Source organism: Zingiber officinale, chromosome 7B (genome assembly GCF_018446385.1).
Source record: "Zingiber officinale cultivar Zhangliang chromosome 7B, Zo_v1.1, whole genome shotgun sequence".
Classification (NCBI taxonomy): Eukaryota; Viridiplantae; Streptophyta; class Magnoliopsida; order Zingiberales; family Zingiberaceae; genus Zingiber; species Zingiber officinale.
The window spans coordinates 109516766-109588854 of record NC_055999.1 but is presented as its reverse complement, the minus strand read 5'-3'; the positions used below and the strand labels follow the sequence as shown (position 1 = coordinate 109588854).

The 72089-nt window shown below is 37.2% G+C and overlaps 3 protein-coding genes and 1 pseudogene across 4 annotated transcripts; 1 reads left to right on the top strand and 3 right to left on the bottom strand.

The window, feature by feature from the left end:
* Positions 1 to 22454: 22454 nt before the first annotated feature.
* Positions 22455 to 24937, bottom strand: LOC122006855 (carbonic anhydrase 2-like). The gene is made up of 8 exons (XM_042562514.1): positions 24698 to 24937; positions 24310 to 24371; positions 24181 to 24229; positions 23958 to 24074; positions 23797 to 23850; positions 23030 to 23115; positions 22843 to 22948; positions 22455 to 22762 (listed from the first exon to the last, which is right to left on the bottom strand). Exons 1-8 carry the CDS (start codon positions 24911 to 24913, stop codon positions 22628 to 22630), a joined length of 825 nt encoding a protein of 274 aa, XP_042418448.1. The 5' UTR covers positions 24914 to 24937; the 3' UTR covers positions 22455 to 22627.
* A 1102-nt stretch (positions 24938 to 26039) lies between these two features.
* On the bottom strand, positions 26040 to 35402 carry LOC122006854 (phosphoglucan phosphatase LSF1, chloroplastic-like). 2 transcript variants are annotated; one of them, XM_042562513.1, is made up of 10 exons: positions 35016 to 35402; positions 34632 to 34738; positions 32769 to 33225; positions 31674 to 31742; positions 28533 to 28654; positions 28006 to 28221; positions 27706 to 27817; positions 27468 to 27580; positions 26720 to 26867; positions 26040 to 26606 (listed from the first exon to the last, which is right to left on the bottom strand). In XM_042562513.1, the coding sequence occupies exons 1-10, from the start codon at positions 35313 to 35315 to the stop codon at positions 26580 to 26582; spliced, it is 1671 nt and encodes a 556-aa protein (XP_042418447.1). In that variant the 5' UTR covers positions 35316 to 35402; the 3' UTR covers positions 26040 to 26579. The 2 variants fall into 2 exon arrangements, with proteins under 2 accessions (XP_042418447.1, XP_042418446.1); XM_042562512.1 differs by having other exon boundaries at positions 26040 to 26478; positions 35016 to 35400.
* A 1403-nt stretch (positions 35403 to 36805) lies between these two features.
* On the bottom strand, positions 36806 to 39033 carry LOC122006853. Its single transcript, XM_042562511.1, has 3 exons — positions 37806 to 39033; positions 37662 to 37719; positions 36806 to 37561 (listed from the first exon to the last, which is right to left on the bottom strand). Exons 1-3 carry the CDS (start codon positions 38932 to 38934, stop codon positions 36991 to 36993), a joined length of 1758 nt encoding a protein of 585 aa, XP_042418445.1. The 5' UTR covers positions 38935 to 39033; the 3' UTR covers positions 36806 to 36990.
* Positions 38965 to 42361, top strand: LOC122004667 (annotated as a pseudogene).
* Positions 42362 to 72089: the final 29728 nt, after the last annotated feature.

Sequence of the window (72089 nt, the reverse complement as noted above, 5' to 3'; positions counted from 1 at the left end):
TAAATGACAATTTAAATACCTACCGCACCATAGGAATTTTTTTTTTATGGCGACTAGACACTTAAAAGCACCTTCAGTAGTTAATTTTCTCTACTGACACGAGTTTTCAATTGCTTATATTTCTCCCTTGGCTCCCATGCAAATAACCTTACTCTCACTCTTCTATTTCGAGTCAAAGGTCAAACCCAAACCTTTATATGGTAAAACACAAAAACATAGGACGGAAAAAATTCCGTTCACCCTTAGTTAACTTGACTGTTAACTATAAATTAATCCTATAATTTAACTCTTTTGATATATAATATAGGAACGGATTATAAAAGATATCTGAGGTAAGTAAAAACATAGAAAGAAATCGCCAATGTAACCAAGTTGGTATGGTAGAATTGTAACACAAAAATATAAGAAGAAGAAAAAAATAATAATAACAATCAAATCTTATCTAGCTAAGTGAGATCGATTAAAAGACTTTTAACCGGTCTAGTGCACGAATTTCTTATCAATACAAGATTTCTTCGAAGGATCTATTATACTCATTTTTATACTACTTTGTAAAATGTTATTTTCATGACTTTGAATTTATAATCTTCATATCGCACAATAATAATTTTGAGTTGCACCTAGCCTCTCCTTCATCTACAAGGAAAAAAAAAACATAAAGAGAAAATATTTGCTCAGTTGATTTATTTTTTATCTAATAATTATATTTATAAAATTTATCTAAATGATATATAAAAATAATATGACAAATATAGTAATAAAAAATATGATATGTAATTTTAATAATTATAAAAATCATAATAATTATGATTGTAGCTTCCAAGTTGAACATGATAAGTTTTTAATTTGCTAATTGAAATCAATTTATGATCATCATATTGAATTATTATTTTTATCATCATTATCCCTGCAAACTCAAAGAGATCGATAAAATATTGGGTTTATCAATGATGGATCCAGATAAAAATTTAATGGGGTGCTCAAAGAGGAGATTAAAAAAATATTTCTTATTATCAAATAAGTATATTAAAAGATAAAAATACTGAATTATAAGACAAATATAAAATATGTGCATACCAATAAAATAATTATTTCTTGATACTTGAACTATCAGTACTAGGTCTAGCCGTACAAACAAGAGGAGACAACTGTATCCTATGAGTATTCATCTGTTGAAAATGTTATAAAATTTGTTCATTTTCAATTGTAGCAAAAGTATCATTCTCGATGTATACTATCAAACTGTCATTCATTTACTCATCCTCCATCCTATTACACAAATTAGTCTTGATAATTTTCAGAAAAAACCCTTCCAACAGAAACAGTTGCAACTACTAAAACCAATGCTAACTCAATCAAACAATATACCAATGAAAAAAAACTATATTCTTGCCGGTTTCAACCATCTTTTTAGCAATACTTCTCAAATTTTCAATCATAGAAAGTTCACCTCGTACATTTTGAATGTAAGTCTCAAGTTGGTGCTCAAGTATTACACGATCAATTAATGAAAAATCCTCTGGATAAAGTTCAGCAAGACAGAGTAGCTTACTGATGTCAAATTGAGAAAAAGAGTCCTTTGGATCTAAGCAAACAATGTAAGTACTAGCTACACCATCAACATGGGTATTAAATACTTCTATTGCTTTTCTCCAATTATTCATCATTGAATTAATAAATGCCTCATCTCTAACTCGACATCCTCTATGATAATTTTTAAAGAGATAACACCAAAAACAACAAGCTACATCTTTTGATATGTTATACTCTAACCATGATTTTTTAAAAAAACCAAGTAACTTGAAAACTTCTATGCTCTTTACCAAATTGTCTTTAGGGATAACTATGATCAAATGGTTGACAAGGTCATCTAATCTGAACTCTAATAGAAACATCAAATTTATTAATTAGTTTGTGTAGCCTTGGGTCACTAACAACATCATCCGGATTGAATTCAATTCGAGAATATTTTTTCTTACTATTTTCTTCCTTTGAACTTTTAGAAGGCTTAACACTTCATTTTAAAAATTTCTCCATAACCTATGTCAATTCATTAAAATTGAATTATTAAATAAGAATAATATGTAAAATAAATAAACATAATATGTATTATGTGTAAAATAAAATTAGTGGCAAATCAATACCTTCCAAGGGCTAAGGGTGTAACGACCACCCTCCTTACTACTACTCTGAGAGCGACCGTTACTTAACTAACTACTAACTCTACTTAAGTAATAATGCTTATGCTAATAACAGCAATGCTTAAGATTTTCGGAAAAGGAATCTGAACTAAAACATTTCTACTGAACATGCAGGAATAAAATTTTCTACCTAACAGAAATTCCAGCAATGCTATATACGTTTCTTACCGTATATAAGAAAAGGTTGTTTGCGAGCATATCTGACTGCAATCTATTAGCTACTGAAACAATTTAAGCTACAAATAGCATGCCATTTACAGCAACTACAACATTTTAGAATTGGGACTAAAATGAGCATGCAATTTATCTCTAAGCAAGCAACAAAAGAAACATCTGCATTTGCATGCTTATAAACTCCACCACAGCACTCAAATAATCTATTCCCAGCAGCCCAGAAAATAAATTCCAGTCGAACTTCAAATTTCCAGCAACCCAGAAAGCTTTCCAGCAAAACAAAAATGCAAGATTGAATTCATTTCCAGTAATACCGAAAACCAATTCCAGCAATGCAAATAGCTCAAATCCAGTCAAAACAAAAAAAACAATTCTAGCAACTTTCAAAGCTTTTCAGCAACATTAAAAACAGCAACTCAATCATCTACTATATCCTAGTCACAAGAATTTGCATGCACACTTCTTTATTTCTCTAGCAAATTAAAGGAATGAATCTAATTAAGTAAATTCTTAGCAAGTCCCAAGTCTTCCATAGTTCAGTCATTACACATCGTCAAGCATCTCCTTGTCGCCTTCCTTTATATCACTTTCTCTCACTTTCAACTGATGGTACCCAGAGCGCAGATCTATCTTGGAGAACACTATTGCCCCTTTCAATTGATCAAATAAGTCGTCGATTCTGGGCAATGGGTACTTGTTCTTGGTTGTCACTTGATTCAGAGCCCTATAATCTATGCACATCCACATAGATCCATCCTTCTTCTTGACAAACAACACAGGAGCTCCCCATGGTGAATGACTAGGGCGGATGAAGACTTTGTCAAGCATCTCCTGAAGTTGTTTTTGTAACTCTTTCAGCTCTGCTGGAGACATGCGGTATGGAGCTTTTGAAATTGGAGCGGTACCAGGAACCAATTCAATTTCAAACTCCACTTCTCTATTGGGAGGTAGTCCAGGTAGCTCTTTTGGAAATACCTCTGGATACTCGCAGACTATCCGAATTTCCTCCTGCTTGGGTCTTTCTTGTTCTTCTGTACTCACAATGAATGCAAGAAAACCAGCACACCCTTTAGCTAACATCTGGTGAGCTGTTAGAGAAGAGAGAAACTTCTGGGTCCTCCTCCTTGGCACTCCTATGAATTCAAAGGTGGGTTCACCCTCTGGATTAAAGATTACTTTCCTTCTGCGGCAGTCCACTGAAGCACTGTACTTGCTGAGAAAATCCATATCCAAAATGATATCGAAATCCTGCATGGCGAGGACTACCATATTAACATATGTAATTCTGACTGGTACAGACCGAAGCCACTGGTTGGATTCCATGACTTCCCCAGAAGGTAGGGTTGTCAGGAACTTGGAGTTCATGCTTTCTGTAGGTACATGTAATTCTTTGGCAAAGGGTACTGATACAAAAAAATGGGTCGCCCCAGTATCAAATAGTGCAGTAGCTAAATGCTGAAAAATAACTACTTGATCTATTACGACCGTGGAGGCACTAGCAGCTTCTTCTTTAGTGAGGGAAAATACTCTGACACTGTCTTGAACTGGCGAGGCTTCCAACCTTCCTTGACTGTGTTGGACCCCGTGGTAGTTTTGATGTGATCAACCAAGTTGGTTAGGTCCTGCTGTGTTTGATCCCTGTGTCTGAGTGTGCAGGAGCTTAGGAACACAGGAAGTCGAGCGGAAGACTCAGCTAGCGAGAAGGACGGCACGGAAAGGGAGCCGACGGGCTCGGTGCGTCCGAAGGACGAGAGAGCTGCGGAAGAGTACTCCGGTGGGCGTGAAGAGCGTACGCGGCGTTCGAGGGACGTTAAGCCGGGACGGAAGGCTGCTCGAGGAGAAGGCCGGGAATTGGGTTCGGGTGAGCCCTATTCCAGTTGACCGCAATCACCCAAAGAACGGAGCATCGGAAGCTGAAGAAACCAAGCTGAAAAATGGAGCTGCCAGCTTGGAGGCGCCTCCAGCAGGCTTGGAGGCGCCTCCATCATGAAGGCGCCTCCAGCAGGCTTGGAGGCGCCTCCATCATGAAGGCGCCTTCAACCCTGTTGAAGGCGCCTTCAACAGGTCTGTTTTGACCGTTTGCGCTGAGGATAAAGTTTTATCCGCTGACCGAGCTGGAGGCGCCTTGGACCCTCGGGATAGAATTTCCAGGAGCTATAAAAAGGCCCCTGGAGCTAGGAATTCAACAACAACTCAAGCAATCAATCTGTAAGCAATTCCTAGCAGTAGTTCGGAGCAATTAGAGTGTAAAAGGCTTCTCCGCCTTCAGAGAAGGAGAATTTTATTAGTGCGCTTTTCACTACCCTGGATTAACAACCTCCTTGGTTGTAACCAGGTTAAATTCCTGTTTCTACTTTTAGTTTCTGTCTTTATTATTTTACTACTGCGTTTATTCTGAGTTGAAATCCGAGGAGGGTATTTTTGTTTTTGTTTTCAGCAATTCACCCCCCTCTTGCCGGTCTACGCTGCACCAACAAGTGGTATCAGAGCCTGATCGCCTCAGAAGGACTAACCGCCAACTGAAGCACTACGATCAAGACGATGGCCGGAGCGAACATCCATCCCTCGAAGTTTGACGGAGACTTCGCCACTTGAAAGCGCAAAATGGAGGTATTTTTTAAAACGGATTTTGATATTCTTATTATAATGAAATATGGTTTTGCAGCATCGAAAGACAAAGAAGAAAACACATGGAGCAAGAAGGAGCAAGCCGATTTCGTCGCCAACGGAAAGGCAGAGTTCCACCTGCTCAGTGTGCTGCCGCCGCAGGAGGTAAATCGGATCGGAAGCTACGACTCAGCGAAAGATCTCTGGGAGAAATTCCTGGAGCTTCACGAAGGTACTTCCGAAGCGAAGCGCGACATCCTCCGGAACCAGTTAACGAACCTCCGGATGAACCAAGGCGAGAAGGTAGCGCAACTCCAGGTGAGAATCAAGGAGCTGATAACGCAACTAACGAACCTTGGAGAAGAGGTAACCAACCGGGATTCTATCCGATACGCGCTCAATGCCTTCCCGAGAACTCCAGAGTGAGCCTCCTTAGTAGATGCGTACTACATCTCTAAGGACCTCGAGGTAAGTACGTTAGAACAATTATTTTCAACTTTTGAATTTCATGAATCTCGAGTTTCAGAACCCAACGGAGCAGAGAAGACAAGTCAGAACATTGCCTTAAAGGCAAAGATGAACAGTTCTGACTTCGAAGCCTCAGTCGACGAATCCGAAGCGGCACTACTGGTAAGACGTTTCAATAAGTTTTTTAGTACTAATAAATTTAAATCGCAGAGGCATCATCGAAAGAAGAGGACGGTTCGTTGCTACAACTGCAACGAAAAGGGACACATCAAAGATGACTGCCCAAAGCTAAAGAGAAAGGAGAAAGAAAGGGCAAAGCCAAAATACAAGAAACCAGAACCCTCCAAGCACAAGAATCTAAAGGCTACTTGGTCAGATTCGTCAACCTCTGAGTCAGACATCGAAGAATTCTCAGGGTTAGCGCTATTGGCGAACCATCAATCGGAAAAAGACTCATGCTCAGAGATGAGCATCGATGAAGGGGGAGGACATTAGAAGAAGAAAGCAGCAGTGAAGGGGGAGCGTCACCAGACCAGGTAAGTAAGGTACGCAATCTAACCCCAACTCAATCTTTTAAATTTATCAAGTCTCTTTCTAAAGAGTTGGATGAATTAGAAAAAGAGAATGCTGAACTAAAGTTGAACCTAGCAAGAGCATGTCCGTTAGAAATGTATGATCATCTAAAATCAGAAAATGAAAATTTGAAATTAGAAATTGAAAAATTGAAATCTGATGCATGCTTAAATCAATTTCCAAATTCAAAATTAAGAATTTATGATAAATTAAATTGGTATATAAGGAAGCATCAAGGTCAACTTAGAAAAATACCAAGAAACTATGTACCCCCTAGATTTTTGAATAATCCTGTAGGAAGGAACCTCTATTGGGTTCCAAAATCTGTGCTTAATTAATTTTTCAAAAATTAAAAGCTTACAGTAAGAAAATTAAACATTGAAATTCTTTATGGAAGCTTTGTCTAAGGAAGTGGTTGTTGCTCCAATAACCAAGAAGGCCTAGTGTCTGGCCACGACCTGGAAGCTAAAATATTGAAAGAAAATGTTTAATTAACTTTCTGAAAAAGCATTATACAAGTATTAAATAATGCTTTGAAAGTTTATCAAATATTTGTTAAAATAAACAAAAATTCCTAAGAAAATTTTTTCTAACTTAATTTTTTTGGGTTAGAATTTTTTTTTTTTGGAGAATTCTAAAAGTTCATTTCACTTGACTTAGAAATTTTTTTTGGGAACCCTTAAACATTTACTTAAGATTTTTTTTTCTTCAAAAATTCATTTTTAACTTGGAAATTTTTCAAAAAACTTCAATCTTACTTGAAAATTCTTAAGACCCCATTTTTGCTGTGATCAAAGGGGGAGAGAAAAATATAAGTTTAGGGGGAGTTAGAAAAATTTAAAATTTTCTGTTATTATTTTTATAAAAAGTGTTGCAATTTTACTAATTGCAAAAATTATTCTTAATCTGTTAGTTTAGTAATTTTTTCTCTAAAATTACTGTTTATGTCTATTTTTAACCCTAACTTGAACTTGGGTTGATGCACATCAAAAAGGGGGAGATGGTTGGACCCCGTGGTAGTTTTGATGTGATCAATCAAGTTGGTTAGGTCCTGCTGTGTTTGATCCCTGTGTCTGAGTGTGCAGGAGCTTAGGAACACAGGAAGTCGAGCGGAAGACGTAGCTAGCGAGAAGGACGGCACAGAAAGGGAGCCGACAGGCTCGGTGCGTCCGAAGGACGAGAGAGCTGCGAAAGAGTACTCCGGTGGGTGTGAAGAGCGTACGCGGCGTTCGAGGGACGTTAAGCCGGGACGGAAGGCTGCTCGAGGAGAAGGCCGGGAATTGGGTTCGGGTGAGCCCTATTCCAGTTGATCGCAATCGCCCAAAAGAACAGAGCATCGGAAGCTGAAGAAACCAAGCTGAAAAATGGAGCTGCCAGCTTGGAGGCACCTCCATCATGAAGGCGCCTTCAACAGGTCTGTTTTGACCGTTTGCGCTGCGGATAAAGTTTTATCCGCTGACCGAGCTGGAGGCGCCTTAAACCTTGTTGGGATAGAATTTCCAGGAGCTATAAAAAGGCCCCTGGAGCTAGGAATTCAACAACAACTCAAGCAATCAATCTGTAAGCAATTCCTAGCAGTAGTTCGGAGCAATTAGAGTGTAAAAGGCTTCTCCGCCTTCAGAGAAGGAGAATTTTATTAGTGCGCTTTTCACTACCCTGGATTAACAACCTCCTTGGTTGTAACCAGGTTAAATTCCTGTTTCTACTTTTAGTTTCTGTCTTTATTATTTTACTACTGCGTTTATTTTGAGTTGAAATCCGAGGAGGGTATTTTCATTTTTGTTTTCAGCAATTCACCCCCCTCTTGCCAGTCTACGCTGCACCAACAGACTGAGCTGAGGTCCTTCCAGAGTAGCAGACATATAATGTAACTGAGGCTTGCCTCCATATTGTATTGGTTGTGGCTGAGGTGCTTTGAGCTTGTTAGGGCATTCTTTAGCCATGTGTCCTTCCTGCCCACATGAATAACATCCAGTCTTACCCAAAAGACAGGCTCCTGGATGTGTTCTCCCACATTTAGGACAGAAAGGGAGCTTGGTCTGCTTGTTTGCTGGTCCTCCCTTCTGGTTACCTCCTGAGTTCCACTGCTTTCTCTTGTGACCCTTGCCCTTCCAGTTCTGATTACTTGATTGGGGTTTCTAGCTCCCCACTGTCTTGTCTTCGATCTTGACTGGCTTGTGTTGCGCTCGTTGTGCTTTGATACTGTTCAGATAATGCTCAGCGACTAATGCTATGCTGACCAGCTCTTCGCCAGTCTGGGGCTGGTGAGTTCCACTACTCACATCAAGTGCTATCACTGGTCTCAGCATCCTGAGCATCAGTCTGACTCGTTCCTTCTCCGTGCTTACTAGCTCTGGGCAGAGATGAGCTAGCCTGTTGAACCTCTTGACTACTTCTTCTACTGACAGATCACCTTGTCTAAATTTTATAAACTCTTCATAGTGCTTATTGGTGATCCACTGGCGGAAGAATTCTTCATAAAACTCTGTCTCAAAGTCAGCCCAGCTCTTCTGATTGGTTGCTCTCTTGCTCTTAACTCTCTCCCACCACATACGAGCATCTCCAGATAGTCAGAAAGAAGCACACTTGACCTTCTCGACCTCTGGCCAGTCAAGAAGCTCCATTGTGCTCTTTAGTGTCTTGAACCAAGCTTGGGCATCCCAAGGCTCAGTCGTGCCTGAGAAGTTTTCTGGCTTCAGCTTCAGCCACTGTATCAGGTATGCTTCTTGTCTTCTAGGTGCTGTGGGAACTTCCAGGGCGGCTGGTGGAACCTCAGTCACCACTGGAGTCTCCACATTGATAGTTGGAGGAGTGGGAGGGACTGGCTGCTGATTCGCCATCAGATTGACGATCACTTGTTGCTGCTCTGCTACTTGTCTCTGGAGTTGAGCAACAACTTCAGAGAAATTTGGTTCAGCTGTTCTAGGCTCTTCGTTCTCCTGAGCTCGGTCCTCAGTACGAGCGGTACGGGGACGTCCTCTTCTTGACATCTAATTATATGGAAAGAGAAAAACTAAAATCGTTTCTACGCTTTCTAGACATATATACATATGTAAACAAAAGAAAACAAGAACTTTCATCTTACTTAAGCATATCTAAGCAAATACTTTATACTGTAAATAATAAGGAAACGCATAAAAGAAAACTTAAATACTTTCTTACTTGAAGACGGCAAGGTTGGTGCTGATGTGTAATGCCGGAGAATAGGAACTGCTTTGATACCAACTATAACGACCACCCTTCTTACTACTACTCTCTAAGGGTGACCGTTACTTAACTACTATAAATTCTTACTTAACTAGTATGACAAACTGTACTTAACTTTTTTTCCAGAAAACTTAAAATTTTGACAGAGTGTATGCAGTACAGCAGGACTAAATGCAATACAATACTGACATGCATATATAACACATAATAACAGAAACATATAAAACTATATCTCCATGCAAACACCAAAGGTATATACTTACTAAACTGAGTTCATCTTAGCATACAATCTAAAACAAACATAATCTTAAATAACATGGAACTTAAAGTACAATCTCCAAAAGTTTCTTAATCACTAAAACACGGAAACATAATAATGCCCAAGTCTCTCCCATAGTCCAAGCATCACACATATCATCAAACACCTCCTTGTCGCCTTCCTTTGCTATAGCTTTTCCTTTCCTTTATCTGCAGTAAGAGGAAATGCAAACTATAAGCAAAATTACTTAGTAAGCGCTATCTAACTCACAAAAACTTGAGTATGCATGTAAGCTGAAAGAAATCTGGAAACTGAAGGCTCAAAAGAAGATACTACACATGCTCATCTAATAGCAAAAGAAACATACTGAAATGCTAAACATGTAAGGTAAATCTAAACAATCATGTTAGCATAAAGAACTACACTTGCTGAATTTTAAACACTTTCTGAATCTTATTTCACTTGTTTAAAAACTTATACTTTAATATTTTAAAATAATAATCAACTTCTCTTGGGCCCAGGCGTAGTACCAAAGCACGCTCCCTAATAGAGACTGTGGTAGCTAGTCACAAGTACTACGAGGGTAAAGACCTTGGTCTTACCAGGGCCAAGACCTTGGAATTGGTCACCTAGATTTGTTTAACGACAACCTTGGAAGTCGGGTACTAGCCTCTTCAAAGTAAAATATCTTAATTACTTCTTCTTTAAATGTCTTGACATTTTAACAAGCATCTTGTGTGCCAAAATCCCTAAAGTCTTGACTTTGGGATCTACTTAAGGCCTTGGCCTTTTTCTTTCTTTTCTTTATCTTTCTTATACTTGTTAATACCTCTAATAAAAGGATGTCTCATACAAAACTGCACTAAAATGCTTATTAACATTGCACTGAAATGCTTAACAGAATTGCATGAAAATACTTAATAAAACTGTACTGAAATGCTTAACAGAATTGCATGAAAATACTTGATAAAATTGTACCGAAATACTCAATAAAACTGCATACTATGCTAATCAAAATTCTGCATATTTAGCTAACAGAAATCTACATATTGTGCTAACAAAACTGCACTATAAGCTTAACGAAACTGCACTTGAATGTTAACTAAAATCTGCACTTGAAATGCTTAATAAAATCTGCTCTAAGATTGGAGTTCTGCATATAATACATATCAAAATCTGCAAGCAATACTTATTAAAAATCTGCATACCATACAAGCTTAAACTAAGTCTAAAACTTGTTGGAATTAAAACCTATATAACTTGTTTTGTTTTAACAGAAACTTGCAGCAGAAATGTTATACCACATCTAATGAATCCAAGGGTTCCATATATAAGAAAACTAATAGTGAAAGATCCATAGCAAAACAAAACAAACTGGATTGCGATACATGCAGTAAGGAAAAATCTACAACAGAATTAAATAAAGGAAACCACATCTGAATTCCTTAAGCATGCTACGTCAGAATTAAACAAAGGGAGACAAATCTGAATTCTTTCCAACTAAGCAAAGCATAAAGAAAAATTGCAGTTGCTTTCACAAATTGAAACGTGAAATTTACTAGAGCAGAGCTTGAGAGATCTACTCATTCTAAATTAATTCCAACCGAATTCCACAGGAGTTTCAAAAGAAGCTTCTTTTTACCCTTTTTCCATTGCCCAATACCAAGTTAAGCTTGCTGTAATGTTTTAACATAACGACCTATACAAAAACTTATTCACAGCTTATGTTGTTATAGAGTACAGGAAACCTCTAAGCATGCTTCAAAACAAACTGAAACCAAGCAATGACAATGAACCAAACTACATGCTAATAATTAATCTAACCCATTCTATGTTCATTGCTTAGCACAAAATCCGAAACTTGCAGGGCTCTGTATAAACCGAACATGCCAAATAATGTGACAAACAGGAATTCTAGTCAAGAAAACTGAATTACTACTTTCAAAGCTCGAAGGAAACAACCCACATGCTTAACCTATACCAATCAAAACCCCTTCCATCTTCCTTAGGAGACTCACGGCAGAGACCTTTAAGAACATCCATCTTCACGACATACTCAAAAGGAAAACAAAGGAAAACACTAAATCAAACTCGGAACTACTCTTACCGCAGGTGAGTAGCAACTTACCTTGCGTTCTTGGACTCACAACCGGGAAGAAAACTTCTAGGGTTTGCGGAAATTGCAAGCTTCGACCCTTCCTCGTGCTCACAGTTTCCTCTTGACGAGAGGATCTCGGATCTAAGAAGAGCTCACGGCAAAATCCCCTTTGGTCGGTCGCCGGAGAAGCCCTAGCCTCCTGGTACAGTTTCGCCCGAGAAGAGGAACGCCGATGCGCCGTGAGAGAAAGAGAGGTAAGAAATTAGATCATGGCCAAAACCTAAGTTCTCTTCTTATAACTTTAATATTCTGTTAACTATCTACCATATAAATATATTTCGCTACCTATCTGATCAGCATCGTCCGCTTGGACACTTGGTCAGCCAGATTCGCTTAGGGTTCTGCTTAATCCGAGGTCTCCGGTTCGAATCTCGGCTTGGACATTATTTTTGTCGAAACTTCTATCGTTTAGTAAAAATAACAAACGACCTCCAAAAATTGCATAAAAATACTCTAAAATTTTTTAAAAATTTCTAAAATATTTCTATAGCATTTCTAAATATTAATAAGGACTTTTAGAACTTAAGATAAGGAAATTTGGGTCGTTACAAAGGGCCAAGGCTAGAGGCCCGACGGGCGGTGGCAACACACAGACATGCTGTGGCAACAAGTCGGCTAGTGGCGGCAACATAGGCCACAATAGCAGTTGGTAGTTGCCAGTCAGTAGAGAACAATAGCTTGGGGGCGGGAGACTGGGCGAGGTTGGGGCTTCTACGCTCCAGGGTTGGTCATTGGGCGAGTGCTGGCCACTACTAGGCAGGCTGCAGGCGAGCCGACAGGCGGGCAGAGGGGCAGGCAGCGGAGGCGGGTGACAGACGAAGCGAATATATGATATGTGAATTAGGTTGTTATTATTAAAATTTTATTTTTATTTTATTTCCTTCATTTTATTAAGACAAAACAGGAAAAAAGTAGCAGAAGACACGTGTTGTTTTTTAAGGAAAAAAAAATAAAAATAAGTAGCAGAAGACTCATCTTCGACGTCTCTGCTGCTGCTACTTTTGCAGGGCTGGGAGAGATGTGCGTCGTGTGTGACCGATAGTGATTTGCAACATCGGACGGTGATGCTCAAGCTCATCTTTCTCATCATGACCTCACCCCTTATACTAATGGAATTTTCGGAAGCAAGGGGTGCTTCCGCACACCATCGCCCCCCCCCCCCCCCTTGCCTTCGCTACTAGGTTTGATTGTTAATCTATTAAACCATTGTTTGGATAACAGTTGGTGAAGATATCAACAACGTAACTCAATCCTACGTGAGATGTAGGAGACTAATACTTATTTAACCGTTATATGTTTTCGTACAAAGTGAAAATCTATCACCAAATGCTTTGTACGAGCATGAAAATCTATCACCATATTTTAGTTGTACCACTAGTAAAAAGTTACATTAGCAATAACTTTGTATTTAACTTCAATACTTGATTGAGATACAATAGATTGGTTTCAGAATGTCATAAGATAAAGTTTCATCCAAAAAATATTATATATTCACTAGTAGAATATCTAACTTTAGAAAAGTCAGTCCAATCTGCATCATTGTATGCATTCAACAATCATGTGAGAAATAATGATATAAAAAGAGACCCTTGAAATAGCGAAGGATTCTCTTAACAACTTCCTAATGTTGCTTAGTAGACACATACATAGATTGGCAAGTTTGATTGATAGCAGAAGTGATGTCAAGTTATATGATAGTTGTTGGTGCAGTTAACACCAATGGTCAAATTTAAGTTTTGATGAATGACAAATGGATTAAAGTTAGATGTTATGTTTGTCTAACCTCTTTATCGAGTGTGCAGAAATTAACGAGTCTAGAGGACCTGACACCAAACTGAAGTCCAGATTGTAAGTATCCTGTGGTAGTTTTGATGTGGTCAACCAAGTTAAGTTAAGTCTTGTGTATTTGATCCTTGTGTCTAAGTGTGTAGGAACTTAGGAATACAAGAAGTCGAGTGACAGATGCATCTAGTGAAAAGGATGGCAAGAGAAAGGATTCAATGGGCTCGGTACATCCGAAGGACGAGATGCTGCGGCAGAGTACACCAGTGAACGAGAAGGACGTGCATGACGTTTGAGGGACGAGAAGCCGGGGAGGAAGCCTGCTTGGGGAGAAGGTCGGAGTTGGGTTTGGGTGAGCTCAACTCCAGTTAGCCGGAGAATCACCCACACAAAGAGATCAGCTATTAAGTTGATTTTGCATTGTGGAAGGCGCTTTCCAACCCATAAAAGGCGCATTGATGAACAGTGCGAAGGCGCCTTCCAGTGACTGTTGGCGAAGATAGAGTTTTATCTTCGATGAATAAAACTTATCTAATAGAAGATGCCTTGGACCATCTTGAAGGCGCCTTCCAGCGTCGGATAGAGTTTTCTAGGGGTTATAAAAAGACTCATGGAGGTAGGAAATAATCAACAACTTCAACTACAACTCTTATAACACTTTCCTAGCATTCTCTTAAACTTTTTCAACGATTGTAAGAGACTTCTCTGCCTACTACGAAGGAGATCTTTTAGTGTCTTTCACTACCTTGGTTTAACAACCACTTAGGTTGTAACCAAGTAAAAACCTTGACATCTTATCTTAATCTTTCTTTTAAGTTATTTAGTTCAGTTTTATTATCGCTATTTCAATTGTGCTACTAATTAAGTCTAAAGTTCGAGAAGGATTAATTTTATTTTATAGGCAATTCACCTCCTCTTATCAGTTATATTGCACCAATAATGGTACCAGAGCCAGAACACCTTAGAAGGCTTAACCGTCAACTGAAAAATCGAGATGATGGCCAAACCAACCATTTACCCGCCGAAGTTCGAAGGAGACTTCGTGCAATGGAAATGTTGGATGGAGAACATTAGGTCGACGGCCGAAGTTTGAGAAGTCTAGCTAGGTCGACGGGCTGACCGGATAGCTGGCGAGAAGTCCAGACGGGTCGAAGGGCTGACCGGACGTCTGGCGGGTAAGTAAAGGTAAGTCACTAGAGGGGAGTGACTGTGAGGATGCGTTCCCGGGAAGGGAACATTAGGTGTCGATCCGGCTTAGATCCATTTCGGATATCTAAGATGAGATCGTGACTAGATTCTGGTCTCGGAAAGATGGAATCTAAGTCATACTCTTTATGTTGAACTTATAAACTGTGCTAACACTTTGTTTTGCAGGATACACATAATATATTTGCCTCGGACTAACCTTGTCTTGCAGGAGAAGGACTTTCTGGAGAAAGGAGGTCCGGGCGCCCGGAGGCAAATGTTATCCAGGACGCGGCGTCGAGACGTGGAGCTTGCTAGTTGGGACTACCACGTTACACCAGGGCGCCCGGAAGGGATCCGGGGTGCCCCGAGCCTCCTATATAAGGAGGGTCAAAGGCGGAGCTCAAAACAACAACTCTGAATTGACGATATGCTCTACTGTGCTCCTGCAACGCCGCGAGGCCACTCCGACAAAGCGCTCTCTTCAATTTAATTCTTTTCATTTTGTTGGTATTTTCTTTTCTATCAATTCTTGTACTAAATTTGTAATTCCATTTTTTGAATTGATAGTGATTGCCCAACGAAAGTACTCAACGAGTACGGGCCTTGGGGTAGGAGTCGACACAGGCTCTGAACCAAGTAAAAAGATTCTGTGTTAGCATTGTTTTACTTTTCCACTGCGCTTACTCTCGACGAATTTTTTTAATCGTTATTCAACCCCCTCTATCGAACGATCGTGATCCAACAAGTGGTATCAGAGCAGGTACCACTCTGATTTGGTGCAACCACCAATCAGACAAAGGGGGGTCTTTTTAAAGAAAAATTAGATATCGTTCGTTCTTAAAATAAAACCTTATGCCTTTCGTTTTTTTCCCTCCAAAACTGGTTTTGAAAAATACATTGTCATCTTTTCACCATTGTTTAGTATTGACAAAATATTACATTTTCAAAAATTTGAAATAATATATTTTATTAATATTTTTTTTTATTTTTTTTTTGAAATTAGTGAAATACTATTTTTTTCGGCACTGCTAATCCAAGACCAAGTCTTGGGATCTTTTTGTGTGTTTCTTTGTGTGCAAGAATAATGTCTCTTCAAGAAGGATGGAACCCCCTCGAACCACTACCATACGATTAAGTAGATTTTAACTACTGGAGGCGAAGAATGGAATGTTTCTTAGGAAGTTTAGATTTTGATAATGTGCTAATATTGAGGAAACCTTCTCAGGACTCGAAACTGAACAAAAAATGTAAGTAAAATTATTTGTAATATTTTACCTAACAATATTTTATGCAGACTATAAAAATACAAGAATGCATATGAGCTGTGGACCCAGTTGATCAATCTTCACGAAACGCCGATGGAGCTAGAAGATCAAGTTAAATTCGAATCCAAACTTGAGTCAGATCCAACAGAAAAGCCTACTGAATTAGGGGTTGCGCTCAAGGTTAGTAATATTTATCAAAATACCCCTACTAATAGTACTTTAAATAATCAGCATGATGATTCAGATAAGTATGAAATTATTCCAAGTATGGTGCATGATAATCTAGATCTAAATGATTTTAATTCAAAATCACAAAATAATCTAGATTCTGATCAAGTCAATCAAGACTCTGATCAATTTAGCATCAACCTTGACTTGGTCAAACAGAACAATGACCAAATCAATTCAAATAATTTAATTAATTCAGAAAATTTAAAATTAAGTGAGCATTTAGACATAAATAAGTCAAACATTAAAATAAATTCGAATTTAGAAGTTAAATAATTACCTTAATAAAGTAGTTAATAATAGTCTAGAAAATGCTATCCAAAACCAAGATAATATAATTAACAAAAAATTAACTTTTAAAGATAAAACTAATCTAATAAATTCAATTAATCATTTCAATTTAAAAGGCGAATAAAATATAAGGATAAAATCAAATACTTTAACAAACTTAAAATTGAATGTTAAAGATGACATATTAAACAAAAATAATCTAGAAAATTTAAAATTAACAATTAATAAAAAGCTAAAAGATAAACCTTTAAAGAAAGATAATTCAATTAACCCAATAAAATTGAAATTAAAAGAAAATTTAAATATTAAATATACTCTTTTAAAGAAAGATAATTTGATCAATTTAATTAATTCAAAATTAAAAACTTAAATTTAAATTACAAATTAAACATGAAAACTTAACTAAAACCAACTCTAATTATACAAAAATCTTAAAATAAAGGCCAATAATTCAGGGGGAGACTCTAGAATAACTAACACCTCCAAAAATAATTTACCCGACAGGGTAACTGAAACCAATCTACCCGGCAGAGTAATTAGGACTAGAGTAAAAGGACAAGGTTTAACTTGACCAAAGGTACTGGTGAAGTTTTGGATGATAGTACGTTAGGGAAGCTTAGTCTATGCATGTCTAGGAAGATATGGCTTCGACCTGGTGCATTTGCCTAAGTGGAACTAGCCGAAGCTACCCCTTACGGATCCTAACTAGTTAGACCAAGGGTTTGTATTAAGTTCAGTGGATAGGACAATTTGGAAAACCTCGAAGGCATGGTTACTCTAATGATGTCCAGGTGACTCACCATAGCCCAAAAATTTATCCAAAGAATGCCTATTTGTTGAGGCAAAGTTAAACCTGAATCTAACACAAAGTTAAAACAAACCCTATAATTGAATCAAATTCATCACAAAAAAATACAGGATTCCCTGATTGAAAATTTAAATCGGGTGAGATTACTAAGGATCAAAATTAAATTTTGAATTAAAATTAAAATTGAAATTAAATCTCAAATTTTAAAAAATTTATTTTAATCTTAAAAATTTATATTAAAATTAGCTTTAAAAATATATTTTAAAAACTTTAAAAATCATCTTAAAAATTCTTTTAAAAATTATTATAACTAAAAAAAAATTATTATTTTAAAAACTATTTTAACCTAAAAATTATTTTAACTTAATAAATTATTTTAAAAATTATTTTAAAAATCATTTTAACTTAAAAAATTATCTTAACCTAAAAATTATTTTAACTTAATAAATTATTTTAAAATTTATTTTAACTTAAATTTTTTTTTAAATTAAAAAAAAACTTTTTCAAAAATTCTTTTTAATTTAATTTTTTTTAACTTAAACACTTTCTCAAAAAAAAATCATTTTAAAAATCCTTTAAAAAAAATTATTTTTAAAACTATTTTTAAAAATTATTTAAAAAACTCTTTTAAAAATCATTTTAAAAATTTCTTTAAAAATTATTTTAAAAACTCTTTTAAAAATTCTTTAAAAATTCTTTTAAAAAATTATTTAAACTTCTTTTAAAAATTCTTTAAAAAAATTCTTTAAAAAAATTCTTTTAAAAATTATTTTAAAACTCTTTTAAAAATCATTTTAAAAAATTATTTCAAAAATTATTTTAAAAATTATTTAAAAAATCTTTTAAAAATCATTTTAAAAATTCTAATTCTTTCAAAAATTATTTTAAAAATTATTTTAAAAATTGTTTTAAAAATTATTTTAAAAACTCTTTTAAAAATTCTTTCAAAAAATATTTTAAAAAATTATTTCAAAAACTATTTTAAAAAATTATTTCAAAAACTATTTTAAAAATTCTTTAAAAACTTTTTTAAAAATTCTTTAAAAACTATTTTAAAAATTCTTTAAAAACTATTTTAAAAATTCTTTAAAAAATTATTTTAAAAATTCTTTAAAAATTATTTTAAAAATTCTTTAAAAAGTATTTTGAAAATTACTTTAAAAATTATTTTAAAAATTCTTTAAAAAATTATTTTAAAATTCTTTAAAAACTATTTAAAAAAATTACTTTAAAAATTATTTAAAAAATTATTTTAAAAATTCTTTAAAAAATTATTTTAAAATGATTTAAAAACAATTTTAAAAATTCTTTAAAAACTATTCTAAAAATTATTTTAAATTCTTTAAAAAGTATTTTAAAAACATTTAAAAATTCATTTTTTAAAAAAAAAATTATGTTAAAAAAAATCCTTTTATAAAATTCCTTTAATCATTAAAAATCACTTTAAAGTCATTTTAAAAGTAAGACACTTAAGCTAATTAAAATTTTAAAACTTAAACTAAAAACTTTAAAATTAAAGTTAAAACTTAATTTTAAATTAAATTAAAACTTAACGTTAAAGTTAAACTTAATTTAAATTTAAAACTTAAAATTTAAACTTAATTTAAAATTTACAATTAAAATTAAACTTAAATCATTTTAAAAAATTATATTAAAAATCCTTATTACTTAACAAAAAATTATTATTTTTAACTTAAATCTTTTAACTTAAAAATTAAGTTTTTCTTAAAAATTAGTTTAAAAAGTCATTGTAATTCAAAAAGCAAACTTAAAGTTAAAATAAAATAAAATTCTATAATAATAAACCCTAAACCCTAAATTCAAATTACATTAAAATATTTGAACTAAATCTAAACCCTAATGACATTATTAACAAATAATCAAAATTTGATTAACTTAAGATCACAAATATAATAATGGAAGTACGGACTTCAAAAATTAACTGTGATCTAAATTAGATGTGACCTTATATTAAACAGTTAATTAATACTTAACCTTAATTTAACTCAATAAATCTTAATTTTATTGTTAATCAAAATATAATTAAATCATAATTTATCATTATTAACGATTGATTCAAATTGAATCTTAACTATATTTAATAACTTTAATAAATTTAACGTCGAATTAATTAATGCTAACTTTAAACTAAGTTAATTCTACTTAAAAGGAAGTAAATGAATAGTTAAAATTATAACTAGCACTTTCATTAAATCAACTCAATCAATTAATACGAAATTTAGATTATCTTAATAAGTATTAAATTATTGAATCAAGTCAAATTTAATCGATAAATTATTGATAATGATAAATTGTTATTGAATTAATAACAAGTTATCTTATTTAATCTTAAACCAGAGTTTAAGGACCTGAATCCAAAATTAATTAATTTTAGAATAATTGATTAATTTAACTTAAATAAACAATTATACCAAGTATATAGAGATACTTATGTAAATAAAAAGGTGTTAAGGCTTTGAACATTAAGATACCCAAACCTTAGTGTTAACTTAATAGAGAGAAATAAATTAAGGAGAGTAATAAAGTCAAGGGAGTATCAAATTCAGGGGGAGGAATTAATTAAATATATATTTTTCCTTTATTAAAAATAACTTAATTTGACTTGAAAATTTTACGTTTGCCTTTATAAAACTTATAATGTTTTAAACTTGCAAAAAAACTTCTTTTTGAAAATTTGATCAATTCTACAAAACTTATCTCTATATTTTTTATACAAAACTATTTTTCAAAATCATCTTACTAAAGTTGGATTTGCTTAAAAAATTATGTCAGTTCAGGGGGAGAATTAATTGATTTCATACTTATTTTTCCTTTATTCTGAAATTAGTTTTGTGAAAATATTCTCTTAAAAATATTTTCAATGTGTTTGAAAAATCTAACTTATTTTTGGAAATCTAATTTGATATATCTATTTTTGAAAACTAGCTTTTATAAAACTAAGCTTTTAAATTGGATTTTATAAACTAAGTTTTTGAAAATTGAATCTTTTGCAAACTTAGTTTTAATTAGTTTTAAAAAGTATATTTTTCAAACTTAGTTTTGAAATTTTGATTTTGAAAACTCATGTTTGAAAATTGTTTCAAAGTTGGAACTTATTTTGAAAATTTAAAGCTTGATCTTGAAACTTTGGTTGTAAAAACTTATGTTTGTAAAGTGTTCCAAGTTGAAACTTATTTTGAAAATTTAATTTCTTGAAATTTGGAACTTAAAAACTTATGTTTGAAAATTAGACTATCTAAACTTAACTTCCCTAAACTTATACTTGAAAATTAGCTTTTAAAATCTTTTTGCAAATTCATTTAATTTTGTAAAAATTATCTTTAAAAAATTACACAAAATATACCAAATTGTGTTGTTCTTCAAAACATAGTTATGCTATAAAAGTTATATTACTAAGTGTTAAAATTTAAACTCCCCCAAGTTAACTTGATATCATTTCTTACAACTTATAAGTTTTACTCTGTCTGAATTATATTTGTTACTTGCTTATGTCCTTATTTGATGAATGCAAAAGGGGGAGGGATAGGTGGTTAAGTTAGAGTAACTAAATGCAAATTTGAAAAAACTAACTTAAAACCTTAAAAACCATGCTAGGTTTTTACTTGCATATTTTTTTTTCACTAACTTAACCAGGTTGTCATTCCATCAAAAAGGGGGAGATTGTTGGTGCGGTTAGCACTAACGGTCCAACTCAGATTTTTTTGAATGACAAATCAGATTAAGTTAGGTTTGTTGTTGTCTAACACTCTGATCGAGTGTGCAGGCGAAGTCCAGACAGGTCGACGGGCTGACCGGATGTCTGGCACGAAGCCCAGCTAGGTCGACGAGCCGACCGGATAGTTGGCACGAAGTCCAAGCGGGTCGATGGGTTGACCGGACGCTTGACACGAAGTCCAGCTAGGTCGACGGACTGACCGGATAGCTGGCGAGAAGTCCAGCTAGGTCGACGGGCTGACCGGATAGCTGGCGAGAAGTCCAGATGGGTCGAAGGGCTGACCGGACGTCTGACGGGTAAGTAAAGGTAAGTCACTGGAGGGGAGTGACTGTGAGGACGTGTTCCCGGGAAGGGAACATTAGTCGTCGATCCAGCTTAGATCCATTTCGGATATCTAAGTCGAGATCGTGACTAGATTCCGGTCTCGGAAAGACGGAATCTAAGTCATACTCTTTATGTTGAACTTATAAACTGTGCTAACACTTTATTTTGCAGGATACACATTCTATATTTGCCTCGGACTAACCTTGTCTTGCAGGAGAAAGACTTTCTGGAGAAAGGAGGTCCAAGCGCCCGGAGGCAAATGTTATCCAGGATGCGGCGTCGACATGTGGAGCTCGCTGGTTGGGACTACCACGTTACACCAGGACGCCCGGAAGGGATCCGGGGCGCCCCGAGCCTCCTATATAAGGAGGGTCAAAGGCGGAGCTCAAAACAACAACTCTGAATTGACGATCTGCTCTCCTGCGCTCCTACGACGTTGCGACGCCACTCCGACAAAGTTCCGATTTCTTTCTTATTGCTCTATTGTCGGTATTTTATTTCTATCAATTCTTGTACTTAACTCTTTTGTAATTATTATTCGAATTGATAGTGATTGCCCAACGAAAGTACTCAACGAGTACGGGCCTTGGAGTAAGAGTCGACACAGACTCCGAACCAAGTAAAAAGGTTCCGTGTTAGCATTGTTTTACTTTTCCCCTGCGCTTACTCTCGACGAATTTTTGTAATCGATATTCACCCCCCCCCCTCTATCGAATGATCACGATCCAACAAGTAGCACAAGTGCACATCAAGGTGAAGGAGTTAATCACCAGACTCACAAATCTCAGAGAAAATGTAACAAACTGATATTCTCAAAGGTACTCATTAAATGCTTTTCCAAGGACACTTGAATGACCCTTTATAGTTGACTCCTATTATATTTCTAAAGATCTAGAGATTAGTACATTAGAAAGTTTATTTTCCACTCTAGAACTTTACGAATCTAGATATACAGAAGCAAAGAAGCCAAGTCATACAATTGCCCGAAAAGCAAGAGCAGATGATCAAGACTCCGAAGCATCCATCGACGAAGATAAAGCAACATTATTGGCAATAAAATTTAATAAGTTTATTAAATCTAATAAATTTAAGTCGCAGATGAAAAAGTACTTTCGGAGTAAAAGGAAGGTCCGATGCTACAACTGTAACGAAGAAGGGCACATAAAAGATTATTACGCAAATTAATTAACAAAAACATATTTAGATTATATTTTTAATTCCTTGTCGACAGGTACATGAAAGTGCACCTGTTGCACAGATATATACCACATGATCAGCCAAGATGCATGCTGATCTTATCCTTAGCATTCAGATAACGTAGATACAATTCTCAGGTTTACAGTTTAATTAATTAGGGTTTAGGGATCCCACGTCTCGAAGCTGCCAGTAACGAAGTCGTAGTGCGCGCCGATCAACTTCAAGCTCTTCTTCTCCAGGCCCTCCGTGACGAAGGGGTAGGTCTTGAGGTTGGCCAGGGACACGTTCACAGCCTCCTGAACTCGGTGAGGTCCAGTCAGTTTCGGGCTAGCTGTTGAATTAATTAAAGGGGAATTGAAAGAGGAGAGGATGGTACCTTCTCGCACTTGGTGCACTGCTCGTCGAACGGCAGGTGAGAGTGATCCGCCTTCACCTTCTTCATCGCCGGCAAGCCGATCTTCACCCAGTCCTCAATGAAGGCGCTGTCCAAGACGATCGATCGATCAGACGAGCAGGCAACGAATAATTAACATGAAGTACGTACGTGTACTCAAGTTCCTTACGTGCTGGTGGAGCCGTCTTCCTTGAGGGACATGAGCCCTTTGATCCCTCCGCACCGGCTGTGGCCGATCACCAATATGTTTTGCACCTGCACAACATCGATCATCACCGGATCATACTCGATATATATATATATATATATATATATATATATATATTAATAGATTTTGATTTAATGGAAAAAGAATGAACAAGTGTGTGATTTTATCTTCCATCACTGAATAGAAAGGAAAGGCAAATAAAAGTATTCCAAAATATCTAAATTTTGATGGCTAATATTTTATAAATAGTTCAAATTGTATAGGAATAACGATCAATTTTAAACTCAAATTGTTTGTAAGGAAACTCTCCCCTCTCTGATCAATTCGGAACGTGCAATTTCTCCCATGCACATGCATTGTTTGAGCTAGACACCTTATATAGGTGGGGTAATAAATAACATTATTTTTTATCTTAGCAAAAAAAGTCAAGAAAAATATGTTCCATAATACAGTCGGCCCAATATATTTATAAAAATTTCTCTGTTTTATTGTCAATTCTAAAATATGAGAGCAAAGAAAATTTTAAATTTCTAATTGATTAATAAAAAAAATTCTCAATAATAAGTCTCGAACTCTAGATCTTTAATTAATTAATAATTTTTTTTTTAGTAATACCTTGCATCTTGAATTTTAGATTAGATGTGTTTGTAGAAATTACTAACTTTGTACTTAATTAGTAATTATTAATAAAATAATAAGATTAATTAATTAATTAACAGAGTGCAGACCTTGAGATGGATGACGGCATACTCAATGGCTGACCCGACTCCGGCGTACTTCACCTGCAACAGAGCGACCAAAGCACGCGCGTATTATAATAAGCACGATCGGAGAGACGTACGTACGGCCGGAGGAGAAAATTATATAATATTTTAAGAAGGTTACTTACTTGGTCGTAGGGAGGGACCATGTTGGCGATGTTGCGGATGGTGAAGGCTTCGCCGGGCTGGAAATTGAGCACCACCGACGGGCACACGCGCGAGTCGGCGCACGCGAAAACCATGAACTGCACAGTGCCGTTATCCGCCCTAGATCGTTAGGTCGATCGGAGATTCACGTACGAATTTAAACTGACTAGAGTTAATTTGATAAGATCGGCAAATTAATTAAACCTTGGGGCTCTGCCCTTCCTTGAGCTCGCCAAACAGATCAGCCTTCTTGCTGCATGCAGCAGATGAATAATTAACTACTGCTGCCTATGCAAAAGAGATAGAGATAGAGAGAGATGAACTGGGACTTACTCGTAGACCTCGTTCTTGAACTGCTCGAATCCGGATTTTATGCGCTGGATGGCCTCCATCTCCTGCGAGTTTGGAGAATGAATTTATAAGGTGTTTTATTATCCTTTTTTTTTTTGTACCACAAGATTGCTTGCGGTTGCCTAATTTGGAGCTCCGATCTATCATTTTAGCGAGTTTTATGAAACGAAATCTCGTAGAAAATTGCTCCAATTGTTAATTATTTTTTTATTATTATTATTTATTTATTTTTTTGGCATTATTCAATCTTGATTGCATCTCTTTAACGTAACTAGCTAGCAGTACCGTGTTTGTCTCTTCCGAGACTTACTAAAATTTTGAACAGTTGAAGTAGCTAGCCGATCCGGCTCTAAAAGCACTGATTCATTACCAGCGTGGCGGCGGCGGGGGCGGCGAACACCGGAGCGTTCCTGATGAGACGAGGAAATGAAGGCAAAGGAGAAGAAGAAGAAGAAGAAACTGCCTTTTTGGCGCTGGGGTTGTTGTTAAGGTTGCAGAGGACGACAGAGGAGGAGGAGGAAGAAGTGATCTTGTTGTTAGTGGCGGAGACGAGGAGGAGTGGACTGTGAAGCGCGGCGGTCGACATTGTGCGGCAATCGGAGTGACGGGGGGGGCATTATATACAGCGTCGACGGCGTCGCGGCGACAAATAATATCACAAGGATTATTGTGGAGAATGAGGATGATGAGGTGAGGTGAGGTGAGGTGAGATGTGGCTGGACGGCGTCGTTGGCCGCTCCGCCACTTGCTGGGGATGAGGTTTCCCGATAGCTTCGGCCCTCGTAACCAACCATGCCCTTTGTGGCGCCTGCTGCTTCATATCCCATTCTTAGCTTTATGGTGGATACATTTTTATTATAATAATATATATAATATAATATATAAGCATAGAATCATATGTGTGCTACGAAATATCCTAGAACCAGTTTCATCTTTTTTTTTTTCACTTCTTAAATTTTAGAACCAAGCGTTAAATATAATTTATCTATGTTGATGAAGCTAATAGCTATCTAATAACTTTTTTTTAGATAGATAATATGATAATAGTAAGCACAATGAAGGTCTCTCTCTCTCTCTCTCTCTCTCTCTCTCTCTCTCTCTCTCTATATATATATATATATATATATATCTTAAAGGACTGTTAAGGGATTTTGCTAGCAACTAGAGATTGAAAAGTGGTAACAAAGAAGGTGTAGTTGCTGGATGGATGATCGATCCCTTGTAGTCGTCCATTTGAGCAGAAGACTCCGGATTTTTAGTCGAGATGCCATTTGAAGAAGTTGCTGAGAAAATTTTGGTTAGTCATGCAGATTAAAAGGTAGTTGTGAACAATAAAAAAAAAATATTTGGATGAGTTTGAAGTGTAGAGATTGTTATGTATATATAGGGTGGAGTGGCCAAGAGTGTGCTCATCTTTACGACATGGTTAGGACATTATTATAATGGAGCGTGTACTCTGTTGTCTCCATGTATGCATCCGAGTTGTCTCGTTGTCATTAAGCCAACATTACATATTACAGAAGAGATTATTACTATGTATTTATCTTTAAAATTATAAGAAAAAAATATGAGAGCAAAAGATGTGGACTTTAAGAGATATTTCTTATTGTTCACAACAAATAATTGTAAAAAAACAACAAAGTTTAACTTATTTGAGAAGGAAAAGTAAAAAAATAAAAATAAAAATATTGTTCTCATCCAAAAATCACATGTAAAAAAATATGAATCACTTGACTATCAAATTTAGTCATATCAGTTGGCTGCCCAGGTTAAATAATCTATACAATTGAATCAAGTTAATAGGATCAATCAAATTGACTTGGCCATTCAAAAAAGAGTTCACCATATTGACCCTGTTTGGGCATTTGCGAGTATGATAAAAAGGGAAAAGTTATGAAGCATACACTCTAGCTATATCCTTTTAAGGAAAAGGAAGGCCAGAAGCCTACCGTATTTATTGGTGGAACAAGCAGTAAACAATCCTTTAAAACTTGGTGTTCTTTATATATATAACCATGAAGAGTCGTGTATTTACTTGGGAGCAAGTGTAATAGGGCAAATGGAGAATGCAATGCGCCTTGCTGCAAATGCCAGCATGAACCGCTCGTCCTCTGTCAACGATCTTTCAATTACCTTAACGGTTGTCCGATCCTGCAAATTTTATCATCGACGACATGAAGAAGTAGCTGAGGAAGTATTCCGATTTCTGTTTTGATTAGCTTTAGCATAGATGAATGGAGCTACAAAAGTGCTTAACCCCTTGCAACAAGGAACTGAATCTATGCAACATATAAAAATTATATGCATTAAAGTGCTCATAAAGAAAAGAAACAGATGATAACTAAGAGCATTCGGACGGTTAAAGCCCAAGAAAATCCTGCATGAAGACTACCTTGATCTGTAGGTGCAAAGGAGAAGGTCTGATCCTAGCTACGTCGCCAACCCTGATGACATTGTTAACATTCCCACGTTCATCAGATTCGACAGGCAATGCTGTTGAGTGTCTCCATTGTCCATTAACAATGAACTTATAATGATATCTGAGAAAACACAACTTATCAAGCAATTGAACATTTCAAGTAAAAAACAAAGAGGTAAAAATATATGGGTATCGTAGTCATAAAATATTAGCTTTCTGAAACTCAAAAGTTTTCATTATATTTTTTTTGAATTTAATGTTATTTTTTTTGAAATAATTTTATCAAATTAATTGGATAGATAAGGTTTAGATTTTATTCTAATAACGGATGAATATTATCTAATTATCTATCCAGTTTAATATGGACAAGCACAATTTATTTCTACTTGATGTCAGCAGAGAGGCTGTCACCATTGTATCTTGGGGTAATAGTTCTACAATATCCTGCATGAAAGATCAGAATCTTGCCTTAGCACAATTTTCTTAGATCTGGATTTTATCTTCTTCATCTTTTTATTTACATAGATTTTCCATATTTAATTTGATGAAATTATTGTCTAATAATTTTCTGTTATTTTATAGAATCAGATTTAGATTTTTACGTTGTCGTCGAGATCTAGCAAGAAACATGAAACAGATTTTTCAAAGGTTGTGTGCCAGTGCCTACAAGAGCACTCATCAAGAAACAAAATACTCAATTAATAAAGAACATGAAACATACTTTCCATGTCGAAGTCTATGTTCAACTTCAAATTTTGATCCACCCTTGTAAACAGCCTTAATATTATCTTTCCAATTGTTAGTGAAGTCCCCAACCAAGCACACCTCATCACCCTGCAATCAATTTATGTTTGAATTGGGGAAATTAAGCAGAGTTATAGTTCATTCCACATAATAATTAAGAAAATACAGGTAGATATGAAGGAAATGTCTGCCGCTCATGTTGAGAAGTGGCCTACCTCACCACACCCATTGCTCCATACAAAATTGACAGCATGTGTGGGAGGTCCTCCTTGATTTCCATTTTCTACCATTGCAATAAGATCCCAAGTGGCCCAAACAATTGCTGCTCTGGAATCAAACGTAACATGTATTAGGCTTTAGAATCACAACAGACAGAAATACATTAGATACATAAGCAACTGGAGCACATGATGCTGAATTGCTGCCAAATTCTTATTCATTATCTTTAGTTTGAATCCTTTAAAACGACAACTGAAAAAAGAATTCATTGGAATGGTAGTTTTCCAAATATTTACCTATCAGGTCTACATGGGTGCAATCCGGTGACAAAGTTATGTGCAGCATGGAGAGCAGTATCTTGAATCCAGTGTAAATAGGCAATCACACAGGCTGGTGATCTGTCAAATCCTGTCGTACATGTAACAAATATTCGGAAGTTTTTCCTCAGAAGTCTTAGTAAAAGACCTACGCAGAATGGAAGTTTCTTTCTCAGGTCTAGAGAGTCCACTTCTCTGCAAAATGTCACACAAAATACATCAAAGACTTAGGGGAATAAAATAAAAGGTTAAAAACCTCTATAAACTTTTTTAAAACCTTCCTAAATGCACAGATTAGTCTACCAAAGCATCATGCTGTAACAGATTGCTGAGAATAACGAAAGATGTTACAATGTTTATGTAAAATATCGAAGTTGAAACTCTTTAGATCATCACTTGTTCATGTTTATACATATCATATGCATTCAGACATAAAAACTCTTAGTGGGAGGAGACCAAATCACATGAAGGTTTAAAGTTGATAAGGATGCTAACTTAGCACGTACCTTATAGGATAGTTAACCATTAATATGTTGTTTTGACGACAGAAGTCATTGATGGATGCTGAATTGATTCCCCAATTAGCACGCTCAATGTCACTTTGGAAATTTAGAACAGCAGTGATGCCCTGAGGAGGCATCCAAATATTATTATTTATTGTAAATTAAAAAAAAAAAATCCACCTAAAGTGCCTAGGTAGCGGAGCAGCAAAACTCAAGCACTGGCAATAGCCTTGGCTGCCAGGGCCTCTCTTATTAGTAATGTTGCCCAAATGCACATGCAAACACCCCCAAATTGTTTGGATAGAAAGTATTTCAGATGAAAGAAACCAATATAACAAAGCATTATGATGAACAAAATAATCCATGCAGAGCTTATGTCAGCAAAAACAAGATTCTCGATAAACAAGACAACCTATGGTTTTTTGGCAATTCAAATATAAAGATGAATATATCATGGTAGAAGAATAATCAAAGATAAACAGCAGAAATTAAAATAATAATAATAACAACAAGTTATACGTCTCATCTCAAAAGAACTAAACAAAAGGGCCAGACAGTGCAGGCCTAACATTCCAAAAAGAGAGAATTAGATCTCCAGTCATCATGCTCATGCACCTCTACTGGTGGTCCTACACAGAGCCCTTTTATCTCATCCCTGTGTATCTGAATATAACCCTCAGAAGATCCGTATAGGAAAACAGTGTTTGCATTAGTGTCCATGAAATCAAGATGTCCTTGAAGACACTTCCCCACCCAAATACACTTTTCCTGAGTTTCTAACACTACTATGCAAAACCAAACTGAATACGATAAACTGATATCCTCATAGTTTGTTTTAAAAGTATTCACAAGGTTTGGCCCATGTGGATTACACCCCAATTAATGTTTATTTTTTATTAATTGAATGCAAAAGCTTACTTTATCTGAATGAACCAGATTGGAACCCTATTATTGACAGCCAGAACCTTGCATCATGGATTTCGAAACCCCGTTACAAAAAAATACTCTGCTCCTTGTGTACCTAATTTCATTTTTCATATATAACAATTTGATTGTTCATCTTTTTTTAAAAAAAAAAATCAAATAGACTATCCTGGCAACGATCCTAATTTGTTTGTCATTAGGTGATCTCCTAAACAATAATGTTATGGAACGAAACACCAGATCAACAGGGAAATATTTAATTTACAGAATTTAATCACTTTATCACTGAAGAAATCTATATAATTATCAACTAACTAGGAAAGTAAACTCATTATGCTTGGATGGACTTGCAACAAAATTCTACATTAGCACATGTGACACAAACACAGGATGACATTTAGTTCTTTAAATTGAATTTAACATCAACTTAAACTAAGGATAAAAATTAAATGTCAACTTGGACTTGACAAAATAAAGTATAATTCCGGACATGGTTTGATAAACATCTTGTAATATAGATTGTTAAGCTTACTAGCATCCTAGAAGATTCACCTAGACTAAAAATGGGAGCCCAGTGCATGAAGTTTTGTGAATGCGAGTCGTGGGGATGAGTCTATTGAATGTAACCTTATCCTGCATTGCAAGAGACTGTTTCTACGACTCGAACCCGTGGCCACCAGGTTACACAACAACAATTTTACCATTGTGTCAAGACTCCCCTTATGAATGATATTGCATCAAATGGTACGTTTATGCAAACAATAAGATGATGTTCATTGTCTAATGCAAATAACATATTCTATGAGCAACACTATTTAGAATTGCTAAATGACTACGGGAAATGATACGCTTATGCAAACAACACGATTTGAAATCTCGTAGCATGTCGAGCGAAAGGATCGAAACATATCATTTTAGTAAATCATTAAAACTCGATACCACTTGGCATCGAGGTTCAAAATCTCAAATTGTACCATAGTTTTAGTCTTGGACTAGAAAGATATTATTCTAGTATTGTGTTGATGCTCCGATGTATGGTGTCAGTGACAAATTAGGTTGAAGGAAGGAGATGAAGTGTAGGAAGGAGACATTGTTTGTACTGAGTGATATCCAATTTTGATAATTTATCAAAATGATATGTTTCGACTGTTTTGCACGGTAGATACAAGATTTAAAACCATGCTCTCCTTCTTATGCTTCGTCTCCTTCAACTTTAATTCATCACCGGCATCATGCATCGAAATATCGACACAATACTGGAACAATATCTTCCCATCAAAGATCGAAACTTTGGCATGGCTTGAGATTTTGAACCTTGGCAACAATAAATGATGTTGATGGTCTGATGCAAACAACATATTCTGTGAGCAACACTATTAAGAAAAAAAACATTGATTCACCCTAGACTCCCAAATGACTAAAGGAAATGATACGCTTATGCAAACAATAAGATAATGTTGCTAGCCTAATGCAAGCAACATATTCTGTGAGTTATGAACAAGAAAACACTTAGTTTTCTAAATGTCAAGTAACACTTCATAGTTAAAATTCATTATCAGTTCTTCAGATGGCCTACTTCACCAATGTAAATTGATATACCACCTAAACATATTCAGAGAAACTAATGATTGAGAGACTTCACTTGGTCATGACAGACTCGGTTTGTCAGGCAAGTCAAGAACAATGCTATATTACTTAGTATCATCCAGACGAGAATTGACCAGCTTCCCGCAAGCAAGGCTTGGAAATGTTTGTTTGTTTAAAACAAGTATTAGGTCATAAAAATGTAATCAGCGATAGTTTATTATTGGTGGGTTTGTATATATTACTGAGAAGTTTCCATCAAGTATGTCTGTAAATATTTACTATGTTCATTTCAATACCCTTAATGATGGGGAGCCTTGGCACAACGGTAAAATTGTTGTTGTGTGACCTAGAGGTCACGGGCTCCCAACATTGGCGGGAGCTTCATGCACTGGGCTGCCTTTTTTTTATTTCAATACCCCTAATGTTTCAAGAAGTTAGTGAGCATTGGCAATTATGATTATGATCATGATGTGTGGAATTAACTTCTGAAAGATTATTGTTCTGTTCAATTTTTCATTCTACTAAAACAAATTTTGTAAAGGCATAGAATTTCCAAGTTATGATGGTAACATACAGACAATTAGCACTAAATGAATGACAAGTAAAAAAACAAATCAAGGAAATATTACTTACAATTTTTGCCAGTGCCTGCACATCCTTTTCTGTTTGTATGCATGAACCAACGTATATACTATCTGTAATCTGGACAAAGGTAGAACCGATCACATATTCAGCAATGAATATCAGAAACAAGGACCTTGATGTTTGACATGCCAAATTAAATGATTCATGCTAAATTGTTTGTAATTTTAAATTTTATCATTATAAAAATAGAATGCACTTTTTTTTTTTGAGGTTTCTCAATATCTAAGCGTAGCTGTAAGCATATGAAGTTCCATAAATCTTATAGATTACCCTAACTATTTGGGGCTGGCTACATGGCATTTATTGTCCATAAGCTCTATACACATGATTTTCTGGTCAAATAGTTGTAATTGACTTTATAGAAGACCAAAAGAATGTATTTTTCACTTATGAATCTTTCAAAGATCAATTTTGCATGACTTAGGTTTTAGATATTTAGCAAGTCAAGGCACAAATTGGCTATAGAAAGATCAATTTTGCATTGTTTCTGTTTCTACATTATCAAGAAATTTCAAAGTAATCCTGAATTTTATACAATGTCATAACAGGACAATTTGTTTATCTCTAGAGACAAGCAAATTTATACATATGTGTCAAGGTGAATGTGTATGATTTCTCAGACACAGCTAAGAATGAAACATGGTTATCTTTGTTAGCCAATGGTTTAAACTGAATGGATGGTTACATTCACATGTCGATAGGATACGTTGTGGAAAAACTTAAGGAAATGGATCTATGATGCCTTGGACGTAGCCTAGCGCTATTTGTTCAATTTCTGATTCACGGTGAATAATGGGTATGCTCCTGTTGGAAGAAGAATGGAGTTTGACAATTGCATCTAGCATCTTCTTATACTTGAGAAGGTATGTAGTACTATTGATTTTAACAAGTACTCAGAAGTGAACCATGCATTGTTTCTGTTTCTATATGAATCAACAAAATTAGGTTTTATAACTTTAAGTCACCAGTAATTGAGCACCAGTAAAATTCATGGAATGGTATTAAGCATCTATATAAATGAGGAACAAGTAACAAAGAGACCACTTAACAGTGAAAGAAATGGTATTGAACATTTTTTATTACCCTGCTAAACTGCATGCCAAGTGAATGGTTATAATACAACTCGCCTTTTGCTCGATCAAGTGCTTTGATATATTCCTCGAGAGGAAAACTACCGTAGGCCCATTCTCCCTGCTCTTCCTCAGAAAGAGTACTTATAAGTTCATGGGCATGTTTAGCTAAAGGGTGGCTATTGCTCTGCAATAGGGAATTAACAGATCCCTGACTGGATAAAAGCATCCATCCTTCTGATTGTAGAAACTTTGCTGAGAATATGGCAAAGCCAGATTTCCCATTGGCCTCAGAACCTGAATACAGATCTTTTGCCAAGACGTTTTTATTCCAAGTAGCAAATGCTACTTGGCCTTTGTTAAACAAGGCATGGTAAACATCACTTGGGTGAAGATGTTGAATTGGGTAAGGAGAAAATGGTCTTTCAAGTACAAGACTAAAAGATCCTTTATTGGTCTTGAGCATCATCCTGGAAGAAAAATGACAATCAACAGAAAGAGGTCATCATTAAAAGATTGAAACGTTAGCCTGTTTTGTAACTCAATGTATGATAAACGCTCTTCATACTCTGAACATTCATAGGGATTTTAAATATAAATTAAAGAGCCATTTTGCTCGTCATCCACAAACAATTTGCTTTGAAGCTCTCATATTACATATGAGATTAAAAAATAGAGTAAAGAGAGGATGATGATGCCCATTCTTCAACTTTCCATATCAGAAAGAAATTTTTTATTTCAGTTAGAATGTCAAGTGAGTAAAATCAGTAGTATAGACAGCATGAGTTATGACTCTGATATGATAGGATGACTATGAAAATTCTAGCTTACAAATGAAATAAAGACACAAATCATTATCCCATTAAATTTGTTTACCTACATCTCGTTGAAGTGTAATTTTAGGGACTAGTGTCACAACCCACCAATTTTCAAGCCCAAGAAAACTTCTTGATTCAATAGCCCACCCTCTTAGCCCATGATCCATTATTCTAAATATTTCAATAGGATCCTCTCAGCATCAAATATTTTCTACAAGATTTCTAGACACATAATGTACACCATTGAATCAATATTATCCTAGCTGTCTATTCATAAGGAAGATGCATATAAATGTCTCCTTTATCTTCATTTGTGATCATTCTCAGAACTAAAAAATCTCCTCGCTTACTATTCTCTTAAGCCCTCTCAATCCCTTTTAGCTTTTCTAGCGCAAATCACTAGCAAGTTAGACATATCTACTTTGCGGGGATAAGTTATCTAAGTGTTGCATGAGTAAGTGGGGCTAAAAACAGGCCTATGATACTACGTTGTGATTCTCGAAAATATTGTGCACCTATGAACTAATTTGATGTTGATCCAATTAAAAGGCATCTTTGCAAGGATATCAATAACTAAACATGCTTTTCATATCAAAAGAAAAATTATGCACAATTCTAAATTTCTCTAGTGACTAAAACAGTATGAAGAAAATCAGGTGATTATCTATTTTATCCCTGTTAAGTTTCAATATAACAAAAATCCATCTCTTGATAAAATATATTCATCTATTAGTAAAAACATGCAAGTGAACCAAGTTTTTAAGTGTACATGAAGTTGAACATAAAAAGCACGTATATAAAAAGTATATCCAGCTGAATTGGTATCTTTTTTATACCAAACCCAAAGGTGTTTCAATCTTTGAAGACAATAGGATATACAGTGTTATAAAGGATTTAATTCATGTCATGTGGTACACCAATTATGGTCTAAGTCCCGAAACATTATGTACGCTTTGATACTCGTAGAACTATATCTGAGAATTTGGTTTCATTTGATGCCAAACCACAAGAAAGAGCTCAACAATAATGAAGCGCAAACAGATGGTAGGATATCATACTCTGCATCCTTGAAGTCCTTTATTTCAGTGAATCCACCACCTTGCGCGTCATTTGCCTTCTTCAATGCGTCACCAACCATTACTATTCGTGATTTTTCTGCATTACCCTTCAAAGGGAAAACAAGGGTAAACAACTCCGGAAAGAAAAGAAAACAAGAAAAGAAAGTCCATTTTACAAAGGCAACGAATGAAAGTAATTCATCTATCACATCAATGACTACACGTAGCTTTTGGAAATGATTTTTAAAAATAGTCTGAGATTCCGAAAGATATCATCGCCTTCAAACTATTTCAGTTCCCAAGATCCCACCACAGATAAACAAGAAAGAACGCGATTTCCGATGCCTCAATGGAGCAAATCCAAGACAAAGAACGGAATAATACCCCTTTTATGAGCGAGTGGACGAAGATCCTTCCATCCGTGGAGAGCGCGAAACGGATGCCCAACGGCCTATCCAGAGTGACCATGTACTCGTTAAGATTCATCTTATACGGAGTCTCATTAGACATTGCCGAGATCCTAATAAGATTTTTCCTCGCGATCGCCTTCCTCGCGTGGGGAGAGCACTTGGGGAGTCGGACGAGCCAGCCAGAACCTCGAATCGAGGACGAGCGATCGCTCCTGCTCCCGCCGAGGGAAGAGGAGCATAAGGAGGAGTGAGGTAGCTGGCAGAGGAGCGCCATGGGTAGGCGACGAGGAGGAGACGGCGGAGGAGGGAGCCGAGGAGGAGAAGGGAGTGGTGATGGTGGAGACGATAGCCTCGACGGTCACTGATCCATATGCCACGTGGAATCAACGGGAACGGTGGTGGGCCCCACTCAACGTCTTCGAGATAGGCCAACCCCACGTGCTTAAAGCTTCGCCGTCCATGCGTATAGGGAAAAAATATTTATTTTCCTTTTTATTTAATATTTATTATAAATAAAAAAACCAAAATAGAAAAATGAAGGGGCAAAAAAATCAAATTAAATGAGCAGACTTCCAATTTGAATGGTAATATGATTAAAATAAATTTAATTTTATTGTTTTTTATTGAGAAATTATGGTGCTGAATTATTTTTTTTAAAAAAATTAATGGCTTACACACTATCTAAAGTTTCCCTTAACGTTAATGGATTTTTTAAGTGCAAAAAGAATTTTATTTTTAATTAAAAAGATGGAATCACAGAATCACGTCACTTTATAGTTTTCTTTATCAAAATTGTCCTTCTAAATTAGAAATAACTTCATGTTTATTTTTTTTTAAAATAAAAGTAAAAACAAACATCCAAATATCCAATTGATACGGAAGGTTTAAGTTAAAATTGCCACTATCAATTAAAAATGAACAAAATACAAATATATATATTTAAAATGCTATAAGGCAAATTATTATATATTTTATTATAAATTTTAAAACATTTTTACCTAAAATATAAATTTTAAATTTTAAAAATTATAAATTTAATAATTATATAGATTTGATCAAACAATTATTTTGAACTTAAAATTTACAACTAATTATAATAAATATATCATTTAGATCAAAATTATTATATAATTTTCTGTACTCAAACCTAATCGTGCTTTTAAATAATTGAAAAAAATAACAATTTACTAATGATACTTTTGAAAATGCTTTATAATTAATTTTCTATTAAAATTTAGATATATAAATGCAATGTTCGAAAATATCCTAGTTTTATAAATTAAAAAAAAATTAACTATATAATAATTTTGACCGCTGCTTAATTGTGATCTAACTCATAAAAAGTCAGAACGTCTAAGAAATCAATAAATTCTGAAGATGGAGGGTCAAATCTTGATAGGATGTTCATTAAGATCCAAACACACATAAGAATAAAGGACAATTCGATGTACGAAGCTCACGTTATGTGGAATCCGAGGAAAGATTCATTATGCGCAACCTTACCTTACTTTTTACAAAAAAACTATTTCTAAAATTCAAATCCCGTGACCTTTTGATCACAAAGTAACAACTTTACCATTATACCAAGGCTCTCCTTCAAACACATGTAAAAATGCAAGTCTTAATTTTAATCATCCCAAGTGAGATGACTCGCTAATGGGGAAGGGAACATGCAAGTCTTAATTTAAACTCTTTGCTCAAACATTAAGGTTGGCTCGCAAGGGGAAAGGGCGAATGCAAGTTTTAATTTAAACCCTTTGCTCAAACATTAAAATCTCCCAGAAAATGTACTAACCAACCTGTTAGAACAACTACTAAACTATATGTATGGAATCTCCCACATGAGCAAAGCAAACTCTAATTAGCTTGAATTTATTTTGTCAAATGAAATGATCATGATCCAAAGATGACAACATCTCAAATGACATAATATACAAGCAGTAGCAAGGTTATTTGTTACCAGGAGGTCCTACAAGAAGCCTATTGACTTTCTTCAGAAGGCCATCCATGTCAGCAACTAAATCGTCGATCATCTCCGGCTTCAATCCGTCAGAAGATCCTACTTCACTCTCAGCTGGCACAAACCCAGTGAGCTTGGAAATCATCCTCTCAAGGCTCTTCCTCACATATGGAAGTGGAGACTTGGTAACAGGTGATGTCTTAGTTTGAGAACTGATACTCTCTGGATAACATGCAACAATGCCAGTAACAATACTTGGAGTTCTTACATCAGTTGCATCTTTAGCATTGATATTTAAGTCGATCTGCAAATTGGCACTACTCTCCCCCATTTCCTTCTCTTGTGAAATGCCAACTCTTTTTGTTCCGTTTGCCAATGTAGTTTCAGAACCAGTTTCACCATGCCTCATCTTCCGTCTCTTTTGAATTTTACCTGCTTCAATAGGAACAGTTGCATCAGCACCTTTGATGGTAGGAGCTTCATTACTAGCCAAACTGGTTTTCTTGTTCCTCTTTGACGTAGAGATTTCTGTTGTCGCCTGCGCAAATTGTTGCTCCTTCCTGCCCAATTCATTCTGAAAATTAGCATCGCCAGAGCAAAAGGAGCTTCTAAACTTTTGGAAGAGGTCACTATGTGTGACGGTCGATCGAAATAACTTACGACTTAAAGGGTTTACTGCCACAGATCGTAGAATTGTCAAGGCCGCAATCATAGAACTCTGGTTACCATTAGAGACAACAAGAATCTCATCATCTTCCTTCTTAGACACATGACAAATGAACTTAATAGAGGATGATTCCGAACCTTCGGTCACTTTGATTGGGTTTTTCTCTACTGCATTGTTCATCGGAAGTGAGCGTCTAACATCAATTTCAACGGCATAGGGAGGCGACAAGTACTTGCTTCTTTTGTGTTCTCGTCCACTAGATCTCCTCTCCTTCTCAAACAAAATGCCATCATTCTTCGTTTGTTCTTCAGATGACAATCGTGGGGAGTTTGGTTTATCCAACTCAGTGTCATTCCTAACACCAAAAGTTCTTCTTTTCTCACCTTTCATCTTTGGCAATGGTGATTCGGATGATTGCGACGTGCTTGACAAATGAAAAGGAGAAATTTTGTCCATGTTCTCGAGTGATTGTGCTACTTCCGGATCTGTTCCAGCAATAATAAGTTCAGCAACACTCCTTTCTTTATTCTTGTGATTTGAGGCCTCTGCGATCGGCGGCCCTTTCACCACCCTGCTACAATTCACCTTGCCTTCCAGTTGAAGCTCATCGATGGCCGCTGGAGCATCCAATGGAGGGTAATCAGTCTCCACTAAGTCGGTCGGACATTGAATCTGTCGACGGAGAGCCAAACCCCAACAACGCAGCAACACTACCTCAAACATATCAACGCCTGAAGCATCTTTAGCAGCGTCAAGTAGACGCTTACAGAACTGTTCAGGCGAATAATTGGAGATCGAACAGTTTCCAACGAATTCAAGGATCGAATTCGTCGAGCAACGACAGAACAACTCCGACATCAATCGATACTCCGTCTCGACCAAGGCGTCCTTGACAGCACTCACGAAGCGAGCGGTGGTACTCTGCCTCAGCATCCGCAGCAAATCCTCTTCGAAAGGTATCACTTTTGATGCCTCCAACCATGCAACGTCTTCGGCGTCGCCGAAGAAGGAAACGAGGACTTTGGTCTCGGAATCGATTTCCGACGAGGGATCAACGACCTTACCCGGCCACCAAGTTCTGATCTTGAGCTTGCCCCAGACCATGTCGCCTACCCGAAACGCTCCCCGCTCTGGTTCCGCTCGATCGGGGAGAACACGGGAAACCATGGGATCGGGCGCGCCGCGGCTTCGCCGATGGGAAGAAGGGCGATCGGAAAGCTTCGCCGACGATGGTGGATCTTCCGCTTGGGGTTTGAGAGATTCCATTTGGGAGCGAAGTGAACAGCAAGCGAGACGATGAAGACGGGAGAGGAAAGGGGGCTCTCGCCTCTCGGTGCTTGCTGCTCGGAGCAGGATGATATATTAGAAATACCCATTACTCTCTCTCTCTCGACAGCCTTTCTAGTGAAACTAAGCTTCATGATTGGTCGGTATTCCAGTGGGTCTAGTTAGTTGTGCTCCATCTAGATATGTTTATAAGGACGACGGTGGACGGTGGACGGTGGACGGTGGACGGTGGACGTGGACTTCAAAAGCGAACCGAAGTGGTGTGGCTCCACGTTTTGTGAAGGACCCCACCACGAGGATCGCGGAGTTCGGTGTCAGGCGGTGGATACACTCTGACTCTTTAAACCAATCGGATTCAGACACTTGCCCACGTCACCATTCCATCTTTAGGGCTGGGAAATAGATGTTAAGATTTTTCAAACTCTAGGGGTTATTTTGACAATATCCAATTATAAATGTGACCAAAATACCAAAGGGCTTTTTTAAGACCAGAGATAATCCCATTTAGGAATGATCCGGATATCAATGATAATTTAAATATCTTATTATAACATCATAACCGCGGAGCCAAAGGATTTCTTTTTAAAATCATAAAAAGGTTGTCCTTAACTTTTATTGTATTACTTTTTTTCCCCGTATTTTCATATTTTGAATGAGATTAAGATGACTTTAGAAAAATCCAATAAGTAAATGAATAATTTTTATGATAATAAATTTTATCTTATTATGTCGATATATGAATGTGTATGAATTCATTCTTCAATGATTTAGATAATCATGAGAAACGATTCCTCCTTAAAATATGTCGTCGAGAAAGAGTCTCTATCTTCAAACATGGTTATGTGAATCTCACGGCTAAGGCCTTCAAAGGTGCAAACCCGTTATTAAAAAAATAATAATAAATACAGTTAGTATTATTGATTAATTTGGGATGATTAATCTAGTCTTATAAAATTTTTATATTGATTATCAGAATAAATCAGGAAGCGTGTATGACGGACAATTCAAAAGTCCAGTATTTTTTAGTTGTGCGTCTTATTTGGAGAAAAAAATTTCTACAAATACGTTATAGCTAGGGATCGAACTACGGGTACCTCGATGACAACCTAGATATCTTACCGCGACAAACTTGTTATTAGAGAAGCTTGTCTTCTGAGTGTCATCGTCTTTTGCATCATTCAAATCACATTAATGCGGTAAAGGCGATTCGCTCGCCTCCAGTGTTGTCGTCAATCCGTCCCTAGGCCAACACGGAGGAGGTAAATCACGGATGACTACTAGCCATTAGTGCAGGTGGTAAGGTATGGGGGATGCATGCTTGGATATACGTCGAGTTTTGACCCCCAAGACCTCATGTGGCAACACCCCATACCTTAACTACCGCACTGCCCCGAGGGGACCATTCAAATCACATTAATGAACGTAGGGAAGGTTATAATGGTTGGGATTGTGATGCCTAGCAATCCTAACCTAGACTTTGATGTCAAATTGGCATCGTAACAAGGAAAATAAAGTTGACGATAAAGTAGTAGTTGGCTCCGCACTAGATAGTCCAACCACATATAGAACTTTCTTAATTCGTATTGATACGGGAGGTAATCAGAAGGTGTCATGTGACTCGAGAGGTCAATAGTTTTGCCAAGATGACAATCAAAAGTCAAAAGCAATTGTGCTCTAATCAATGTCGACTCGAGGCCCGACTCCTGACTCCCAACTCTCGACTCAAGACCAGACTCTGATTCTCTATTCAGGATCTAAACCAGACTCGACTCCCTACTCTTGACTAATCCAAAATGGACCTAGTTGAAAGAAATTAAAGTGATGAACTATCATTTATTAAAGACATGGACAACGTAACCATTTCACGAGAAAAGCATAAGCATAGATATTCACCCTGAAATAAAAGCGGATAAAGCATCATTTATATAAAAAAAAAATGGGAATGATGGCAAAAAACTAGGGACAGGGAAAGAATGTGGGAAAAAGTCACGATCCTATAAAAGGTAGTATGTTCTCATGAGAAAAGGTATGCATACATAACACATCAAACTCTAATTCCCTTATGCATCTTCTACTTCTCCTTCTCCTTCTCCTTCTGGGAAGACTTATTTGAGCATCGGAGTGACTGCGTTGGAAAACCCCTTGGCCATTATTCTAACCTGCTCTTCTTGACATGTTTCTCATCTCAGACTCCTTTAAAAAAGCTTCACAGGATCACATGGCTAGGTGATCACCCAAATAGTCAATCTCAGTGTACAATCATCGGCGAGTTGACTATCGCCGTTCTTAGGTAGGATCAAATTGACACCATCTTTGGAAACATTGAGTTAAGAATTGAACTTAGATGTTGTAAGATGGACGACACTGGAAGACCCAATGCTAAGGATATTGAAAGATCAAACGTCATTACCATGGCTATGGAAGGCTTCAATAGATTAGTTGCAGCTACAGTACAAGTAGTGTTATGAGGACAACCCCAGTAGTCGACACAGGCTGTGCCCAACCCCTTTGATGAGCTACCACTCCAACTCATTGAGGCATCACCGATGTTACAACAAAAATCAACTCAGCCTATAGGAACGCCAAAGGAGGTGTTCCCTACCCAAGTAGGTACTTCCGATATGAGAGAAGAATCCTTGGGGTCTTCAGGGGCCCCCGTCGAAGTACCCCAAAGGAAAAAGTGTGTGTTGAGAAAAATAAAGACTCTAGGCCCCCCCCCCCCTTCTCACAAAATATCCTTCAAATGAAATATCAAGGTAAATTGCTTCTCCCACCCCCCTCTAACACCACACCTCCCTTTTATTCCCATTGAAATGACTTTTATACCCCTATTTTATGATTTATCTGGTAATTAGCGTTGCAATATCATCCTTTAAACTAGATCGCAGAGAGCTTCGACCATCTCCTCCTCTTCAATCTCTGGCAGCCAGAGGAGGACCGCCACGATCATCGCGCCATAGTCCTCAAGGCTTGCATGGACGCCACCAAGCGCGTCGTCTTCCACCTCTCTTGCCTCCTCCTCGCCTTTGACAACCTCTCCTTCACACTCCTCTTCATCGCCTCCGTCGTCGGCGCCTCCTGCCGCAGCTGGTGGCTCCCTTGCAGCCTCTCCCTGACCACCTCTCTGGCGGTGACCGTCGCGGTGCAGGTCATCGTGCGCGCCTACTGGCAGATATCACGGCAGTTGCAGAGGGAGTGCGAAGACAAGCGGGCTCTCGTGCGGTGCGTTCGGGAGATGCGGATGAAGGGTGCGGACTTCAACCTCTCCAAGGAGCCACAAAAGAGCTCGAAGAGGATGAAAAGTTTGAGCGTGGAAGTCAAGTGGAGGTCGCTCGCTTGGTGCTCGTGCAACCTCGTCCCCATTTTCCTCCTTTCCGTCACCAGAATATTCTTTCCCGCCTTCTGATTCGTACTCTGCGGTTGGTGCTCCACCAAAAAGTTGTTCTTTTCCCCGCTCCAGCGCTCTGTTTTGCTCGCAACTATGACCATGTTTCTGCTATTTTGGCAATTTCGATTGCCAACTTGTAATTCTTCAACTGTTCTTTCTCAGTTTATGTTCAATTAGATGATCTTATCCAAAAAAACTCAAATTTTTATCCAATAAGTCTGTTCTTGTTCATCTTCCGCTGATTAAAGATTGAGTCTCCTCTTTACTGTTCAACAGCAAGCACTGCACACTCTGACAGAAGACATATTGCACCGATAGAGATTAGAGAAAAAGATTTTATACTTGAGAAAGTTTTCAGAATATTTATCTTCTGTTAGTATATAAGAACTGATAGACAAGATGGTCTTTTTCATTTGATCTGAAGATAAACTAACAGATGACCTTTTTCATAATAAAACAATTCGAAAACAGATGAAATATATCTAGCAAATATGAAACTTTGATCAAATACTTAACATAAAACTACGGAAAGCCAACACAAATTGAAAACGACATCAGGATTATAGATGAACCATCATCTACTGAAACAAATTTGGAATCAAACTGAACAAAAAAAAGAAGTCTGAAGCCAAGATTTACAGCCATCAATCTTAAGAGAGAAGTATATTTATTCTTGGAAGCTCCACCATATATTTGAGATGTTGAATCTTGCATTAGGAAAGTCTACAATTAAACATGTAACAGCATTGTTAAATAAAAAAAACTAGTTCAAAAAAACAAAACAAAACAAAAAAGAAACAAAACTAAAAAGGGCATAAACGTAAAAACAAGGGAGGGGAATGTGTCAGGGGAGGTACGAAAAGCACATCTCATTATCAAGAGTACAAATTGAAGAGTATAATAACGCAACCACGAAGACTACATGTGCAAATTCGAAAATACCTCTCTACTGCACTAATATAAAACAAGGTTAAACGTCAAACTTTTTTGACAATTCTGTTGGGCTCGACACAAAGATGGTTTGATCGCCTTCCAACATCTTCCATCCGGTCTTTTGAAGATTTTAAAGTGGCGTTCATGTGACATTTTGCCACTAGCCGAAGATATCAAAAAACTTTGCATGATTTGTTTGCCCTCAAACAAAAGCCCAAAGAACCTTTAAAGAAGTACCTATAGAAGTTCAATCTGGTAGCCATGGATGCACCTTTGATTACTTCAGAGGTGCAAGTTAGTACATTCTCACATAGCTTAATTAATGAGGATTTCTTTCGATCCCTAGTGAAAAAGCCCCTAGTTGACTTTGATGGGTTATAGGCACGAGCATTGAAATACATTAAAGTGGAAGAAACTCAATCGGCAAAAAGGAAAGAGGTGTCAGCCCCCGCCTTTGTGTTTGTTCAGCTCGATCAGAAGGCTCTCCTTCCCCTTTGTGAAATAAGGATTTCACGAATAGGAGAGAGGAAAAGTAGTGCAAACAGTTGCTCCCGACTCATACTTCAGGGTCAAGTTGGGGATTTATGGTAGAGTTATATTGTGACTTTCATTAGTCGAATACTCACTCCACTCGAGAATGCCAACAAAATGCTAGGAAAACTACGACTGGTAGACAACTAGAGAAAAGTGGGTTGTAGTCAATTGACCAAGATATCTTATGAGCCTTACCATTATCGTTGTAACACTAGACAAAAGGCAGCCCCTCACTACAACAAAAACTGCAAACGACAACGGATATTATCCGTTGTCGTAGGGTAAAAAAACCGTTGTAACTGAGGGTGTTGTAGAATGTATTGCCCTACGACAACGGTTTTGAATCCGTTGTCTTTGTAGACATTTGACAACGGTTTTTATCCGTTGTTGTTTATATGCCCAAAATTTGGCTACGAAGGATACGACAACGTTTTAAAACCGTTGTGGTAGATAATTTCAACAACAGAAATAAACCGTTGTGGTAGATATGTTTTACAACAGATATAAACTGTTGTGGTAGATAATATTTACTCGTTTTGTTTTTTTAAATATAAGCAAACCACCAATACAAAACTAAATATTTACTACATTAAATCCAAAATAAACATCCATATATAATTCATCTTGTAGCCACACATATACAAAAATCTACAAAAATGAGTTGTTACTTATCAAAATACACATGTTTTCCATTACTGTTCTCCATATACATTAAATCACATGTTTTCCATTTGTTGTTCTCCATATGGCTTTTAATTTACAAATTAGCAAGGCAAGCTACATCCTAACAAAGCTCACTTCTTGCATAAAAAAAACTCAAGCCTCACGAATTGCCTGACCTGCAAGAGAAAATTTTAACAAAACTTATTAAATTTTAGAATTCCATATTACAGTCTACATGACAACACGAATTTTTGGAAAACAAGCAATACAAGATAGAACAGATATTAGGTGTTGTTTCATGCTACACAAGTCAAACAAAACGATACAAATCAGTGTGTATCAAGAAACAATCGACAACATCCATTCACGCGGGACAAAATTCCATTATACTCAACACAAAAGAAGGAATGATCTTTTCTTCCTTGAGAATTATACCTCCTTGTCACTCGTTTGACGAAACTAACATGCAGTATATAGAGCGAACTATTAAGAAATCAAACTGCAGTATATAGATGTTTTCTATATCAATATACTATGGATCATACACGAAATGCCTTTACAAATTCTTCATTTCATTCTCAAGCAATCACTAACATGCATAGGGCAAGCTCATAGGGTAAATCAAGGTTTCACATCTGCCTCAGAACATGCTTGTTTAGTGAAAGGTAGTTCATTTGGTAAAACATGCTTGCTATAAATCTCTATGAACAATAATATTTTAATATTATCATACAGAACACTGTGAAATGCAAATCTCAGTATTAGTGGAGAGAGAAAAATGGCAATCCAAGTCATATTCATGCCACATGAACAAAATGACATTTAGTATTATAACACTATGATTCTCTATATAAGTTCCATCGGATTTGAAATTCTTTGTTCAAATCAAAATATTTTAAAAAAATACTATTTATCCTACATGGAGTATATACAATCAAATCCAGCATAAATATGCACAAGTACAGGTAAGATCACCTTAAGAAGAAATGAATCAAGTTTAAATGGCATCCAGATAAAAATGAAATAAACTTGTGGTATTAGACTCTTAAGATGCACTTCCCAAATTTCTTCTCCTTGTGCAGTCCATGCTGCAACATTTCCATGAGTGTCAACTGTCACTATTTCAATTTTGCCATCATCATTAATATCAGCTGCCACAGCTAGTGCTTGAATCTCAGCCATCTCAAGAGAAAATTTGTTTCTCACTTGGCCTGCACGAAATTGCTTTCATAAATAAAATCAAGAAATCGAAGCTTTGTGCTCGGTTCTGATAATTTAAGATTACATAATTGCATATTTGAGATAGAGAAAGAGCAAGAGACATGTTAATAATATCCTTTAAATTTACATTGTCTTCTCTTTTTGAAAATGAAATACAAGAGATATTAATGTCACATAAGTGTCACATATAGGAAAAGTCTTAAGTAAATAAAGGCACGAGTTTGCCATTAGACCTAGTCCATTTCAGTTCAAGATTAGTGAAACTTGGTGAGGACCCTAATTCCCAAATATATACCACAAACTCTAATGTCAGCAACTAAACTAAATCCACCCTTAGGATACACAACCACAAAATTTGATCTCATGTCAAATTCCTATTTCTGCTAAATAATTCACTGACTTCTATTCAGAGAGGTTTCAGTTTGTATTCTAAATTTCTACAAGTTCTAACAGAAAATCCTACTCAAACTATAAAATTTACCACGATAGTAAAGATGCAATTCCTCCAATATATATTGGGTAAATTGCAGTATATAAACATGAAGATGTTGCAGTTAATTAATAACATTACAAAGAACACATTGACTTACCAAAGATAATAATTACAACTATAAAATGAAACCCAAAAAAATTACCATGATGATCAAGAATAAAAACAAAAAGTTGAGATGAATTCTAGGCTTATTCCATGGCATGTACAGTAGAAGTTGCGCAACAGCAGGAGAGGCACATTACCAGTTTAGCCCAGTCTTCTTCAAGATCAATTGCATCATTGTCTTCATCACCTTGCAAGAGTTGAGGTGAGAATGAACCTGCTTCTTCCGTTCTTCGGGTTCATCAGCTTCCTCAATTACATTCTCACGAGAATAATGCTTGTAATCTAAAAAAATAATAATAATAATAATATTAATAATAATAATAAACTTACAGCATAAGTATAGGACTCAAACAAGTTCAGATAACTAAGTTAATTAAATTCCCAAGTTATTTACCCTCTGGATCCTGCAACTCTTCCTTTTCTGCTTTTGCATCTTCATGTTCATGTAGATGCTTTTGGAGAAGAGAGGCATGGATATCTCTAAGAGTAGCCTGCATATATAGTGTTTGAGCAATAATACCAAGAAATTAAATGAGCTAATTTCATCTTAATAGAAACAATAGATCGAGAGAAACACTTAAAATGCACAGTATAGGTTTAGATTACATAAATCCTAAAATTTTAATTTTAAATAATATAAAATTAAAATACCAGTTGAGGAATTGGTAATTCACAAATACCTTGTATCATTCAGATGGCATATTAGGTTCTATGAGGAATTACATCAAACACTTGATGTGCATGTGTACCTTATCCAAAGAGTTGAGGTAATCGATAGCCCTCTCCCTGTTCACTAGGAAGGTGTGCTCATCCATCTCTATGTTCGGTGAGCCTCTGCGTGAATAGTGCACATACATTTTGAGAAGGAAACCATCAATGGAAGGATCATGAATTAGTTGTGTGGACTTACTTTCCCCACCAAAGCTCATTGGCAGTGGTTTCATCCTTGACGATGCGCTTGTCCCTCGGCGAACGACCAGTCTTAGCGCCGGACAAGGTAGCCAAGGCTCCTGTCGATGTTATGAATGATCCATGTTCATGTTTTATGGCTTGCTCGTAGAGTTCTACAAGGAATTCGTGATTCTTTCAATGAGAATGAAATGTGATGATTTGAGTGATGAAGAGGAGATGAGAGCAGATATAGGCCGGGGAGAGGTTGTAGAGGACATGGGTAAACTTGAGGGCGCTGTCGCTGATGCTGATGGTCGGCGTCAAGTAGTGGTGGTGCTCGGCACCGACCTCTTCTTCTGCAGGGAGTGCAGTTCGTCGATGGTCTTCGCCTTCACCGGCGGCGCGTTGTCGTCATGGCAGATCCCGTTCTCCGGTTTCTCCCTCCCGTGCGTCTGGATCTTCGGCAGCCCATTGAAGAACGCCTCCGCTCACTAGGAAACGAGAAGGAGCGCAACGTCGTATGAGGAGAGGGAGCAACGTCGTATGAGGAGAGGGAAAGATAAATGGCTTAGGTTTGGGAACGCAAAAACACGGCGCCGAAAAGAAAACAGCGAGGGGAAGGAAATAGCGAAGGGGGGAAATGACCAAATTCAATTACAACGGTTTTTTCAAAACTGTTGTCGTAGCCGCTAAAAACGCGGATAAAGACAACGGTTTATAAAACCGTTGTAAAAAGTGTTGTCGTTTTAAAAAAAAAGTCACTCAATGACAACAGTTTTGCCAAAACTGTTGTCTTTTATATTTAATGGGGAGTTCAAAGACAACGGTTTTGGCAAAAACCGTTGTCTTTGAGCAAATACGCTACGCTTTCTTTTAAAACCGTTGTCGTAGGGGTGTTGTCGTTTGCAGTTTTTGTTGTAGTGCCTCGACATCTTCCTAGCTAACAATCTCACTCCTCTGATCAACATCGTGTCATCTCCCTACCTCAGCAAGAATCGGGACAAGAGAAGGGCAAGGATAAGCAAGACAAAAGTACGATTGATCTCTTAGAAATGGTTAATATGATTTCGAGAGGTCTGACAGATGGTGTTTTCACCTAAGCTCGGAAGGTTCACGATCGCTGTTTAGAGAGCTACAGGGTCAGCTCAAGTCATGATACAACTAATGGTCCCATGACTAGCTTTAGGCCTAGTGATTTGGAGGGAGTGGAAATTTTCCATGAGGATGCCTTGGTGATTCAGGCTCTTATTGTCAATTTTATAGTAAAGAGGGTGTTCATAGATAATGACAGTTCTATTAACATTATTTTTCAAATGATTCTTTGACCAATTACAACTAGATGGGGAGGAAATGCATCCCGTGAATGTTGGTGCAATTGACCTAAGTTGATCGGGCACGATCATGATTTAATGTGTGTGTCAAAAAGTTAAAGTTAGACTTTCATATATGTTTGATATGTATATATGAGGAACTTGGTGTGACCAAGTTGTGGGAAAAGCTTATCCTAGGGCTTGGGTCCTTGAGACGATGAAGGATGATGCATCTGAGAAAACACCAAACGAGGTGCAACGAAGTGGAGCCGAGGGAAGCAAACTTCAAGGCAACGTGAAGGATGGCACGGAGAGGAGCCGCGAGCTCGAGTGTATCTGAGGGACAAAGACTAAGGAAGAGGGCTTCAAGGGTGACTTCAGAAAGGATGAATGTGAGTGAATGTAATGTATCAATCGACTGGTACTGAGATCAGTCGACTGGTCTAAATTCATGAGAGAACAGAATGGTTCTGTGCCTGACGATTGCGAAGACCAGCCGACTGGTGATGACACTAGTCGACTCGTAGAATGTCGTTAGTAGAATCTCGGATTTTCTGGAATGTCGTTGGTTGTGCTCAATGTGTTAGAATTTGAGGGATGTCCTAAGGCAATCGCCTTATATTTTTTTCTATTTATTTGATAAGTATATATTCACTATTTGAGTGCATATTATATGTTTGATTTTCTTAAACTCATTTACTGAATGCCCGTAATATAATTCATAGCATGAGAGAATTTGTGATTTGATCGCAACTAGTGATTATTTCTACATGTGCAATTATGAATATATTGAAATTTTCCTAGTCGTCGAATTGATGCATTCGGACATCATCAATTCTGTAAAACTAGCACAAGTTATACTCCTTGGTTCAGTCAAGCAGCTGTTTTCTCACTGGCTGGAGATATTGGGATGTCGAGAGTTAAATGTAGATGTTGGTTATGGTAACTAGTTCATTGGAATGACTCGCTGTAAGACTTCATATGGTTCTCTACATATATATAGATATGTCTATGAAGTTCTTACTGTTGGATGTATACTATAAGCCTAGCTTTTGTATGAACATCTGTTTTTGAGATATTTTAAAATGAGAATCACTTTGGTCAAATGTCTGTATTTTATATTTATATATATGTCGATGTAGTTGTCCATTTAATTTATATTGTAGATAATATGGTGTGTGGTGGCACACAGAAGATCATGTTATCAGTTCCTTATAAATCATAAATGGTAGCTCACAACCAAGATGGATAGGGACAAACCATTGGAATGGTTGTAGTGTAGTTTGGTATTAGTTTGTCTTGACTATATAATTACACTAGTACACTATGTGTGTATTGAGCAGGACCATTTGAGGTTGTTCGATTTATACTGACTATATAAAAGAACAGAACCTCTATTATTATGGATGTGCGTACTCTTAATCCCGATATAATAATAAACACATATACTTATTATTTATTTCTTTAACTTATCAATGGGTGAGATTTATTCATTAAATCAATAGGCCCGATAAGTTGGGAGATAACACCATTTATATAGTGTGTTGTTGATTATACTGTATCATATTTATTTAGATTGATGATGTCCCCTTGAGGAGCTCATAAGGATTATCATGTAAACCCTGCAGGTGGACTTAATCCGACATGATAATAAAGTTGAGTGGTATTACTCTTAGAGTCAGATGTTAATTAAATGAGTTGTCAGTAACTTATTTAATTAACGGGCATACGATATTTTAAACACAGAGAGATTAACGCACTCAGGATAAGTAGGAGCCCTTATTATAATATGGGATTGATGCGGTAGTTCAATAATGATCCTTTAGTGGTATGGGTTATTATTGATGAACTTGAGTTGAGTGTTCCGGTCGAACATAGGATGCTCAAGTCCATCAAGAGGCCAAAACCAATTCCTCCTCTCGGCCCCTGTTGTAGCCTCTATATATAAAGTCTCGTATCCACCCATCCATAACCGGATTTGGTTTAACTTGGTTTGGTTTAACTTAACTTAGTTTGGTTTAACTTAACTTGGCTTGGTTTAACTTAACTTGGTTTAGTTTAATTTAACTTGTTTTGTTTTAATATAATTTATTTAGATTTTTTATAAACAAAATTTTGTTAATTTTTTCTTTCCTTGTAACCGATGGCTAGTCTATAAAAAGGAGCAGGATGTGACCCCTAAAACTTAACTTTCTTATTCTCCATAATCCCTTCTCTCCTTGTGGTTGTCGCCCCCTCTCCTCCTCCTAGGGCCGGTGGCACAAACCTATTCTCCTCCCCCCTTTCCCTCTCCTTCTCCTTGCTTAGGGTTGGCACTCTTATTCCCTCCTCCTCTTTGGTGGTCGACGCCCCCCCCCCCCCCCTTCTCCCTTGGTGGTCGGCGGCCCCTTCTCACTTGGTGGTCGACGCCCTTTCCCATCCACTTGTGGGTGGTGGCTTGAAGAAAGGGAAGAAGAGCAAGAAAAGCAAGAAGAGGAAGAAGAGAAAGAAGAGGAAGAAGAAGAGAAGGAAGAAGATTAGAAGGTGCCCCATCCTAGCGACTCTTTTATGGCCGACGATTTTGGAAGAGAAGAAAAGAGGGCGATGCTGTCTTGGTAGATCATGACTCACACGATGTCCAAGAAGAGGAGAGGATTACAGCATAAGATCAAGAGATCTTAGCATACGAGGAAAGGTACAACTAATTCTTATTACGCAACGCAATTAGTTTGTGTTTTTTTCGTATGGATCCTGAACACCAACACAAGAGGCCTTTCTTGATTGATCAAACATATGTCTGATTGAGCATGTGGGTTGCTAGGAAAGGTGCTGTGCTCGTCCAAATTTTTGTACAGTGGATTTACACAGAACAGAATTCCAGCGCCCTTCAATTTGGTATCAGAGCCGGTTTTCTGCCTCTATGTGATTGGTTTTCGGTTAAATTATGCACTGTTCATATATAATTTAGGCATGATAATAATAGGACATGTAGAATAGATTAACTCTGTGGTTGCAGGTATCCTAGTTGCACCTAGTATGACCTATTATGTTTGTATGTGATTTGAACCCTCGGGCATGTTGGGGGTATTTTGTGTGTGCATGATTATAATTATTAAATACAACCGGAGTTGTATTAGTTTATTTTATATTTTATTCGATCTAGATTACATGTACATTCCTTCGTGGAATATAGGATCGATAAATGTAATTTTTTATGTCTTATTGTTGCGACTTGCTATGCGTGGTGCTATCTTGAGGACCGGAGGCGTGGTGAAGAAGGAAGCAAGATAGACGCGATGACATAAACCCTAGGGCCGGCGGCTAGGTTTTCTCCTCCTCACTTGGCTAGGGTTGGTGGCATACGGAGGACAGCAATGGATGAGGCAATAATAGTTGGAAATTTATTTTCATATTTATTGTCTTTATATGCTGTGTTTGTGTGCTTGTGTGCTTGTGTGCTTGTGTGCATGTGTGATGTGTGTGCTTGTTAAAATTCCTCGATTTTAAATAGCTAAGTGGGAGAGGAATTATTTAAATAAATTCTACGGTCTCCATTACTGGTTTGTAAGTGATGCATTCAAACTTGTGCGTTGGCTTTGAGTGTCTTCTTCCACATCAGATAAGCTTGTTTGCGGATCACTAGATCAAACTTTCTTTATGGATGATTATAGGAAATTATTTAGATTTGTATGATCTTCTCCATCTGAAGGGGCACAATTCTAATTAATGGACTAAGTATCAAGTAATGGTATACACTTAGGCGTATTTAATAGTATCCTCCCTATCAGAGTCACTACTATTATTTGTGTACCGAAGACAAACCCACTATTAATTTTATTTGTCATAAAGTTAGGTTGATAAGATAATAAAATTAATGGGTAAAATCTCCTCTTACAAATATTTGAATTAGTATACGTCCATACTATCGTGGCATACGAAATTCACGGTATTTTTTAGGTGTTGGTGAATTTAAATTATATTGTTTGAGGAATCAATATTATTTTAAATTCTAAAGTTTTGACTAAGTATTTTATTTTGTGATTCTCAGGATTTCAAAATGACTTTCAATCCTCTTGCTGTTATTTTAAAAGAAAACAAACTTACTGGTCCAAATTATATTGATTGGAAACGTAACTTAGACATTGTCTTAACTGTTGAAGAATACAAGTTCATACTTCTCGAGGTCTATCCTAGCATGCCTGATAAGGATTCTAGTGAAGAGGAGATAGAGAGACATAGGAAATGGGTCAAGGCAGATGAGATGGCGTGGTGTTATATTTTAGCTTCTATGTCAAATGTGTTGCAACATCAGCATCAGTCCCTACCCACTACCTATAACATGATGCTCAATCTCAAGGAACTCTTCGGACACCAGAAGAAGAGTACCTTGTGAGGCCCTATCCAAAGCTCCCAAAGCCTACACTCTTCTTCCAAAGCTTATTTCCAATCTTGTAAAGAAGAAGAGTACCTTGTGAGAGGTTTTACTCCACCGAGAAGGAGCTCATCTAGCCGGAGATTGTCGGGGTCTAATCCACCAAAGGATTAAGGGTTTGTCCACCTCAAGGACAAGACGTGGAGTAGGAGCAAGAAATCTACGAACCACATTACATCGACCGTGTTAGCATTTGTATTCTTATTTGCTTTGATTGTTTTATTTTTATTCTGCTTGCGCAACTAACATTGTAAAAAGAAGAATGATTTGGGGGCATCGACTATTCAATTCTAGTAGACCTTCCGATCCTCAACAGTGAACACTTCTTTATTTGGATTCATAGGACATCATGTACAACCAATGAGCCAAATTCACCTTTGTTTCTCCCTAAGAGAGGAACCAGTGAGAAAGACAAGACACACTTTTCCTCATCGTAAATACGGAGTCCGCTTATAATGTTATATTAGGGATGTCAACATTGAGCGTCTTCTAGGCGACAACTTCTAATTTCCACTAAAAGATCAAATTTTCAGTGGATAATCAAATCAGGAGAGTGAAGAGAAATCAACTAGCAGTCAGAACATGCTATGTTGATATAATCTGGATTGATTCCCAAGAGACTCGCCAAACTCACAATACTTTTTTCTAGGTTACCAATGAGATACCAATAATTCGGACCGAGGACGATAATCAAGAGGTGCAAATTCATCCTAATCAATTAGGAGGGTCACTCGAGTCGCCATAGATCTTGACTCAGAACTCAAGGAAGCATTGATTACTTATTTCTCGCACAACCACGATGTCTTCACTTGGTCACCTAAAGAAGTTACAAGTGTTTCTCCCTCGGTGATGGTCCATCTGCTGAATATGCTTTCGGAGGCTCAACCTGTTTGCAGAGGATGTGGAAATTCTCACCTGAGCAAAACAAGGTGATTTGGGTTGAAATGGATAAGATGTTAAAAGCTGGCTATATACGGGAAGTCCAATTCCTGACTTGGCTTTCTAATATGGTGTTAATATATAAAGTCGGAGGCATGTGGCGGGTCTACATAAACTTCTGGGACCTCAACAAAGCATGCTCAAAGGACTGCTATCCGCTTTCTTGTATCAACCAGTTGGTAGACTCGACTTCTGGTTGTGAGCTTATATGCATGTTGGATGCTTATCAAGACTACCAATAAATTCCCTTGGCTCTGGAAGATAAGGAAAATGTTAGTTTTATCACCCCAACAAAACCTTTTGCTATACTGTTATGTCATTTGGTTTAAAGAATGCAAAGGTAACTTACTAACAACTTATGGATAGGATTTTTAAGCTTTAGATCGGAAAGAATGTAGAGGCATATGCGGATGATATCTTAATCATGTTTGTACAAGCTAAAACCCTTATCTCGGATATTGAGGAAATCTACTGCACTCTAAGACAATATGAGCTCAAGCTAAACCCTCACAAATATCTTTTTCGGGGGAAAAAGCAAGAAAATTCTCGGATACATTGTTACTGAATGAGGAATTAAAGCTAATCCTGAGAAAGTTTAGGCTCTCCAAAATATATTACCACCTCATAATCTGAAAGAGACACAATGACTAGTTGGCTGCATCATAGCTTTGTCTCAATTCATTTCTTATTCAGTCACTCAGAGTTTATCTTTCTTCAGGGTATTGAGGAAAACCGCTAAATTTAAATGGGATGAAAAATATGATCAAGTTTTTGTGGAGTTGAAGGAATATTTGTCTCGACTCCGGCTCCTCTCCAAGCCAATAATAGGCAAAATGTTGTGGGCATACTTATTGGCCTATGATAAAGCAGTTGTTGTGGTCTTATTACTACAGGAAGATAAGGTACAACACCCGATATACTTTTTTAGTCACTTGCTGAAAGATGCTAAAACATGTACACCAACCTAGAGAAGCTAACATTCGGGTTGACCTTGGCAGCTCGTCAATTGAGGTCATATTTTCTTATTCACTCAATCACAGTCCTCACAAATAAGAGTCTGAGTTAGGTGTTAACCAACCTTGAGGTCTTTGGTAGTCTAATCAAATGGACCACCGAGTTAAGTGAATATAATATTTAGTATCAGTCAAGAAATGCTACCAAAGCTCAAGCATTGGCTGATTTCCTCATTAAAATATTTAGGTTTGTGTGATCTTCTCCATCTGAAGGGGCACAATCCTATTTAATGGACTAAGTATTAAGTAATGGTATACACTTAGGCGCATTTAATTGTATCCTCCCCATCAGAGTCACTGCTATTATTTGTATGATCGAAGAAAAATCAACTATTAATTTTATTTGTCATAGAGTTAGGTTGACAAGATAATAAAATTAATGGGTAAAACCCCCTGTTACAAATGTTTGAATTTGTATATGTCCACACTATCGTGGCATACAAAATTCACGGTGTTTTGAGATGTTGATGAATTTAAATAATATTGTTTGAGGAATCATTATTATTTTAAATTCTAAAGTTTTGACCAAATATTTTGTGATTCTTAGGATTTCAAATGGTTTTCAATCCTCTTGTTCATATATTGAAAGAGAATAAACTTACTGATCCCAACTACATTGATTAGAAACAAAACTTGGACTGTCCTCGCAAAAGGGAGAACAATAAAGGTGTATTTTATTCATTAGTTGTTGAAACATGTTTAGAGGTGTTATCTACCGGTATCTGGTGTGTAGATACGGGAACCACTGATCATGTCTATAATTCATTGCAGGGGTTCCAGGAAATCCAACAACTATATGAAGGGGAAATTACCGCCTACATGGGCAATGCTACAAAAGTGGCGGCTGTTGCAGTGGGAGATACTTATTTATCCTTTGATAGGAATAAAACATTGATTTTGAGAAATTATCTTTATATACCAAATTTTAGAAAGAACTTGATTCCAGTTTCCAAACTATTTATGGATGGATATTCTATTTTTTTTATGACAAGTAGTTGTCAAGCAAAAAATATGGTAGCTATCTATTCTGGTATATTGGTTGGCAATTTGTATACTCTAAATCTAATAACTCCCACGATACAACAAATGGAAATTAATAACATATCTTCTAATTCAAATAAGAGAAAACAACCTTCGGAAATGAACCAAACATATCTTTGGCATCTAAGGCTAGGTCATATTAATTCGAATAGGATTCAAAGGTTAATAGCTGATGGACTTTTGGGCTTATTAGTGGTGGAAAACTTTCCAACCTGCGAGTCTTGCTTGGAAGGAAAAATGATCAAGAGACATTTTAAGGCTAAGGGGTATAGAGTTAAAGATGTGTTGGAATTGGTTCATTCTGATTTGTGTGGACCTATGACTATCCAGGCAAGAGGTAGTTTCGAATATTTTGTCTCTTTTATAGACGACTATTCGAGATACGGGTACATTTACTTGATGCGCCGCAAGTCTGAGTGCTTTGATAAGTTCAAAGAATACAAGACTGATGTGGAGAAACGTCATGGTAAAAGTATTAAGACACTACGGTCTGATCGTGGTGGCGAGTATCTCTTAGGAGAGTTTAGAAGTTACTTATTATAGGCCGGGATTCAATCCCAACTGTCTGCACCTAGTACACCCCAACAGAATAGTGTGACAGAATGAAGGAATAGGACTCTTATATAAATAGTTAGATTAATGATGAGTTATTCAGAATTACCAAATTCATTTTGGGGATATGCTCTGGAAACGACAGTGTACATTCTGAACTTGGTACCTTCTAAGTCAGTACCCTCTACTCCCACAGAATTGTGGAATGGGTGTAAGCCTAGTCTGAAGCATATTCGAATTTGGGGTAGTCTAGCACATGTGCTGAAGGGAGACACTGATAAGTTGGAATCATGTACAGAAGTTCGCTTGTTTGTGGGTTATCCTAAAGGAACGAAATGTGGTTTATTTTATAGTTCTAAAGATCAGAATGTCATTGTTAGCACCAATGACCGATTTTTAGAAGAGAACTATGTAATGAACCACAAGCCCATGAGTAAAATTGTTCTTGAAGAAATAAGAGAAGACACGTCTACCTTAGTACCAACGGTACAAGATGAGATACCACAAGAAACTGCAACACGTGTCACAAATGATGCACGATTACAAGTAATGTCTCGCCATAGTGGGAGGGTTGTTAGACAACCTGATAGATTCATGTTTTTGGGAGAACCTTCAGACTTGATCCCTAGTGAACATGAACCTGATCTCTGGACATATGATGAAGCACTCCAAGATAAAGATGCATCATCGGTCTATCTATGTACTGAAGCAAGCTTTGAGATCTTGGAACATCCGATTTAATCTTATGGATTTATTCAGTATCCGGATGAGTCTTGTGTATACAAGAAGAGTGACGGAAACGTTGTGGTCTTTCTTGTACTATACATAGATGACATTTTGCTCATTGGCAACAATGTCAAAGTGTTGTCAGACTTAAGGGTATGATTGTCCAAGCAGTTTGATATGAAGGATTTGGAGAATGTGGATATATTCTTGGGATCAAAGTAATAAGGATCGCAAGAAAAGAATGTTGTGCTTATCCCAAGCTTCATACATCAATACTATCCTAGCTCGTTTTAGCATGTAAAACTCCAAGAAAGGTTTTCTACCTTTTCAGCATGGAGTACCTTTATCTAAAGAGATGTATCCTAAAACATCAAAGGAAATAGAGGACATAAAGGCAGTTCCTTATGCTTCAGTTGTAGGAAGTCTACTGTATGCAATGCTATGTACGAGACCGGATATCTATTTTACCGTGTGCATGGTTAGCAGATATCAAAGTAAACCAGGACAAGGACATTAGACTGCCGTAAAGCATATATTAAAGTACCTGAGAAGAACTAGAGATTATATGCTGGTTTATCAGACAGGTGATTTGCTCCCTATGGGTTACACGGTTTTTGACTTCCAATCAGATAGGGACAATAGTAAGTCGACCTCGGGGTATGTGTTTACTTTGGGAGGTGGAGCCATAGCATGGAGGAGTGTTAAGCAGAAATACGTTTCGGACTCTACCATGAAAGCTGAGTATGTGGCAGCCTCTGAGGCAGCCAAAGAAGCTGTATGGTTCAGAAACTTCTTGATGGACTTAGATGTGATTCCTGGTTTGCCCAAAATTATCATAATTTATTGTGATAATAGTGGTGTAGTAGCAAACTCGAAGGAACCACGAGCAATAAGGCAAGTAAACTCATTGAGCGCAAGTACCACCTAATACGAGACATCGTAAAATGAGGAGAAGTTGTTGTTGCCAAGATTGCATCAGCAGATAACCTGGATCCTTTCACTTAGGCCCTTCAGGCGAGAGCTTTGGATGGGCATGTTGAGGGGATGGGAATAAGATGTATGGCAGCATATATGGCAATATAGTCTTTTAATATAAGTGGAGATTGTTAGGATGTATACTAAAAGCCTAGATTTTTGTATGAACATTTATTTTGAAATGAGAATCACATTGGTCAAATGTCTGTATTTAGTAAAATGCAGTTGTCCATTTAATTTATATTGTAGATAACATAGTGTGTAGTGTCACACGGAAGATCATGTTATCAGTTTCTTATAAATTATAAATAGTAGCTCACAACCAAGATGGATTGGGATAAACCATTGGAATGATTGTAGTGTAATTTGGTACTAGTTTATCTTGGCTATAAAATTACACTAGAACACTATGTGTGTATTGAGCAGGATCATTTGAGGTTGTTCCTTTTATACTGACTGCATAAAAGAATATAACCTCTGTTATTATGAATGTGCATACTCTTAATTCCAATATAATAACAAGCACATGTACTTAGTATTTATTTCTTTAATTTATCAATGGGTGAGATTTATTCGTTAAATCAATAGGCCCAATAAGTTGTGAAATAATATTATTTATATGGTGTGTTGTTGATTATAGAAGGAAATTGTGTCCTAGTTATCTAGGTTGATGATGTTCCCTTGAGGAGCTCATAAGTATTATCATATAAACCCTACAGGTGGACTTAGTCCTACATGATAATGAAGTTGAGTGGTACTACTCTTGGAGCTAGATATTAATTAAGTGAGTTGTCAGTAACTCATTTAATTAATGGACATTCGATATCTTAAACACAGAGAGATTAATGCACTCATGATAAGAAGGAGCTCATAATGTAATATGGGATTGGTGCAGTAGTTCAATAATAACTCTTTAGTGGTATGAGCTATTATTGATGAACTTGAGTTGGGTGTTCGGGTCGAACACAGGAAGCTTAAGTCCATTAGGAGGTCAAAACCAATTCCTCCTCTAGGTTCCTATTGTAGCCTCATATTAAAAGCATTTTTATCCACCTGATAATCATGATTTTGGCTATATTATCTTGATTCATAATGCATGTTTTTAATGATATTTTCATAGCTTAAACTCATGATTACTCTACATTTCTTAAATTGCATGTGATCTTGGACCTAATTGCAAATTAGCCTATTTTCATGGTATTTGATGCTAATATTTGTTTATTATTTTGTAGGCATCAAAAGGATCATGAACCCGATTAGATCAGGTCACATTTGGGCTCAAATCTAGGGCTAAATGAGGCGATCAAGCTTTAGATCGATTTGGACCGTCTATTGAAGATTGGAGAGATCTGAGCCATCCGTCAAGGATCTAGTCCATCCAAGCTACGAGGAAGCACATCACAACCGTAGATGAAGATCCAAGGGTTTTGATCCAGATCTGAGCTAATCACAGCCGTTGATCAAGCTCCGATGAGTCTCGGTCGTCCGATCAGATTAGGGAGAGATTTAAATCTGTTGAGAAGCTACAGTGTCGCTTGGGCTTGAACGTTCGTGATTTCTTCGCTGTAGCATTGTCTTCTTCGCAGTGACGTGCATCTCCCATTCCCGATTCCAGATCCGGTTTCTTCTCCTTCTTTGACAACGACAATCTCCATCTGTTGGCGTTCATCTTCCGGTGATCAGAGAGCGGCAGAGGGAGGTTTCTCAGACGCGATTCGAGTTTTGTTCCACCACCGCATTCCTGATCAGGGAGGTTTCCTATCGGCGATATTCACTTCCACCAGAGCTTGAAAGGAGGTTTCTGATAGTTTCTGGTCCTTTTCCGCATTCCATTCCGCAGCTAAACTGGGTCGAAGTGGTCGTTCAATCTAGTATGCAATTCACAGAACTTGAGCTTTATTCTTCGGCTAGTGAGATTATCAGACGGATGTGAGCTTGAGGGGAGGTTTCCAAGAGCTGTGAGTGTCCTCTGGTAATAGTTGGGAGCTAGAGATTAGTAATTGGATGCTTGATGGGAGGTTTCAGATGGTATCTCTGCTTCATGGCATATTGTTGAGGGTTGAACTTGGATTTGGTTGTGGAATGTTTAGGGTTTATTTTTGTCTTTGAATTGTTCATTTTCATGCTCAGATCCTCAGATCTGATAATTTCCTTTGCAATTTAAATTTCTGTTTGAGAATTTGTGTTTCCGATTTCAATTTCTTGCTTACAAACCCCAACCTTAGATCTATTTTCTGATTAGTTTTGCAATACTGATACTAACAGTTTGTAGGGTTTTGTGATTTAGTTAGCAATTCAATCTTTGTTACTATGATCTTGTCTAAGTGTTAGATGCTTAATTTGATGTTCAAGTTGTTACTTCTGTTCATCATGTTGCATTTGATTGTTAGAGTGAATTGAATGGTACTTTGGTTGTTATAAGTTAGTGCTTAAGTTTAATTCAAGGATTTACAAACCCAAACCTTTTTGTTCGGTTCATTGGATTTATTATGATTGAGTTCAATGATTCATAATTGATACTAGTTTGATGAAAATGAACCGAACTTAATCTTACTTTTGATTGTAGTAGGATTCAATTAGCAATGTGAATGGAATGGAAAAGTTTAATTAACTTTGTTGATGGAATAAATCAATTTGAATTAATTCTAGAGTTTATACACACTCGCTAGTTTCCCGTGGAAAAATACGACTTGGGACTCCTTACTACAACATTTGTCTTAATCTTAATGAGTTTCAATTTTAATTAATTTGGAGCGCCTCGTGACATGCTAAAAGGCCGACACCACCACCCAAAGCCTAGCTTCTTACCCAAGCTAGGGGGTGGCCACATCCTTGCTTGGTGACCAAGCAAGGGGTCGACCAAGCCTATCTTGGTGTCCAAGATGTGGCCAGTTAAGCCTTGCTTGGTGACCAAGCAAGGGGCCGACCACTAAAGAAATAAAAAGAGAGATTTTAATTTTTTTAAAAAATCTTTCCTTTTATAACAATCTACAACGGATTAAAAGAGATATTTTAATTTTAAAATATTTCTTTTTTTGAAGTCATCCACGTGGTTTTAAAAGAGAGTTTTAAATTTTAAAATCTTTCCTTTTTTGTTGCCATCTATAATGGTTTAAAAAGAGAGATTTTAATTTTGATAAAACTTTCCTTTTTTGTAACCATGATTTAGATGAGAAATTTAATTTTAAAATCTTTCCTTTTTGTAGACATCTACAATGTTTAAAAGAAAGAGATTTTAATTTTTTAAACTTTCCTTTTGTAGCCTTCACAATAGGAAATTTAAAATAGAGATTTTAATTATTATTAAAATTTCCTTTTATCTCATGACCAAGGATTATAAAAGAGAGGTAGGGGTGTAAACAAATCGAATCGAGCCAAATATGTAGAAAAATTTAAGGCTCGAATTCGGCTCAAAATAGGTATATTCGAGTTCGAGCTTGATTCGAAGCTCAAAAAATTCAAAATGTTTGGTTTGAGTTCGGCTCGAGATATTCGAACATGTTCGCGAACTATTCAAATTATTGCTCGAAAATTGGTTCGAAAGGCTCAAAAATTATTTATTTAATATATATTTAACTTATATTAATAAATATTAAGGCTCGCAAGTGTCTTGAACAATATAATTTAGGCTCGAGTTTGGCTCAAAAAAAAGTTCGAACATGTTCGAGTTCAGCTCGAATTTAATAAATTCGAATACTAATAGAATATTTTTCGAGCCAGCTCGATTCGTTTGCAGCCCTAGAGTAGGAGTCGTCACAGACTTCGAACCAAGTAAAACTTGGCTTTGTTAGCATTATTATTGTTTCTTTATTCCTCTACGTAACTCGTTTTAACTCATGCTTTTCGACGAACGCTATTCACCTCCTCTAGAGTCTCTATGATCTAACACTATTGACACGTACCGATCCTACACAAACCGCGAACCAAAGTATAGTTGCTAACTGAAGGGTACCTATCACCACTTATTTAAAGCAAGGAACTCTGTTTGTCTACCCTGAGCAAACATGGTTGCTCAAAAGGAGAGCTCCCCGATTTACTTTGATCGGGGATATATTATATCGATGGTTAGTTTCCTGACCCTCCTCGAATGCTTTGCCTGGACGATACTGACTATGTTATGTGAGAGATTCACAAGGGAATTTGTGGAAATCATATGAGAGGAAGAACATTAGATCGGAAGTTAAGGTACTAGTAGCCGGGTACTTCTAGCAGACTTTACCGATGGACACAACTTGATTCATCGTTGCTTGCCTTCATTATCAGAAATACTAAAACCTCTCTCATTGCCCAACTGAGTTATTAAAAATATCCACCGTGATCTATCCCTTTGATCAATGGGGCATGGATATTGTGGGTCTTTTCCCATCGGACGACAATAAAAGAAGTTCCTTCTAGTGGCAGTGGACTATTTTTCAAATGGGTAAAAGCTGTTCTGCTAGTCCGGATAACAAAAAAATGAGGTCTTGAAGTTCTTGTGGTAAAATATCATTTGTCGATTAGGTTTGCCTCACAAACTTATCTTGGATAATGGCCGACAATTCTAAATCGCCAATTAAAGGAGTGGTGTGAAAGATTTGTCATTCAGCAATCCTTCACCTCTATGGCATATCCTCAAAGCAAAGGATAGGTCAAGGTGGTCAATAGGGAGATAGTAAGAGAGCTGGAAATTAAATTAAATCATGTCAAAGGGAGTTGGATAGATGAATTACCCAGTATCCTCTTGATTTATGGAACGACCCATCAAGAAAGTACCGAAATGATTCCATTATGGTGGGAAAACAGTCGTTCCAGTGGTGATCGGAGACAAATCTATCAGAAAGAAGTACTTATAGGCAAGACAATGATGAACTACGTCTTCTTAACTTGAACCTAATTATGGAAACAAGGGAGAAGATCATTGCATGACTCATTGCATATCGCTAACGGATGCACCTCAACTACAATAAATGAGTCATCCCTCGCTTTTTCCAAGTTGGAGACTTAGTTTGGAAGAATGTTAAGCCGGTAGGGGATGTGGGCAAGCTGAATGAGAGGGACCATTTGGATAATCGAAAAGCTTGGCTCGGGAAAGTACTACATTACAAATTCAAGCGACAAGAGGCTGGATCGACCATGGAATGTCAATCATTTGAAGTCTTATCACTCCTAGACTGTCCCAATATCCTATAGTTAATTATATGCATTTTCTCAAAAGCTTTATTATACCCACTTTTAACAAAAATGAAAGAATCTTTTTTCAGATTGGTTCTCTTCTCAAAATTCCCCCGACTCGAGTATAGTCAAGGTCGATATCTTTTCAATTGTGATGTCAACCTCCTCTTTCGCATAAGGGTTGAATACATGTTGTATCATCTATGTCTTTTTCAATGCCCAAATTCCCCTGACTCGAACATAGTCGAGGTCAAGATCTTCTTGGCTACGCTATGAATCTCTCCCTTCGGATAAAGGACAAGTGCATATCGTATCGCTCGTGTCCTTTTAGGGCTCAAACTCTCCCAACTCGGATATAGTCGGGGTCAAGATTTTCCTGGCTACGATATCAACCTTCCCCTTCACATAAGGGTTGAGCGCATATCTTATCGCCCTTGTTATTTTTAGGGTCCAAACTCTCCCGACTCATACATAGTAGAGGTCGAGATCTTTCTGTCTGTGATATTAACCTCCCCCTTCGTATAAGGGTCGAGGACATATTGTATTGCTCATATCCTTTTCAGGGCCCAAACTCCACCGACTTGGATATAGTCAGAGTTGAGATCTTCTCAGCTGAGATATTAATCTCTCCCTTCGCACAAGGGTCGAGCACATATCATATTACCCGTATCATTTTTAGGGCTCAAATTTCTTGACTCGGGCATAGCTGTGGTTAAGATTCCGACTGCGATATCAACCTCCCCTTCACCTAAGGGTCGAGCTCATATTGTATCGCCCGTGTCCTTTTCGAATTAAAATCGCTCGACTCAAAAATAGTTGAGGTCAAGATTCTGACTGCGATATCAACTTCCCCCTTTGCATAAGGGTTGAACACATATTATATCGCTCGTGTCCTTTTCAGGACCCTAACTCTGACATAGTTGAGGGTTAAGATTCCAACTGTGATATCAACCTCCCCTTCATCGAAGAGCCGCCATATCGCCCGTGTCTTTTTCAAGATTTAAATCCCTCGATTTGGACAAAGTCAAGGTCAAGACTTTAGCCTTGGATACAATGGTTTAGCCGAAACATCCAGTATAAAATCAAAAGGAAGTGTCAAGAAACCAAAAGATTTTTTTTACAAAGTCAAGGACATTAATTACAATAGTTAACTTGACTCTACTAGGGAAGAAATATTAAGTAAAATCCATCACGTCCTCCTTAGGGATGTTGTCTGTGATCTTCAATAATTTAACGACTGAAGGAGACTTGTCGACAGGCAAGTGGTTGGACTCTTGCAGCTGCTTCAAAGCACCGTACATGCCATATCGCACCATTCGGGCAAAACATGTGCCAACCATGCAGTAAAAATCCTTGGAGTGAAGGAATTCTTTCTTTTTGGTGGCCCAATGGGCGTCTTCCCCGACCTGATATCCCGAGAGCTTTTTTGCAATTGTGCTTATCATTTCTTTGGGTTTCGAGAGATTTTTGCAATTTGACCTTAGAGACTTTTAGTGCCTCTGCCTTATCTTGAATGGTTTTAGCCTCTGAATGGGTAGTCTCAAGCTCACGGAGTCAGGCCCAAGCTAATGCATGGGCAGATTCCATTTCTTGGCGTTTAGCTTCTAATATTACCTAAAGCTCATTCTCGATTCTTGCAAGAGTGGCCTCCGCCTCACTATGAAAAGACTCCAATTCACATAGCTGGTCCTCCACCAAAGCTTTGCTAGACTCGATCTCCTCTCGAGTAGCTCCCAACTCTACCTCCAAAAGATTAAGCCTTTTTTGATAGATGTCCAATGTTGGGATCTAGCGCGCTAAACACGCGAAAGGGCAGCGGAAATTAACTAGATCCTCTATCCAGTAGATCCATGTGAAGGGAAGAAATATTGTTAAAAATAATCTATACTAAGTTAAATGATATGATTATACCCTTGATGGGTGCACACGATCTCCCGACAGCTCGGATCTCAGCACGATCACACATCCGTGCCTCTATGGTATCCACACGAACAAGCCTTGTCTTTGTTTGTCTCATAAACAAAACAAGATGGAGAAGAAAACACCTAAGGTTGTGCTTGCAACCTCAATGGGAGTTTCGGCCAAGAGAGGGAAGGAGGAAGAAGAAGAATGCAAAAGGCTTTTCACCTTCTCATCATCATCAAAATATCATATATATAAATATATATATATATCCATCCCATGAATACCAAGAGTTTTGCCCTTTCATCTTCTAATCCAATGGCTCAAAATTGATCATTCAATCCAATGGTTCAATTTTGACCATTCAACTTCCTTGGTGAACTCAAGTTCAGCCAATGAGTCTAACTCATTGATTCTCATGCAATTCGAATTCAACGAATCTAGTTTGAATTGAACTCAATCCAGCAATTGGATCTATTTGAGTCTAACTCAATGAGTCCAATTTGGATTACACTTAATCCAATGATCCATCATATGAACTCATCTCCAAATCTACTTGTTCTTTGTGTGTGACCCAATAGGTTCTCGTAATGTTGCCAATGTACCCAAATCAACATTTATATACATAAGCAATGAGTAGCATCTAGCAAGACATCATTGCTACCCAAGTGACGAGAAAGTCGAGATCCGACCTAACTTGTCCTTGGCTATTATCTTGTATGACTTGGTCTTTCTATCCTTGATATCTAGATTAATCAATGAGGCATAAACCATGTCATCCTCTTATCAACCTTTGTGTTTCTTCATCTCTAAGTAGACACACTCAATCAAATAAGCTCAATATCTCATATTGACTCATTTGCGTATGGTCATATTTTCTTGTGTCCTACTAATCAAGGGGCCCACATATATCACTTCTATCATATGGAAGGGATAGATCACATCTATATCACTCACATCCCTCCGCATAATTCATTGCATACACAGTGATCGACTTTATTGTCCACCTTGTTACAGATGACGTTTGTCGATACCAAAGTATACAACTCTTTATGTAGAGAACCGTAGTGACTTCAGGTCTAAGGACTATTCATACCAATAGTCACATGAGAATGTTTATGACACTCATATAACGATCCATGAAACATTCTCATGGCGGGTCATTCAGTATATATTCTCTAATATATATTCATGTGTCAACCTGATATCTCATATTCATGACTTGTGAGATTAAGTCATCCGCTGACCTACATGCTAGTCTTAATACATTAATATTGTCCTTGTATATTAATGCTTGATTAGTGTTCTATGTATATCTACAATATCTCACTATCAATTCAACCAATTGATATGTTGTAGATAAGAACCTACTACCCAAGAACATTATTATACTTATTTAATCGGTATTGAACTGAAATAAATATAATAACAAACTTTTCCTTTTATTAGTAGTAAAATATATGATACAAAAATAAGCTCTTTACAATCATCTCATAATTGGTACTAGGGCTAATACTAACAGTCCAACTCATCTTTAGCGGTATTCATCCCTACTTCAGCTGCTCCAAGCTTCACCTTTTGTGTTGGTGCGGGAAGCATCCGACGATCGAACTCGTGTTTTAATAACGGCAAAGAATTCAAAGTTAAGATGTTTTGTAATCTAACAAGTCTACTTGAGAATGTCAGGAAAGTCCTAGCTGCGGTTAGGCAAAAGGGAAAACCCTAGGGGGTGGTAACCCTAGGTCATAGGGGGTGGTAACCCTATGCGGAAAGTCTTGGCAGGTCGATGGCTTCAGGCAAAAGTCCTAGGGGGTGGTAACCCTAGGTGGAAAGTCCTGGTGTCGCGAACCAGGTGAAAGTCTGGACTAGCCGGGAAGCGGATGTCCAGCAGAAAGTCCGGAAGCATCGAGTGCTGAGCAAAAGTCCAGTCGCACTGGCAACAGGTAAATCTCCTGAGTGGAGTAGGTGAGGACGCGTTCCCCGTAGAGGGAACAGTAGGCGTCGGGTCGACCTAGGGTTTCCGGTAGGAAACCCGAAGTCAGGCTCGGATAGTCCGGAGACTATCAATATCACTTCTATTATGCGTTATGTGCTAACTTTGTGTTGCAGGGTATATTTGGGATTAATGTATCTTGCAGGGACCAAAGTGCAAAGGTTAACCTCAGATGAACAGTATCCGAGGCGCCTCGGGTGCAAAAGCTGACCTGGCTGCGAAGCTTCAATGGAGGCGCCTTGAAGGGGGTTTAAGGCGCCTTGGAAGGCGCCTTGAGCAGGGTTTGAGGCGCCTTAAGCAGATGAAGTTCGACCAGATCAAGTTTGATCCGTGCGGAAGAATCGGCAGCATGGAGGCGCCTTGAACAGCCTTCAAGGCGCCTTGAACACCTTTTATAAGGGGATTTCGACCAGCACTTCAGTATATCAAGTCTTAAGTGATTCAAGTGCTACGTGCTTCTCCAAACGACGTTCTGAAGTGCTGCTACTTGTGCCCGACGACCAGGAGCTCCGAATCTTCATTTCTTTGTCGTTGGTATAATTATTTACTGTCGTTCATTGTACTTCAACTTGTAATCTTTTATCGAGCTTATAGTTGTTGCCCACCGGAAGCGATCAAGGATCGCGGGCCTTCGAGTAGGAGTCGCCTTAGGCTCCGAACGAAGTAAACGACCGTGTCCTTCTGTTTGTGTTTGTTTGTTTTTAATTCCGCTGCTTTAATTACTCTAACGCTGTTTTCGATTCCGATACGTACAAAATAGCCACGAGCGCTATTCACCCCCCTCTAGCGCGGTCTCGATCCAACATTTTGCACCTCCGACGTGGTTTTTAGCTTCTTGATCTCCTTCCGTTGCTTTTTCCTTCCTAATTCCAGCTTCTTATTCTGAGCTTCTAGGGAATCTATCTTCCTTTTCAGCCGATTAATTGCATACTTCGTTTGGAGACTATCTGACTTTCCCTCAAATATAATCTTCCTTAAATGAAGAATTTCCTATTGCTCACAGTCATATCATCCCTGGGGTTCTTTAGACAAGTCAGCTCTACTTGCGATAGGGTAGCTTTGGTTTTCAAAAAAAATAATTGGGTCTCCAATTTAGTTATATGAGCACGCATTTCACCACGCTATTATACATCCGAGAACCACCGGTTGAAGACCATCAACTTTGACATATGATTGACCCTGATTCCCATCATCTCCTCTACTAGAGTTCAGAGAGAATTAAAGGCTTTCTGTGACCGCTTTACCCTTCTTCAACCTTGCTGCCACTGGACCAAGGAGAGTGAGATCCAATTAAAACTCTCTTGGAGCTACTTGTCCATAGGGGGGTGTGGTAGTCTTCCCGGGTTGAAGGGCCAGGAGATTAAGCTCCAACGGGGGACATGAAGAGCTTTCCCCAATATCTCTTTGCAAGAGGGAAGTTGGGGTTGTGGCCTCGAGAAGAGTCAGAACAAGTGGATACTAGGAACTGGCATCTATTGGATCACAGATCATTTCTGCAAGCGGAGTTGGGAGGTGAATAGGAAAAGGTGAAGGACCACCAGGGGACAAGATTCTCCTTGAGAATTCTGTGAAGGGGAGGGGAAACCAAATCTCGAGCCTGTGGTGGAGAGGGGCTACGCCCAAATAATCGACGCCTCTTTCGATTCATCCGTAAAGGGACCCCAGAGTCCCCCGAGAGTGTGGGATCTATGTTTGCCAATGCTGGAGGTGATGTCTCCACCAAGACTGGTGTTGGATCAGGTGGTGCTTTCTATTTATTGTTGCCTCCCTAGCTGGATCAGTAATTTCAATGCCATGGGCCTCCAACTCTGCGTCTGACAGACTCATCGCTTGACCCAAGAAGTGTTGGTTGCTACTCGGAAAACCTAGAGGTTCCACTGTACAAAAATTTTGTACAAAGGTCTGAACCTTTTCCTAGCTACCATGTGTTCTTTTAAATTAAATTTTGGATCGCCTGCGGAACTTAACACGTTTGATCCAAAACTTAATCTATTTGTTCTTTAAGGTTTAGACTTGGATCTCCTGCGGAACTTAACACGTTTGATCCAAATCACCTAAGTTATTAATTCCATTAAATATTAATTTCCATAATTGGTTCCCAGTACTGACGTGGCGAGGCACATGGCCTTCTTGGATATGGGAACAACCACCACCGACTAGACAAAACCTTTTATGGAAAGCTAATATTTAATTTCCTAAAATAATTTTAGGTCAACCAAAAAGAACAATCAAATCACAAGGAAAAGAAAAATAAAAGAACACAACTTCGAAAAACATATTCGAAATACTAGAATCGTAAGCCTCTTGTATTTGGTATTATTTCCATAAATAACTAGCATGATGCGGAAAGGAAAAATTACTAGTTATACCTTCTAAAAAGACCTCTTGATCTTCTACCGTATTTCTCTTCTAACCTCAGATGTTGTGTGGGCAACGATCTTCCGAGATGAGAACCACCAAGCACCTTCTTCTTCCTTGCAAGTTTCGGCCACCACAATTCTCCAAGAGAAGTAGAGGTCCGACCACCACCACCAAGCTCCAAGGGATGCAAGAAACAAAACCACCTTTCTCTCCTTCTTCTCCTAGCTAGAACCGGCCACCATCAAGAGCTCCAAGAGAGGTTGCCGCCGGCCATAAGAAGAAGAGAAGAGGAAGAAGCTAGGGCCGGCCACCAAGGAGGAAAAGAGAGGAGAAGAATAATAGAGTTGATCACCCGTGAAGGCACCTCTACCCCCTCTTTTATAATCTTTGGTCTTGACAAATAAGGAAATTTTAATAAAAAATTCCTTAATTCTTTTGTCATAAAAAGAAAAATTATTTTAATTAAAAAACAATTTTCTTCTTTTAATAATAATGGCCGGCCACTTCTAATTCCCCAAAACAAGGAAAATTTAATTCACACAAGAATTAAAACTTCCTAATTTGTTTCTAGAAATTTATAAAATTTCTCCAATAATTTTTATCCCTTCATGATTGGTTAATAAAAAGGAAATTTTATAAATTAAAATTCTTCTTCTAAACATGTGGATAATTTCCAAAAGGAAAGTTATCTCTAAAAATTAAAATCTCTTTTCAATCTACAAATAAGGAAAGATATCAAATCTTTTCTTAATCTTTTGTAGAAACTAATAAAAGAGAATATTTAATTTTTAAACTTCTCTTTTAAATTATTATCATGGTTAAAAAGGAAAGTTTTTCTTAAAAATAAAATCTCCTTTCAATCTACAAATAAGGAAAGATTTTAAATCTTTTCTTAATCTTTTGTAGAAAGCTTTAAAAGGAAAGATTTAATTTTTAAACTCTCTTTTAAAACTATGATATCCACATAAGAAATTTTAATAAAAAATCCTTTTTAATATGATGTGGCCGGCCACCTAAGCTTGGGCTCCAAGCTATTGGCCGGCCACCTTAAGGCCAACCTTTAGGCTTGGCCGGCCCTAAGCTTGAGCTTCAAGCTTAGCTTGGCCGGCCCCTATTGGTTGGGTAAGAAGGTGGGTATGTGGTGGGTATAAATCTCTATATACAAGAGGCTACGATAGGGACCGAGAGGAGGAATTGGTTTTGGTCTCCCGATGAAATTAAGCTTCCCGTGTTCGCCCCGAACACACAACTTAATTCCATCAATAATAATTCATTCCACTAAAGAACTATTATTGAACTACCGCACCAATCCCAAATTACATTTTGGGCTCCTTCTTATTATGAGTGTGTTAGTCTCCCTGTGTTTAAGATGTCAAATGTCCACTAATTAAGCGAGTTACTGACAACTCATTTAATTAATATCTTAGTCCAAGAGTAGTACCACTCAACCTTATCGTCATGTCAGACTAAGTCCACCTGCAGGGTTTAACATGACAATCCTTATGAGCTCCTCTTGAGGACATTCTCAACCTAGATCACTAGGACACAGTTTCCTTCTATAATCAACAATACACACTATAAGTGATATCATTTCCCAACTTATCGGGCTTATTGATTCATCGAACTAAATCTCACCCATTGATAAATTAAAGAAATAAATATCAAATATATGTGCTTGTTATTATATTAGGATTAAGAGCACACACTTCCATAATAACTAAGGTCTTTGTTTCTTTATAAAGTCAGTATAAAAGAAACGACCTCTAATGGTCCTACTCAATACACTCTAAGTGTACTAGTGTAATTATATAGTTAAGATAAACTAATACCTAATTACACTACGACCTTCCAATGGTTTGTTCCTTTCCATTATGGTCGTGAGTTACTGTTTATAATTTATAAGGTACTGATAACATGATCCTCTGTGTGTGACACCACACACCATGTTATCTACAATATAAATTAATTGAACAACTACATTTATCATAAATGTAGACATTTGACCAATGTGATTCTTATTTCTAGATAAATGTTTATACCAAAAGCTAGGCTTTTAGTATACACTCTAACAAGAAGGATTTCAACATAGTGACAGTTGCAGAAACAAAGATAAACCTTAATTAGAAATCAAAATTCAAAGACAAGGAAGAAAAACTTTCCAAAAGGGATGTTGAAGGGGAGTCGGAATGGGGCTTAGTCCAAACATATAGAGCAATCATACCTCTAGCAAGAAAGTGTTGTCAAACTTCAGGTCCTGTAATCTCTCTTAGGCACGAAAATAACCCTGCTTTAGGTGATGATCTTTAAGATGAGGAGGTGGGAGTAATTCGCGTTGCCAGTGAGTTGGCCAAGACAGGGACTCGGTGGTCAGACGAAAAAGAACTATGATTTCCACCTCTTGTGTGATGAAAGAAGGCCCTTGAGTAGGTCATTGCCAACTCTAGAAGAGAAAAAGAATACTTCATACTCCATTTTTTAGATAAAAGAAGCAATGGAATAGTCGAGCAAATACAAAATTTGCTACAGATGAAA

Coding starts and splice junctions, on each gene's coding strand:
- LOC122006855 (XM_042562514.1), bottom strand. CDS start 24,913: ATGTCGACCGCCGCGCTTCACAGTCCACTCCTCCTCGTCTCCGCCACT. Junction 24,230..24,309: donor TTCAAGAACGAGGTCTACGA/GTAAGTCCCAGT, acceptor TGCTGCATGCAG/CAAGAAGGCTGATCTGTTTG. Junction 22,763..22,842: donor AGTGCACCAAGTGCGAGAAG/GTACCATCCTCT, acceptor CACCGAGTTCAG/GAGGCTGTGAACGTGTCCCT.
- LOC122006854 (XM_042562512.1), bottom strand. CDS start 35,315: ATGGCGCTCCTCTGCCAGCTACCTCACTCCTCCTTATGCTCCTCTTCC. Junction 28,222..28,532: donor ATGGTTAACTATCCTATAAG/GTACGTGCTAAG, acceptor GACATTTTGCAG/AGAAGTGGACTCTCTAGACC. Junction 27,581..27,705: donor GGAGCAATGGGTGTGGTGAG/GTAGGCCACTTC, acceptor AATTGATTGCAG/GGTGATGAGGTGTGCTTGGT.
- LOC122006853 (XM_042562511.1), bottom strand. CDS start 38,934: ATGGAATCTCTCAAACCCCAAGCGGAAGATCCACCATCGTCGGCGAAG. Junction 37,720..37,805: donor CCCAATCAAAGTGACCGAAG/GTTCGGAATCAT, acceptor AATGGTAACCAG/AGTTCTATGATTGCGGCCTT. Junction 37,562..37,661: donor GGCAGTAAACCCTTTAAGTC/GTAAGTTATTTC, acceptor TGAATTGGGCAG/GAAGGAGCAACAATTTGCGC.